The sequence below is a fragment of the Centropristis striata genome, chromosome 14 (assembly GCF_030273125.1).
Source record: "Centropristis striata isolate RG_2023a ecotype Rhode Island chromosome 14, C.striata_1.0, whole genome shotgun sequence".
Classification (NCBI taxonomy): Eukaryota; Metazoa; Chordata; class Actinopteri; order Perciformes; family Serranidae; genus Centropristis; species Centropristis striata.
The window spans coordinates 16,780,307-16,839,681 of record NC_081530.1 but is presented as its reverse complement, the minus strand read 5'-3'; the positions used below and the strand labels follow the sequence as shown (position 1 = coordinate 16,839,681).

Sequence of the window (59,375 nt, the reverse complement as noted above, 5' to 3'; positions counted from 1 at the left end):
TGATAGCTATTATTAATAACATTTGTAATTCTTCTTTATTATATATGTGGTATCAGGTGGGTTATGTACCACACTAAGGTTCTAGGATTAAACATCCAATTTACAAATTTGATTTGGTCATTTAAATTTAGCAATCATTAACATCCATTTTGGATTTGGATGATGATAACATGAACAGCTTTGGATTTTTAAGTGCGTGTTGGATAAAACAAACAATTTAAAGCATTTTATTAACAAAACAATAATTGAGAAATATTGGGCAGTGAAAATAATCCTTAGTTGTAGCCCTTCAAAAAATAAAACCTGACAAGTTATTATGTTATCATCATGTAGATGTAACATATGGAGGAAAAATATTTAGTATAGTAAGTCATCTAAGAAGCTTGTGGGACTGTGTGGTCGGTAAAAAGGGCTCAAAAAAATCCTTTTCTACACAAAAAAACCCAACAATTTCCTACATGTACAAACAAACTATTATTTTCAACATTAATTAATTTTATATACTAGATTAAACTATTAATTGTTTGGTCTACAAATGTCAGAAAATAGTATCGAAGGTGACGTCTTTGAATGTTTTGTCGGTTCAAAATCCGAAGATATGTTGTTTTTGTATGATATAAAACTGAGAAAATTGGAAAAATCTTCATATTTGAAGGGTGAAAAAAGCATTTTCTGACATTTTTGCATGAAAAAAATATTTGAATGATTAAATCGATTAACAAATTTTTCACCATAAAGAAAACCTGTTACGTTCCCTTCAGCTGTCAAGAAACCACGAGGCATTACAGTCTACATAAAACTACTGAGTTTGTAGACAAAACTCAGAGAGGTGTGTGCGCGTATCTATGTAGGATCCCCTGTGTGCGTGTGAAGCTCAGCAGCCAGTGTTTTCCAGAGACAGCTGTGCCGTAGCCCTCTGCAGCTCCGAGCTGGCTCTGCGCTGGGTGGGAGGCGGTGGCAGCATCAACCCCAGCATAACACCTCCTGCTCCTCCTCCTGCTCCTCCGTTCTCCACCTCCATCACTCTCCTGCCCGCCTCCTCCTCTCCCTCGGCCCTTACTTTCTTGTCCTCCGCCTCGTCCCTCTCTCCGTCCGCCTCCATCTTCTGGTCTTCGCTCCAGCGGCGTTTGAAGCGGAGCTTGAGCGGGATGCAGCGCGTGCCTCCGGGGCTGATGGGCGCCGCCTGCCCCGGCTCGCTCTTCAGGTTGATCAGAGGGAAGGCCAGGCCGCCGCCGCCGCTCCCGCTGCCGATGGGAGGAGTCGCAGGAGTCTTGAAGACCTCCTCGTCATCGTCGGGGTCGTCGTCGGGGTTCGGTGCAGACAGGCCTCTCCCGTTCCCGTTGGCCCGGTGATGGTTGTTGAGCTGATGGTGGCGAGCAGTCGGGGTGAAGATGTCACCTTCGTCCTCGTCCATGTGGTTCATCTCATCTTCCTCGCTGATGTCAGTCACCTCCACCTCCTCCTCTGACTCGATGTCTGATATGGGCTCCACCTGCAGAGGAAGAAGATTTTACGACATGACGTCATATTTACGACTCCGGCCAGATGTTTTTCATGCTTTAACCCTTAATAGGGCACTCATTGGAATACTTGCAAATTCCAAATTTCAGCCCTAGAGAATATTGGAGGATATTACATAGAGCCAGAATGTGTAAAAAAAACCATACTGACACGGGGGGGGGGGGGTAATATTTTGAGAAAAAAGTTCACAAGATTAAAGCGGCAAATCTACTAGAAAAGATGTGCAGATTTATTAGATTTAAAGTGGTGAATCTGGGGGAAAAATATTACCCCCCCCCTTCCCAGGTTTGTATTTTTTTTTTTTATTCATACTTGGCCCTTATATGCCGTCATAGTCAAGTTCTCCTCGTACAAGTCATTGAAGAATAACACGAGTGTTTCTTGCAGATTTTTTTCTAAATTTTTCATTTTTACATTGGAGGTCAAGGTGAATGAAGTTAATATGATATTATTATCATACTGATTGGTCAGATGTCATGGTGTCACTGTCTGTGACGTAGCCTGATCTTTGCTGATTAGCTGGAAGAAATCCATGTGGTTCTACATCCTCACATAGAGACATGGGGACCCCATTTTGATATCCATGGAAGTTACCAAACATGGTTCTTCGCCCGATAAAGGGTTAAATGTTTAAAGCGTCTCAGAAACCACGAGGCCTCCATAAGTGGAAACACCACATCCTGTCTGAGGCTATCACGATAACCTGGATTTCAACTCAATATTGGTTTAACATTGACCTCTTAATAACTCTTTTGAGGTTTTTGTAGCTTTTCTGCTACAGAAACATCAATGAACACATTCAAACTGATTATCTTTCCTGTTGTTTTAGCTGTGCAGCCTTGGGTTTTAAAATCTGTAGGTTTTTTTTTATTTGTATAGCTTTGCCGCTTCATCGAATGTATAATTAATGGAGATTTTATTGGTTCTAACACTTGGTAATGAAAACTATCATAATTTAATTAAATTTAACAGCTGGAAGTCAAGAGCAAATAGTATTTCAGAAATGACGAGAATAACCTTTAGAACAAGAATATTTGAAACTGGAATAAACTGAATAAAAACAGGAATTGCAATTGGTAATAAAGTAAACAAATCTGATATGCATGTTTTTGTTTTGTATATGTGTAGGTAGGTACAGATGTATGCAACAGCCCTGGCCATGTTAGTGTACATGTACATATATGTACATCATTACACAAATCTTTCCCCCTATTTTTATCTTTTCAAACCTTATTATTTTCCTTATGCTTTTATCTACTTTATGTACTTTTATCTACTTATTTACCTTCATGTTTATTCAACTTTTACAATAAACTGTACTACACAACCATAAAACATTTCTGCAATAAAGTAAAAAATAATAATAATGAAAACTATCAAATTATCGATACTTTTGACAATATTACTTGTGTGTGTGTTTGCAGTCTCACCTTGATCTTGGGAGGCCCTGCAGCCAGAGCAGAGTTCATGATCTGGCTCGACGCTGTGTATGAGGACTGGCTGGAGGAAGAGGAAGAAGAAGCAGCGGCCAATGAGCTCCCAGAATCCCTCTGTTTGCGGCCGAGAGGTGGCGGCTGCAGCTTGAACTTGAACGGTGACGGGTGCTGCTCCTCGCCGCCTCCCTGCTGCTGGCTGAGCGAATGAGAGAGCGGCAGGGGCGGGGCATGGAGGTGATGGGCGGCCGGCTTCTCCGGGGTGGGGCGGTGGGGCTGGGGGATGACGATGTTGGGGTAGTGGAGGAAGGCTCGGGGGCTGAGGTGGTAGTTGTAGACGGACTGGGTGTGGGCCTGCAGGTAGTGCTTCATGTCCTCCGGGTTGAAGGAGAAGTGTGAGCCCAGCATGGGGGAGGACAGGGAGGGAGAGGGGGTGTAGGGGAGGTGCGGGGTCGGGGTCATGGACAGGGCCGGGGACAGAGTCGGGCCGAGGAGCCCCCCGGGGCCCGGCAGCGGGGAGACGGGGAACGGAGACAGAGGCTCCTGGTGGACCCGGGGGCCGTGCCTGGCGAGCCCCGCTGGACTCGGGTAGACCCTGAAGAGAGAATCGTGAGGCAGACGTGGAGGAAGCAGGCCCCTGTACGCCCTCTCGGGTCCCACGCCTCGCTCGTCGGCCCCCACGGCCTCCTCCAGCTCAGAGTTGGTGGAGGTGCCGTCGCTGCAGTCGCTCACGGAGCCGCGGGCCATGCGGCGGGCCACGCTGCTGAACATGCCCGGGCTGCGCAGCTCCTCGCTGGAGGAGAGGACTTCTGACGGCGTGGAGGGTGGGAAACGGAAGTGGCTGCCTCCAGTCGGCACTGGAGGGGCGCTCTGAGGGACTCGACCTGTGTGGAGGAGGGGAGGGTGAGAAAGTTAACCTTCTGAACCCCAGGCAGTCTCAGGGCGTTCTTTACTCTTTTATGTCACTGTGGCCTTATATTTTACTGCAATATATAAAATGTATAGTCCTGCAGGTCTGTGGAATCAGCACAATCATGGCCAGAAGTGGGAACAACTCAAAAATGTCTTTTGTGCAGTAAAAACACATTTAAAATGAAAAAATTATAAAAAAGGAAAAAAGTTAAATTAAATTGATTAATCATTATTTGAAAATTGGAATATAATTGAATCTATATATACACAACACTTTTCCAAGTGCTCCACATGCTAGACATAAGCTATTTGCATCTTTACAACTTCTACTTGCAATCTCTCCTGTCCTCTCCTCTCAGCTCTGTGTAAACAGATTTTCAGTAAATATTTGTCACGTGACCATTTGTCTCAGCAGAATCAATCATGGCTTCACAGTGTCGCTGAGGAGCAGAATTTAATCTTTTTAACAGTATCTAGTTATTCCAAACAGTTTTAAATGAGACATGTAGAATAAATTGATTTTGACAGATATATCACAATTTGAAGCTTCGTTTTGGTGACTTTTTCTAACGAAAACTTTTGTGATTGTCGTAAAGTTTTTACATTTTCTTTCTACTACAAATTGTGTATTTTTGGCATGTTTGAATGAAAGCGAGAGTAACCAGAGCATTGCTTCCGAAAAGAGAAACTACTCTTTAATTCATTATTTTAACTTTTAAACTATCTGCATGTCCAGATACCACCGGGGTTAAGCAAGAAAATTTTTTTTTGGCCGAACCAGCCCTTTAAACTGAAGAGAAAGGGGAAAGTAACTAACGAGAGTAGGTCACATGTCTCCCACAACTCCAACTATTTTACCCAGAGGGTCACAGGCACACAGAAAGAAAACACTGGGTTACACAAAGCCACAAGTTCCCTTCTCTTTCAGCCCCTCCTCCCTCCCTCTCTCTCTCTCTCTCCTGCCAGGGAGACTGTGGCACTGCAATAAATTCTTGGCATCCGTGCACGTGCCAGAATTAAATATTGGAAAAGTCGCTCTTACTGCCATCACAAACATGGGTTGGGTTCCTCTGTTTTTTCCAGTACTGCTGAGAGTGTGTGTGTGTCTCTCGTTTAAAAAAGAAGCCATGTGTGTTAGAGGCAATGAGGAGAAAAACTGTGTGTGCTTGCCTATCAATCCAGATTGACGTGGGCATGTGCGCGTGTGTAACCATCGTATGAAACCATCATATCACAACATGTCAGTGTGTGGGCCACATCACACGGAGGCTATAATTAAAGTTTCGTGCTGCACTTATGTCACCCAGTATCCAACGCTCCCATATGGGCTGTGTTTACACTGGGTGGCCGGGACCAGAACGAGAGACGACTTCAGAGGAGGGAGGAGAGGGATATAAACCGGGACGTGGCACACTGATGTCTTAGAACGAACACACACACACACACACACACACACACACACACACACACACACACACACACACACACACACACACACACACACACACACACACACACACACACACACACACACACACACACACACACACACACACACACACACACACACACACACACACACACACACACACACACACACACACACACACACACACACACACACACACACACACACACACACACACACACACACACACACACACAAAATCGATTTGTGTGTATTTGTACTGGAATATTTGACTTAGTTGTCTTTGCACAAGCCGGCGTGAACCTGCTTGATGTGAATATGTGATTATATTAAACACAGTGCTTAGATTGTGATCAGAGCTGTCTTTAACTCCAAGATTTATGTTTGGCAAGTAAGCTAGAAAGGCGCCCACCACACACACTGGAAAATTTCTTAAACAATAACATTTGAATGTCTCAGTTATAAAATCTTTGGGGCTTTTCTCAAAAGCTGTTCTAGCAGACGACTGCAGACTCGGAATAAAATATCAGATTGTGACTTGCTCTCTGTAATGCTACATAAGGTGAGTAAGGATCTAATGAAGACCTAGGCATTAGGCGGCCACATCCGGCCCGTTGGCTGGCCGCATGAGATTACCCAGAAATGGGAAATCAATGCAACCACAGTGCTTTTACCATTAAAACCGGGGGCGCTATTGCATTATTCTAACATTAAAGCCGGGAAAGCGGATACGTGGTTTTGTAGTATTTTCCACCTATTTTCGGTCTCTTGGCCAATGAAATGCATCAGAATACATGTGTCGCAATGCAACATGGGACTTTTCTAGAACAGAAATCATGTCTCAACTGTATCACAACTTGTCACTCTGGGATAGGCAAGTATGAAAAATGTATATGTAAATGTATAAAATAACAAGGTACTTTTATTAGTACTTTTCGATTAATGCCAGCCCACAACACAACATGTTCACAACAGATTATAATGAAAACCTTTCACCAAGAATTTGAGTGTTTGTTTGACACTTGCACTACAGTCTGGTCAAAATAATGAAAGTGGCTCAGGTACAGCTGGGCTGCAAGATTTGGTGCCTTTGAAATTGTGTTTCTCAAGAAGCGTTGCCTTTTGCAAGGATAAAATAAAATTAGGAAAGGTTTTAACAGTCACATTTACATTGTACGAGCAACATTATTCCTTTCACTACATACACTACAGAAATGCCTAGAAGAATCTATGCTGGTTTGAAGGCAAAAGGTGGTGAGACCAAATATTGATTTGATTTAGATTTTTCTTCTGTTCACTCACTTTGCATTTTGTTTACTGATAAAAATAAACTATTAACATTTCTACTTTTGAAAGCATTCTTATTTTACAGCACTTTTTTACGCCTAGCTAAGACTTTTGCACTGTACTGTGTGTGTACATACATACATACATACATACATACATACATACATACATACATACATACATACATACATACATACATACATACATACATACATACATACATACATACATACATACATACATACATACATACATACATACATACATACATACATACATACATACATACATACATACATACATACATACATACATACATACATACATACATACATACATACATACATACATACATACATACATACATACATACATACATACATACATACATACATACATACATACATACATACATACATACATACATACATACATACATACATACATACATACATACCTGTTTATGTTTTAAAATAAAAAACCTGCAGCGTTTCTTTGGGCAGAATGCCTTCAAGGCTTTTATTCTGAAATATTTGTAGGACTGTGTTGTGGAAAATGTAGTGAAATTTGTATAAAATCAGCTTTTAACTGGGGAAATATGACGGAAGAAATATAATGATGCATTACAATTTTTTCGGGCTGTGACTCTTAAACTGGTGCATGAAGTGAACCATTACTTCTGTGTTCTGCTGCACTCTTTAGAGAACATACAGGAGCATCTAAACTGCTGTTTTTCCAAAGTAAATAGCAAACAGCATCAAAATGGGAAAAGGGAACAACTACACCTGTGTGTGTTGTTATTTTTGGTTGATGGAAATTATACTTCACAAGCAGTTCAATTGCAAATTCAAGTTCGTAAATTCACTAAAAAGGACCTGAAATCCAGAGACACTCGAAGGCCAAAACCTTTTTGTCTGTCTCCGAGCTTACACTCCATGAACAGGTCCTTGCTGTCAATTGTAATTTCATTTCCTTTCATCCAAATTAAATAACCATGAATGTGAGTTGGCAGGGCATGTCATCAGGACAGAAAAAGAAAGAAAATCGTTGAGACGCAAGGTTAAAAACTGAGAAACACTTCAAAACTATTCCACTTTGAAAACCCATGTTAAGTGCTGTTAATTATAACAAATACATCTTTAGACTCTTTCCCCGGGAGATGTCTGCTCATTAGTGTCTGACACATACACATACATAAGAGTGCGTTAAGCTTAGATATGAGGTATATAAATGTGCGTACCGGAGCCCATGTCGATGAAGGGGTAGTTGACCAGCACTAGTTTGTTGAAGTTAAACTTGTAGGTGAATCTCTTCCCTTTGGTCTTGTGGAGGATCCTCTTGTTGTAGTAGTATCTGAAGAGAGAAAGAAACAGAGTTTTACGATCATAAATATGTTTATTTTTCCAGCTAAAACTAACACAACCAGCTGGCGAGTGTTCACAGAGCAACCAAAAAACCTCAACAAATCCACTTTTAATCCATTATTTTCCCCTGAACCTGAATAAACCGTGACAGTTGGCTCAAATGTGGACATTTAGAAATCGTGTTGACTAAAGCTTTCAGGGTCGCTAGTCGTCAACAGGCGATCAAATCTGCACTTTTCTTGAATCCCGACCAATGTGGAGTAATTACTGTAACATCAGCAGTACTCTGCATAGCTGCACTAAAATGGATGAAAAAGATAATGGGCGCCATTAGAGTGTTTTCAGGTGTTAGAATTGAACTTTTACTTCAGTGACTAAGGGAAAAAAATGTCCTAAACACAATAATAATGGCTGCAATCGACCCTGGGGACACGAGTAAGCTCTGAACTTTAATAGCTGGAAGTCAAAAGTAAAAAGGATTTCAGAAACCAGAATCTACTGAATCAAGAATAATATTGAAAAGTATACAGCCCGTAAATTTAGGTTTTTGTTCCCCTATTATTTAGTTATTCATCCTTTTTTTCTCATGCACATGTGAAGGCAGATGCAGATGTAAATATAGATAATATTTGTATAAATGGGATAGCCTTGACTATCCAAGTGTATAGCTTAACAAATGTATTAGGCCATTGGTTCATATCACAGCTGTCCTAAATTAACAGCATTAGTAATTACCAAAATCATTTTTTATGTTTCTGTAATGGTTAATACATCAGTATGTAGAGGCTCTTTAACCCAAATGACGTTTTTAATGCTAAAATATATTATTATTGTTATCTATGAATTTTCAAATGTATTGGTTTACAAAAAAAACTGTAAAAATAGTAAAGCACACCATTTTTTCTTGATTAAGATGTCAGGTTATAGCTATTTACTTGCATTCCTCAACAGAAAAATTAATTTTAGTGGTTAAATGTTCAGCTTGAGCCAGCTCAAATCTGGCTATAAAGAGGTAGATTTGACCAATTATTTTGTACAATTAACAACAAGAACATTTAGTTTTAAACCAGATTAAGATTCATGCAAACATTTACTATAGATTAATATTAACATTGAGCTTTGTGTCACTTTTGGCTCCATTTCTTATTTCTTGTTATTTTCACTGTTTTTTACAAACAAACCAAAAAAGTGACAGAAAATGAATAAAAGACAAAAAATTACTAAAAAGACATAAAATAAACAAAAAAGACCTAAAACTACCCCAAAAAAGCTATTCAGTAATATAAAATTAACAAAAAATAGACAAAAATGAACAAAAGTTTAAGTTTGAAACAGGCTTTTGAAAGATTTCTACAATATTTATGTTTTCTTGTTTTTTATGACTGGTCTTATAAATTTGTTAAGCACTGTATGTACATCATCACACTAATCTCTAGCTCTATTTTTACTATTTTTTAACTCCAGCCTTATCTATTATTTTCTTTATGCCTTTACCTACTTATTTACCAAGTATGAAGAACATGATGTAAACAAATGTTGCAATAAAGTAAAAAAAACTTTTAAAAAACAGCAATTTCTTGTATCCCTGCCAACGTGAATGATAACTGTACATGAGTAGCCCTGCACAGCTGCACTAAAATGGATAAAAAAAAAGATAATGAGCGCCCTTAGAGTGTTTTCAGGTGTTAAAATTGAACTTTTACTTCAATGACTAAAGGGAAAAAATGTCTCCAACACAAGAATGATGGCTGCAATCGACCCTGGGGTCGCGAGTTAGCTCTGAACTCTAGTAGTGGGTGAAAAAACCACAACAATTCACATAAAATTCTTAATTTTCCTTTGGTGCATTTTAGAGTTTTAATGACTTAATAATCCTACATTAATTGGTGTGAAGGACATAAACAAGCTGCTCACGTTGTGAACACACGGTCAGATTCAGAATCTCGCTGTGATTACTTAAGGAAGTGAGACAGCCGCTCTGATTTAGTCCTACACGGGCGGCTCCATTAGAGTGCATTAGTCATCGTCGGTACACAGAGTGATGTAGAGGAGTGAATAGCGAGCGCTGACAGCTCATCTCAAAGATAAAATGGCTCCCTGTGACTCACCGATAGCCTCAGGACAAAACCACATTCATATTTCTGTACATAAAAACTTATAAATCAGTGTGTCTCATTCAGCTCGGACTGGACGCTTCATTCTGGGAAATCTAACGCATTATTCAGAATTTCCAGGAGGATGGAGCAGAGGGGAGCTCGGTGGGTAAAGCTGCTACAGATTTGCTTGAACACCAAGTTATAAACATGTCTTTTATTGTCAGTTGGTCATAATGGAGCTGCAGAGAAGGCTGATTGTGAAATCATATCAGGTAGAGCAACTTATTCATCCATCGATCCGTTTTTTTCTTTATACAACTGTCCCATCTAAGCCAATCAATAGTTTAAAAGTGGCTGCATATATAACAGACATGATATAACACAGGATTCATCATCACTAATGTAGAGGAGAAACATGTGATGGTGAATATAGACTAGAGTTACACATGTGTAAGGAGATTAACCATCAGTTTTTTCAGGGCTGGTTTTTTCTTCTCCTGTCACATTCTACTCACTGTGGCCCCGTTTTTTTTTTTCAATATATAAAATGTATAAGTGCTGCATCTCTATTGAAACAGCACAATGGCTAGAAGTAGGGCAAACTTGACTATGTCTTTTGTGCAGGTTACCATAGTTATGACATAAATCATGAAAAAGAAAAAACGCAAAGTTGAATTTCTTTGATCACTATTGTACAGAAATAAAAAAAACTTGAATCTATGTAGACGTTCGCCCATAAAATTGGAATAAAATATATATATATATATATATATATATATATATATATATATATATATATATGTGGTTTATTCTTGACAGATAAAGTGTATATCTTCTCAAAACTTCATTAATCAATCTCCTCCAAACATCACAATGAAAATGAAACGACAATTCACAGGATTGTGTCTGAAATCAAAATTATTCCAACTTTATGGGCGACTGTATGTATGTATGTATGTATGTATGTATGTATGAATGAATGACATTTTTCCACGTGCCAACAACTATTATAAATATTGGGGGGAAAAACTGGGGTTCCACATGCTATACATATTAAACTATTTACATTTTTATAACTCGTCCTCTCCTCTCTGCTCTGTGTAAAAAGCCAGCGGTTCAGTTGAAATTTCACTAAATTTTTGTCGGTTTCACTTTTGTCGTTAATGGCTTCCCATTTGCTTTGAGGAGTGCAGAATTACATGTTTTTTATAGGATCCGGTTAGTACAACCGGTAGTACAACAGAAGCTTTGTACTACTAAGAAATGTTTTCACCCCCTAAAGCCAGCTTTATTAGCAAAATGCACCGTTACAAATGACAACAGGGGCAATATAGACATATTAAAGAAATATGCAGCGACGGAGGTTTATGAAATAAAAGTACTTTTAGTTATTAACTCAAACAAGTTCACTGAATATTTTACATTTGGAGCATGGACTTCAACGTTTTCACAGCTTTTTGGTTGAAGGAGGTAAACAATGTTTTAAAGTAAGTTTTAATTCCAAAAGAAGAGGAATTTCTCAGAGTCAGAAAGTGAAACGCTGACGTCCAACAGCTGCAACACAACAAACTGGTTTTGTTTGGCAGCTTAAAAAGTGAAAAAGAAGGAAATCAGTGGTGCTGTCAGCAAAGTAGCGGACCATTAAACTCCTGGCGAGGTTTGAGTAATTCATTTATACATTGTGATATATAAAGCCTAATAATCCATGTAATATCCGAATATTGCTATTATTATGATGGAGATATATTATTCACCTCTTTACATTTACTAATAATGATGTCCTAGTCAGAGTAGCGTGTGGCAGCGCTGATTGGAAATGTTTCTATTCGGGCAGCACCGCTGGTAAAAGAGACGCGTGTCGGAGCTGGATAACAGTAAACAGCAGAAGACAACAACATCTTATAGCCACGGCTGGTATTCTGTTTAAAAGAATTTCACGATCGCAGGGTGTATTTATTTTTGGATGATGTTTTAATGATAAATTATGTAGTTTAAACATGTTTTGATTTGTCACCATGAAAAATCAAAACACCACAGAGTTTGATCAGCTGCAGGCATCGATACTGTAGTCTAAGATCAGTTCTCCGACTCAGACGTGTGGACTTCACGCTGACTCAAATTTGCGTACACGAGCTGAGAGCAGACGTGAGATCTGATCGTACCCTCTGCTCATGTCCAAATTGATAAATGCCGAGGCTTGCGTAGAAATTATCTTACGCCGACTTTACACTCACTTTCTGACGTACGGTCGTTTGATAAATGAGGGCCATTGTGTTTACATATGTGTTAAAAATGTGAAAATGTGGTAATTTTTTTTTTTTTTTTTTTTTTTTTTTTTTTTTACAGTTTATGGCCATGATAAATGATGCAACTCTGGTAATTTGTTCAGGAAAAATGCTAGGTTCTGAAGGTTTACCATACAAACAATAAAATGACTCCAAATTGGATAAAACTAATTCTAGGGAGTATTTTCTAAATACTATTTAACTCTGCCAAGTCAATATCTTCATGCTGAACACTTCTTTGTCTTTTCAAAGAGCTTCAAAATGATGAATGTAATAATATTACTGAATTAAGCCCTACAAAAACAGTCGTGATGTAAATAAGACTACAGTAAAATATGAGTTTCTGAACATCAGTCACACTCATAGTGACAGTTAAGAAAACACAACAATAACGGATATAATATGCGTCACACTGGTGAAGCCGTGCCCAGTTGTACTGCCGCTTCATTGTGATCCGTCAGTATTAGTCACTGGAGTTCGGTACAATACAGAATAAAGTAGAGCAGGAGTGTGTGTGAACCAGGAGCTCTTCCAGCCCCTCAATGACTCAATGAGTGAAGAGACGACTACTACGCACACCCACACCCTCGCTTGCAACAGACACACACACGCAAATACAGAATGACACAAAGGGGCAGGCAGATAAACAACAGACTCAAACACAACATGCAGAAAACGACAAGCCGAGTGATGACAGAACCACTGAGCACACAAACAAGTAATTTCAGTGATAAACTGATAATTATTGAGTTAAGTCAACATACAGTACTATAATGAATGAATATCCTATTACAAAAGGAGAACGTCCTGCTTTTAGAGTTTCTGTGTGAACAATATTTACATTTTTGACATGCTCCAACTACAACATATGCTACATATTGACAAGTTAAGTCTAAGATTCACTTAATTTTTATAATGTGACTGTTGGTCTCAATGGAGTCATTCATGGCCCTACGTTTGCACCAAGGAGAGCAGAATTTCATGTTTTTTACAGGATCTGGTTGGTACAAATGGTTTATTTGGTTTTTAAATGAGGCATGGAGAACATAGTGTTTTTATTTCAGAAATATCACAATTTTAAGCTTAGATTTGTTTTGTTTTTTCTGACAGGAGCGTTCACAACACATGATTCATTCAAGGACTGTGGTAAATGTGAAAATCTGATAATTTCTGTTTTTACAGGTTCTGGCTATGATATATGGTGTAATTTTGGTGATTAAAAAAAATGTGAGACGGGTTGTTGGGTTCGGAAGGTTAAAACAGTAAGTTTAAGATTAAATAAAAAATGATTTATCCTCAGGGAAACTGCAGAAACTTGAAAGAGTAGAGTAGATTATTTCCTTCTGAAATAAAGTTGATGTGAAGTATTAACCCTTTATCGTGCGAAGAACTATATTTGGTAACTTCAGTGGATATCCAAATGGGGTGCCCATGTCTCTCTGTGAGGTCGTAGAACGACATGGATTTCGTCCAGCTAATCAGCAAAGAGGGTAATATTTCGAGAAAAAAGTTTAAATTTACTAGATTAAAGTGGCAAACCTACAAGAAAAAAAGTTGCAGATTTTAAGACATTTAAAGTGGCAAATCTGCGGGAAAAAGTCGCAGATTTACGAGAAAAAAGTGGGGGAAAAAGCAAAAAAAAATCTTGCGGATTCACCACTTTAAATGTCCTAAATCTGCATATTTTTTTTCTTGTAGATTTGCCACTTTAATCTTGTAAACTTTTTTCTGAAAATATTACCCCCCTCCTCCAGGTCCGTTTGTTTTTTTACATATCCCAAAGTCCACATTCTGGCTGTATGTAATATCCTCCAATATTCTCTAGGGTTGAAATTTGGAATTTGCCAGTATTTCAATGAGTGTCCTATTAAGGGTTAAGAGCCCTTATATCTGTGCTGAGGTTCAGGATATGAAAACTTTGTACAGGGGGGAATTAACAAGTACATGGCAAGCATACAAGCAAAACACACTGCATGCAAGTAAAAAAAGACGGAAAAAACAAAAATATATAGAATACACATGCTGTGGGAGGTAAACAGCCGTATTTGTGAGTGGGTGTAAACAATATCAGGCCTGAATGTGCTGTAAAAGCTGGAAGGACATAATGTTCACAGGCGTAGGGATAGATGGATGGCACTTTGAACAAGTCGGGGTGGAAAAGGCCACGCACATACATGTGAAAAGAGCGAACACACACACACACACACACACACACACACACACACACACACACACACACACACACACACACACACACACACACACACACACACACACACACACACACACACACACACACACACACACACACACACACACACACACACACACACACACACACACACACACACACACACACACACACACACACACACACACACACACACACACACACACACACACACACACACACACACACACACACACACACACACACACACACACACACACACACACACACACACACACACACACACACACACGGCTCGCTCCAGGCTTCCTGCTCTTTGAAGAGCATTTGAACTTCTTCAAATAAACTAAAAAGAACTTTGACTGTATAGATTCAGCCTTTATATAATGAACACACACGTAGATGTGTCACAAGCACACATACATCTCTACGCACATGTAGTGTGTATGCATGACTGAACACACACATGTGCACTTCAAAGATGCAGGGAAGCATCAATCAAAGACTTCACATCTAACAGAGAGGGAACTTTCTTCCAAAGACGCCAGAATTAATTAACAGCCGTTCATTCATATAAAAACGGTTTACAAACCGCAGAAAAGACGCTCACAACAAAGTTTGGCTCCAGCTGGTGCTCGATGTAAAACACTCACTGAGACCAGAGAGAAAGTAACTGCTCCTGTGTCAAATTGACTGTTTATGTACTGCTAAACCTTTGTGGGCTTTATTTCTCTGTGAGGATACAAGCCATTAACTGTCCATGTTTGATGAGTTGATGTGTTTCAAATAACTGTGGATTAGACCGAGGACTTCCAGTTCTTCCACTAAATAAAACCTTTGGGAAACAGCCACATATGTAGTAAATCAAACATTTCTTAATATAACGTTGCACCAAATTTTTTCCAGACATTAGACCGAGTTAATTAAAGCATCAATGAAGCTGCCAATTTGAAATCTTGGTTTTACTGTTAAAATGCTTTTTGTAGGATATACAACACTTCAACATTTGTTATATTTATGTAAAGTATGTACATATGTTGCATCTGTGATGTGATACATTCATTTATTTTTATATATTTAAAGAATAGTCTATACAAATATTCACCCCCTCAGGAGGTCTACAAGAAACTCTTGTACATTTTAAAAGTTAAATGCATTAACCTTGTGCACACTTAAAGAGCAAAATTGAGAGGCGAAGACTATGAATTACTTTTTGCTCTTGTGAACAAATTTGTGCACAATTTAAATGTAAACACATTGGTTGTATCTGCAGAACATACAGCATGCTAAACAAGATCGGGCCCGATTGAGATATGCAACAGCAGCAAGCGCCCCGTCCCTCCCTGCAGGGAGAGAGTGCACAATGAATATGAAGTTCACAGCCCTGGGCGAGTGGTGCTGTAAAGCTCACAGTCGAAGCGGCGAGCCACCTTTACCCCGGGCCTTCCTTAGCTGACCTGCAACCCGTCTCTGCACCGAGGGAATACATCCAGTGAGAGACAGCCAGGGTATATGCCTCACCGTGTTGAACCCCCCATACAGCCTGCACAGACCCCACCCATCATGTTAAATAATTTTTCGATTAATTATCAAACTGTGGCGGGTCTACCTTAACTGTTAGGATAATTAAAGGGAAACAATGGATGATTAATGCAAAATTAACCCATGCACGTTTTCAGCTTGTATGAAGAAGCAAAAAAGTTGTGGCATGAAGTGTTTAAGTTAGAGCTGTTTGCAAACCTGCATAGTTTCACTTTGTGTCAATGCAGCAGAGACTTTTGCGAGAGGGGAGCTCCAGGTGCAGAGAGGCTGCACACACCCTTCATCTGCATGTACTGCCTGCACTTCAGTAACACAGGCCCAGGTGAAATATTCATAAAGTTTCACTTTAATTTGCCTATATGACACAACAAGCTGCACAAGCACTGAACCCAATGTTGATTCTGAACTGAACGTGCAGCCAACTGTTTGCTCTATTTCACTATATTTCAGTTTTTCCACTGTTAAATAAACAACGTGCAAAATCAATGTGTTACATCAGCAGCATACTCCTATACAAGTTTAGAAAAAGTTGTGTCTTTAAATATGCAGTCATATGAGGCTAAGTAGGAGACAAAAAAAGGTTTCAGCAACAAACAAGACACAGATGGGCTGGAGGAGGGCTGACATATAACAAGGTGTTAAGTGTATGTGTGCGCATGTGGGTGTGTGTGTGAGTGTGTGTGTGTGTGTGTGTGTGGTGATGAGGCAGTGTAACTAGTCATCACCATGGCAAACTATAACCCACACCAACCTACAAAACAGGAGGCGACACTGATGACTAGCTGTGTGTGCGTGTGTGTGTTTGTGTGTGTGTGTGTGTTTGTGTACATGGACAGACTGGCAGCTAAATAAAACTCCGCAGCATCCCACATGTGCTCCGTGGAGGGTGAAGGTGTGTGTTTCTAAATCGGCTGTCACCCTGGAGTTTCGGCACGAAGCACAGATGCTCATTCACGACGAAACACCAAAGGATTTTTTCCCCCTAAACCATTAGACACAGTGGTAATTAAGCTCAAGTTTAACCGAGAAATAAAGACATTAAAAGAATAAGAGAAAAAATATCAAGCGTCAAGGTCGGCAACATTACACACAGCCAGTACTGGCGGAGAAATTAAGCTTTAAATGTCTTAAAGTGTTGCTGTGACCTGTGCATCTTCATATAACAAAGAATAGGAACTGAAGATACAGCTTGATTTCCTAGTTTATAGTCTCAATAAGTTAAATAAATGACAGCTTTCCACACCACTTCCCTCCTCCTCCTTGTTCTTCAGAAAAAAAAAGCTGAAATAATTTTGAAAAGAAGTTTTGTTTAAATTCTGGCATGTGTGAATGATATGTGAATGGAAAGACTGTTATACTTGACCCTTACAAATTGAATGCTTATTATAAATCATCCTTTTATGCTTCTCTGAGTTCACCACGGTTCATCTGGAGTTCAAAACAACATGATTCCAGTTCCTGTAACTTAAGATTGACTCGTCTGGGCTCTTTGCCATTACCCGACTCCGCTGGTGTTGATACCCATCAAGAACAAATGACCAAAATATGAAGCTAAACATCAGCATCAGTCTGGAATTGAGGACCCAAAACATGCTTATGTTTGTAAATGGTGTCAGTAAACTCTTAACTCCTGATAGGAGATAAAAGAGGTTCTAGAATAAAGTGGTTTAACTTTAAAGGTAAAAGGTGCCATGTTTGTTTTCTTGCAAACAAACAAACTTTCTGTTTACATTCAGTTTTCCTCCCCAAGGCTCATTGTTCTGCATCCTCGAGTTTTGCCAAATGTGTCAACGGCATTTCCTTCCTCAAGTCAATTTCCTGAGTAGTTTAAATTCGGCATTGTTTAAATGCATGTTTATGAGCTAATAATCTTCTTCTTCACGGCCTATTTTTAGCATGAGTCATGTGTGGATGGCAATGAAGAGGGAGGAGACCGTCAGTCTGGGTGAGTGGACAAGTTTTGGCTGCACAGGTGTTAAGTTTCCAGCATCACATGCAGGGTTTGTGTCTTAAAGAAGTGGGACCTTTAAGCTTTCAGATGTAAATGCATGATTTTAAATGTGCATGTTTTAAGTCACCAAAGGGAAGATGAAGCTAGTCTTCACCAAATTGTGTTTTAATTGCAGCTGAAATCAATCCCAATGTCTGGTCAGAAAAGTGCCTTACTAACATGGAGTGTGGTTTAAATAAAGCCATTGCTATTCGATTAACCGTGTTCGATTTAAGCCGGGAAAGCATTACCGCATTTCGGGGCGCTGTTGCGTTATTCTACCATTAAGGCCAGGAAAGCGGATACGTCGTTTTGTAGTATTTGTAGTTTTTTCCACCTAGTTTCTGTCTCTTGGCCAATGGAATGCATCAGAATTCATGTGGGAGTGTCGCAATGCAACATGGGACTTTTCCAGAAGTTTGAAATCATGGCGGAAGACGACTATAGCGGAGGGAGCTCAGATATAACAGCTATAAGGTCTCAAATACTTTTTGAATTTGAATTTCTATCTGCTACAGAGGATGAAAAATCTATTATTTAGTAGGCATTGACACTTCTGTTGAATTTACAGAAAAACTTCAGGTTTTCGGGGGTTATTTTAAAATCGCCCATAGGTTTTACAGCCGTTTTTTCCAGGCGTTTTAGGCCTAAATGGGTTTAAAGCCATCTGGAACTTTGATCTACCATGACTCTTGCCTGGAGGTTTGATTCAGTGTTGAGCTAGCTGGCATTAGCCCGATTCATTGACTCATCGTCTGTAGCATACGTGATAGCTATCTAGCTAGTTTAATGTGTTGCTGACTAATCCAGTGGATCAGGGGAGAACCAGGCTGACTGCTGAACCTGGATGCTGTTTCGGAAGAGTGGCGAGCAGCGGCCATGCACGCCACGATGTGGAAGTGAGTCAGGATGGCTGCAGGAGGAGTGACGGCTTTTCACAGCTAAGACACCATGTCAGTATGTTATTTAAATGTGTATGTAAGAGTAATTTCATTAGTTTAATTATTATTGTTTATTTTGTATTTATTTTTGTGTCCACTAGGGGCACTAAGCACCAGACCAAACAAGTATTGCTATGCACCAGAAGGGACACATTTTTTTTTTTACCAGAGCAGAAAGAGACAGTATGCAATGTTTGTTTGCTTGCTTTGATCTGGAAATTAAATTAACCAAAACGTGTTTCCTGCCTGGAGAATGGACTTCTATTTGACCGAGTACATCCTGATTGAACTGGTGCATCATTTCCCTTTTGTGCAAGTTTTAAAATTGAAAGAACTATCTTACAAATAGCCACAGTGTAAATTAATACAATAATAACAATGAATAATAAAATATTTTGAATGTATGTATAGAAAAGATAGCAACATTTAAAAGACTAGTGAACTAGTCACGCACTAAGTAAACAAGAAGAAGAGGCTCAAAAGCAAAAGTTTGGGCGTTGTCTAAAACGTCAATAAAACAGAATGGGATCACATGCTAATCCCGTTTGACATACATTACATTGAAAACTGCATAAAGACAGTATATTTAATGTTCAAACTAATAAACTTCTGTTTTTTTGTAAATATAATAAATTTAATAGAATTTTGGAAATCTGTTTATACTTCATTTAGTTGTTCTGTTTGTTATCATGTACAGTCCACACAGAGTCTCACAGAAATGGAAAGATCATTAAATCTAAGTGAACCTTTACAGCTTTTGTATGTGGAATTTGAAAAGTATAATTTAGGCTTAAGTGATGAGAAATCCTTCTCTTCTTTCACACTTTTTTCCCCGCTTCAGTCTCACCTCAGAGCCCGGCTGAGCTTGTCGTAGTTCATCTGAGGTTTACACTTCCTGGCCCCCCACAGGCGAGCCACCTCGTCTGGGTCCTTGATGACAAACTCTCCGTAGTCTCCCTGCCAGGCGATGACATCGTGGTACTCCTCTTTCCTCAGCAGCTCCAGGATAAAGTGCCACAGCTGGATCTGTCTGGAGCCCGGACTCGACTCGGGCTTGTAGGCCCAATCCGGGAAGGCAAACCCTGAGGGGACAGAGGAGAGAGAAGAGGTGGTGTCACAGCTGCACCATCATAAACAGAGGCGGATTTAAAAAAAAAAAAACCAGGTTGGACACAATAAGAAAAATCTGGGTTTATTCCAGCTCTTTAATCCTGTCTAGTCTTTTGTTTGTCTCAAGTTGTTGTCGCTCTGCACATGATGAACCATTATTCTTTTGCAGCTGTTATAGCACCAGGGTCAACAACAGCATAATAGTTGAACAATGCTCGTGTTTACGGCTCATAGTAGTCAGAACTTTATACGAGGTGTTTGGCAATTACTTGGCAAGCAACCAGACTGGCACCCATTTTTTGAGCTTGAAGGTTGTTTTTTGCAAGGTCACAAAAGATTCAGGTGGAGCTGCAATCATTAATTTACTTCAAGTAGTTGACTGAATTAATTGACAACTATCTTGATAAAAAAAATTAAATTTTTTTTAATGAAAAAAATAAATGTTTTTTTTAGCTTCTCGAATATGGAGACTTACTGTTTTTTCTCTGTTTTATATTAAGATTGGAAATAAGTAGCAGCCAGCAGCCATTTGCTGGTAAAATATGCAAGTAGCTGCAAGAATTGCCTCAATCATCAGCTGAAGAAAAACACACAAAAAACTATGGTAACCTACAGAGTTGCTGATAGATTTTAAAGTCCACTGGAAACAGATGGACAAAAAAGTATATTTCCATTTCCTTGACTATAATAAACTTTAATTTAAACTATTTTTCTGAATTTCATGGATCAACAATTCCTCTTGAAAACTAAAACTAAAGCTAGTAAAGTTAGCTGCAGCTCTAGATACAAGACAAGTTGAAAATCACACATAAGGGAAGTGTGTACACTGAAATCTGTAACACAATTCAATCTACATCTTCGGTACAAAATGGATCTCATGTCTGGATGAAAGCTGGTAATGAAGATTTCAGCTTAATCTGTTCCCAGAGATCGCAGTCATATCAAAACTTCACTGCTATCGCCATCAAAGCTGGAAAATCAGCAGTGTTTTAACAGATTACCAGGCCTTGAGATATTGTGCAGACAAAATATAAGCTCTGGTTTTATAACTACTATCAGAGCGAACACTCGCACAAGCACACACACTATTATCCAACAGTTAAAAGTATAGGCTTTGAGTTGTAAAGCAGTGGGTGGCAGTAAAAGACTCAACACCACTTCAACACAAGGCCAGGCTGAAAGGCTGCATAGCAAAGGCATAGTGACACACACACATACACACACACCTCATTAGGACCAGATGTGTCTTGGCAATCAGGCTGAGAAAGCAGAGGGTGGGAAACATATGGGCACAATATAACAATGCTGGATTTTTGTGTGTGTGTGTTTATGTAACAGTAAAGAAACACACTATCCTAAATACCAAGGTTACAATCAGTTTCCCACACTCTACAAAGTCTGTCATATCTATACAGCAGTGACAGTGAACTTTTAACAACGATATGCTCAAGGCTGACGGACTAACACTGGCGTGATGTGGCCTATTGACCCGTGCTGCAGTGGCGGCACATGGCACAATCTTCCTGATATAATATGAACGTTGTATGAATGTTGCACAGTAATGTATGCCCTTAAGGTCTAAAAACACAAGTCAATGAATCTATACATAAACTGACAAATCTGACATATTAAACAAACCCTGATGAAGAACTAGAGTTGATGAGTGTCGGTCAGATAATTGCCAATTTTATGTTTTCTAGACTTTCTTTTTTATGAAGAAAATAACACAGAAAACAATCTTTGAGTGATTTAAAGATGGTGAGCCATGGCCATTTCTTTTAGTTTTTTCTTAAATGGCTACTGACTGATACTGAACAAACAGTAATGATATTTATTAAGCCATTTCTCATTTTTTCTTTATTTTCTTAGTTTTTTATTTTTAAAATTGGTTGATATTAGATACTCTGGCATCGCCTGAGTAATACATGAATGCATATTTTTCCAGACATCAACCAGAATAACTAAAACTTGAGCACAGCTGACTCCACCGGTTTCCAGGATAGATTTAATATATAAGATTTATTATTTGTTGAGATGTTTATTTAAGAAAACAGAATTCTTAGTACCTTTGAGTCATATCGGTGCAAAATCAGTGCCAGTCCACAAAGAAAAGGTCCATTTTTATTTGGTAATCTTTGAATATTTCCTCTAAATTGGTATCAATTAAAAAAAAAAATCAGTCAGTTGGCTCTATTTCTTCATAACCATCTGCACGGCTCTACATTCAGCAAAAACTACTTGGATACTGTGTTGTTTTTGATACTAAACAAAAGGAATTGTTAATTTCTTTCAGTACCTTATTGCTTTGTCGACTTTTTGATAGGAAACCGCTTTGGGGCAGCTACATAAAAGCAGAAAATAACACACACACACAACAACCAAGAAATGAATCACAGATGAAAAACAGACAAGATGACATAAAAAACTGGAAAAAGGGAGTTGTAAAAGCTGTAAAAGAAGACACACCTGGCAACTAAACCCCAGGGTAAAGTGAACTGTATCTGGGTATGGTGCCCAGATGGTAATTAAATCCATTTACACAATAGGTGCTCTCATTGTCTACAGTGTGTGCTTGTTTATGAACAGGTTGGGTAATGGTAAAGTAAAAGAAACAAAAATTACAGGTGTTACTTTATTAAATATTATACCTGATATTTACTTTTAAACAAGGGCAATTTTATTGTCAGAAACAGATCTGCCACCAGCTCATTTTCACAGTGTGTAGCTGCTTCAAGACTCCTTCACAGTGGATCAGTTAAAGCAGCAACAACTTGTGGAAACCATCAGTCCTTTCTGTGAAGCTGAGACGACGAACTCCAGAGTGACTCATGACATTCCTACCTACATGGGTGGTACGTTCTCAAAAAACAAAAAACAAACAACTAACACTCAGTCTGAATTATCATGAACTGCATTTACAAATAGCTGAATGCAACGCACCGATATGTTCGATCACATTCTGACCACGGTGATTTGAGCATTTACAGCAGGCCTTAACATGTGTTTCCCTTATCCAGATACAGATGACATTTTAATAGCAGGTGTAAATGGAGTCAAAGTGAGTCATGGAAAAACTACCCAAGTTGGACGTGGTGAAACCAAAGTCCACTATCAGGTGTGCAAAGTGCAGCTACATGTCTGCAAATGTCATTAATCCATAGTGGAGTTGAGGAAATACTGGAAGGAGCATTAATAATAGTTGCTGTTGCAGGAGACATATGTAACTGATGACGAAAAGTGGGGAAATCTCAGCACAATAAACGCAAAAATGTACACATAAACCATGAGAATGTCACTCAGAGAGCACAAAACTCTTGCAAATGTAATACCTTGTGTTTACAATACAGTGTTGCTGCACTACAACAAAAGGTCAAGTACAACTCCAGTGAATAGGCACTGGAGGCAGATTTTAAAATGTGCACGGGGGCTTAAACTGAGCAAGCAACCCAACTCAAGAGGAGGACATTGCATGGAGGTCCTTTGAGACAAATATCTGGCCAAATAATGGAGACAGACACACACACACTCACTCACTCACTCACTCACACACTCACTCACACACACACGTTGAGCAACTGCAATCAGTTTCCCCTTTAAGATAGATGTAAGAGCATCCAACAGACACCACATTGTGCAAGATTTCCAGTGGGGCAGAGTTGCATCCTTTCTTTTGTCAACTCTCTTTCCATATTTTGTAAATCCCAAATGAGAAAAATTTGCAAGTTATTGGAAAATGTCAGAGATATACAAATATTTAAAAAGCCTCAGTCTACCCTCAAGTGATCCTTTTTATTGCCATTGGCAACTCTTTGTGGTACAAGGGCGTAAAGTAGCTAAAATGATGATTTCTGTTAATAGGATTCAGATGCAATTTGCAGGTGATTAACACATCTGTGCTAGGAAATGTCTTTCCATGAGCCACAACGGATGTATTAGGGCTGGGCGATATATTGATATAAAAGATATATCTATATATTTTTTAATGTGATATGGAATTAGACCATATATCGATATAGTTCAGATTTGCACTGTGATCCTTGCTTCAGGCAAGATCATTTTTTATTTAAATGTGCACTTTATGGAGCTTATATTAAAAAAAATATATTCCTGTTATACAATATTTATGTCCACTTAAATAGATGGTTTCAATAAAACTACTTGTGACATTTCATATTCGGCTTCAACTTTAACTGGACATTTGCTCTCACTTTGTAATAAAAATATTGGGATAGATATTGTATATATCGATATTCAGCCTAAATATATCGGGATATGACTTCTGGTCCATATCGCCCAGCCCTAGGATATATTAGGCTTATCTTCACAATAAGATGTGTTTGTATTCATGATCAAAGTGATAAAAGTAAGAAATGTGTGTCATTTGTGTTTAATGTATATGCTGTGTTTTTGGAAACTTCTGTGACTAGCGGAAAGAGACTAAACATTGTAAGAATCTATGGCGGCCTTTAGTTTCACAGCCTACTCTTTTCTTTCTTAATGCCTCACTCACAAAAAAACATCTCACAAAAGTCATATTAAGGAGGAGAAAAAAATATCCTGAAAAACAGACCCGCTCCTGGTGACTAATAAACCACATGCTGCTATCTGATCTCCTATGGTGCTCGGAGAGTGAGCCAAAAGACAGACAAGCTGGCTGCGATAGTTGATAATAGCCATTTGAAGGCAGATTACTAATGGGGTACGAGCATATGATTCATGCAGCAGACAATAAGGCTCTTGTCAGTGGGGACAGGTTATGCGTTGTGACACAGACGCAACACACTGCTGTATAATGGGGTACACACTGGGCGAGTGCTGGAGAAAAACACACATGTGCACACTTACATATACGCTCATGCACGGACGCAGGCTGACGCATATAACAGCAGGAGTGGATTAAATCTAAGTGGGCGAGCTAATATCTCCCTCACACACGCGAAGCACACAGACACACAACACAGGTTAGTGGGGAGAGGTAAGTGGGTTCATGCGTGGGTGCACAGAGCACACAGACAAAGAACACAGGAATAGCAACCATGCCCACCGTGTGTGTGTGTGTGTGTGTGTGTGTGTGTGTGTGTGTGTGTGTGTGTGTGTGTTGCAGATGTCCCTGCTGACTCATAGCTTGTTCGTTCAGCTTTCACAGATTCCGCCTTTCTCCCCCTCAACACCACTGCCATCTCTTTCTTTCTCTCTCTCTTTCCTTCTTTTCTCTTTCATTCTGTCCCTCCCTCGCTCAGCCTCTCCTAAGACACACCGTCTCCTAGCAACAAAAGCTTTTTAGCTCTAAAAATAAATGGCCGAGTCACGACGGACAAGACAAAATATGATTCAATTACAGAAACTTGCCAAAAGAGTTTAGAGTTTGGGCGCAGATCCAGAGAGCTGCAGTGTGAGGGTGTGATCCGTCTCAGGCTGCCTGACCAGCGGAGACCTGCAGCCACAGCGATGTCACTCTGCATTTACAACCCAAAAAAAAGACCTCGACCCGTCCTGTAAGCATTTCTCACAACCATTCACATCAAGTTGAGCTGAAATAACTGTACATTACAGCTGTAACTGTTGTTTATGTTGTCAAAAATCTAAAAGCATCGTTACATATGAGAGGGGATTTTTGAGACCCGATATGACACCGATTTTAAAAAGGGGAACTATATAATATTTTTTTGAGCTGGAATGATAATAAACCTTTTTTTTGTGGATTGTGAACCAATGTTTCCACCACTCTGCAAATGTACCCAGAGAGCTACTTTCTCAAACATAAAAACTTGAAATAATATTTAACTTTTTCATGCACGATTATACAAACAATGTTGTACATTGTCAGCCAATTATATCAATGATAACAGAGAAAATAAAGAATAAATAGGAATAAAATAGCTAAATAAACCTCATTACTGTTCAGTTTCCGTCAGTTGCAGGCAATTCAAAGAAGTAGTTAACACAATTTCTAAATCACACCAAGCATTTTATATTGTGTAAAAAAAAGTTTCCATAACGGTACATATCAGTCAGCACATACACGTGCATGCAGAGCAATGCAGGAGTGTTTGAAATGTTCCTTTTATTATGAAACAGTTTACTGAAGTTCCAAGCCGGCAAAAGGCCACCTCTCCAGCAAGGATTTTTTCTGCCTTTGACACTCATAATAAATAGAAAGAAATAGAAAACATATCCCTGTGCATACTGAACTAGCACGAAGCTGTGACTCCTACTGTCACATTTGTATAACACAACACTTCTATAAATGACTGTACATTAATAACGTTTCGCTTCTGGAGTCCGTTCATCAACATTCAGCGTCTTTCTTTTGAAATGATTCAGAGGCGACACATTGGTTGTCTGTTTCTGTCTCTATTTTCTCAGACAGCACAGCTGATGGCGCGACAGATGCACAACTGAGGTGAATCTGCTACAGTGAATCTGCAGCTTAATGTGAGTAAAAACAGAGATTAACAGATAACAAGTATGAGACAGACATCATGAGAGTGGGTGAGGGACAATGACAGAAAAAGGAGCACGAAGACTGAGTTAACAGCCAAATGTTGTTGTTGTTGTTGTTGTGTACAAACTATCATAACCAGAAGAAACCTACGACGCTTTGAGGCATGGAGGAACCAGTCCAGCTCAGCTTAAACTTTACGATATGTTTACAGTGCAAGCAGTCTGTTTTCTTTTTGCACAAACTGAGAAACAAGTCGTCTTCAGTCAGGAAGAAGTCCCCCTGTAATGAAGATTAGCTTGTTTACTAGTTTCTACACAGAACAGAAGCCTCTCTTATGAGTGATTTTCTGCTAACTTAAACATGGCTGTTATCAAAACGTCCACAAAGCTTGCATGATATTTGGCATGTGAGACAGGAATGTACATATAATGTACGAGGTCAGAGATTGCTGTTATCTTGTCCTCCGCATGGAAGGAGCAGATCGCTAGTTTTTGGGTTTTTAGACCAAATTCAAACCATTTTCACAAAAGTCAGTGGAGCTTGCAATTGTTATATCTGCAGAAATCTGACATTAAGTCACACTTTATTAAGCATTTTTAGCGTTTTCTCTCAGGTTTGCATGGTATAACATATAAAACAATTACTTTACTGGTAATGTAGCAGTTTTTATCTACACTTGAGGTGTGTAGAAAATGTTACAGAACATCCAGGGCATCTTTTAATCCTATGAACCTCACAACCTGCATGTGGATTTAAAGGCATGCTTTCTTATTTTTTCTATCATGGTAAAATAACTGTAAAAAAAAAAAAAGAATTGGATTCTTTATTTCCGACAGTCCTAGAACGAAACGTGTGATTAATGTTTCTGTAAAGCACAATCACCAAATATAAGCTTAAAATAATGATGATTAATATATAATGATTTAATCATAATCACTTTATTCTACATGCCTCATTTACATTTTGCCTATAACAAACCATTTGCACTAACAAGATCCTTTTGATAAACATTAAATTCTGCACTCCTCAGCACAACAGGCGAGCCATAAATGACTCGGCTGAAACCAACAGTCATGTGACATAAAATTCAGCAAAATTTGGACTGAAGTGCAGGCTGTTTGCACAGAGCAGAGAGAAAGACATTTTTGTGTTTCCACATTTTCGAGCCACAATTTTGCTGTTTCCATAGAGGTGCAGGACTAAAAAATGAGGTCAGAGTGAGTGAAATGTGAGCAAAAAATGTCTGAAACTGCTTGGGTTAGAGGTTTTAAGAAAATAAATGATTTGGGGTCCATTACAAACATGTTGCCAACATGTAAGACTTGCAGAAATTTTACAGATTACGGTCAATTTCACTAAAATTGGTCCTCAGCAGCAGCCAGTTAAGGGTCATTGCTGATCAACATGAGCTACACTTTCAGCTACTCTAAATGAGTTGGTGGCACTGGTCAACAGCACAAGAGATCTGGATTCAGAGCTACAAGTCAGGAAAAACTGAAGTAGATAAACAAACCCAAAGCCCTTTGTAGTATCTGGCAAGCTCTACACCAGACAGGAAGAATTTCTGATTGTCAGGCGGAGGTGAAACACACCATTTCAGGCCTCATTGGATTCTATATATAGCCAAGTACAGGGTAGGAAAACTCATTTACTATTAGCCTGCAGTCAAAAGCCACCTGCGTTCTCCTTTCCAAGAGAAACACAGGATCTGTGCAGCCACAGCCGACGGGTGAGGGAGTTTAACACGCAGCTCTGCTTTTCTAAGGGACGCTGACGTAACCGCAGTTGTAATAGTGCTCTTAATAACTGATAGCCATCATTGGGGTATTGTCCAGAAGTCAGAAGACTAAACACAAACGGCCTCCTACTTTACGTGCTCTCCCCTACAACTTTCTTTAACATGCTGTTCCATTTATCCATCTATCCCCCCCGTTTATTTTTCCCTCCCTTCCTCCTATTCTTTGGTGGGTCTATTTTTAGCCATTGCAAAGGTCGGTGTGCGTCTTTCTGCAGGGTAATGATTCAGGGGCACAGGAGAGCGTCGCACAGAGGTAACAGGCCAGGCTAAATGGCTGGGGGCTGGCTGACTGCTGAAATCCGGATGGGGTTTTATCAGGGGATGAGATCAGGACAACACAGAAAGGCAGGAAATAAATGGGTACAGAGCAGGAAAAGGGGAATCTCCGCTGGGCGTAAACAATACTGGCATAAGCAGAAAGTCAAATTATAGGGGAAAAACACACAAATAAAACACACAAGAGAAGAAAATCTGGAAAGCTTTCAACCTCACTTGAACACTAAAATGCAAAACTTGTTTAAAAACTCAAACTGTAGGTTATGTCTTTGCCTCAGTTTGTCCATTTATCTTCCAACAGGATTATGGAAAAACTACTGGCCCAGTTTTAACCCATTAATGTTTGAAACAAAGCCGAATTAAGAGGAGGATCAACAATTATTTTTCGCTTTTGTTAACATTGTGAGTTAGAGCATTTGTGTTGCATTCATGTGTTATCAGAATTATCTGAAAAATGTGTTCCCGACTGGGAAAATTCACATAAAATGCCCCCTAAAGTCCAACGTTGCCCTTCTAGTATTGCCCATTCCTAGAATTTTAAGTTTAAGATGAACTGTTGATCGTGCAGACTTGGTTGCCTGGGTTTCCTTTTCACCGTTGCTGCGTAAACAACCTGTCTACAACAGACAATCTAACACAGCTTTATTGAGGAGTCCTGAGCCTCAAACTACTGTTTAAAAACACTCTGCTCCTCATTGAGCTGATCTCATAATTGCCCTTAAAGGATGGAGTTTAGATCTGAGGAGCCAGTGGCTTAAAGCCAGGGAGGAGTCGGAGAAACAGACGGGACGAGGAGGAAATCAGGTGGAAAAGGTAGAGAGGAGGAGGAGGAAGACAAGTGGAATGGCAAAAGGGAGAAAAAGAAACACAATCCAGCAGAGATCAAAGGGAAAAGGAGGATGGCTGTCTGCAGGTGCATGGCGTGAACCCTCACCTCACTTCTCACATGATCCCTCCCGTTATATAAAGCTTACAGAGAGACAGACAGATGAACACACTGACAGAGAAAGACCGGGGGAGGAAGGAGGGCAGACAGGGTCAGAGTGTAGGGAGGAGAGATAAAGACAGAAATTTAGACAGAAATAAGTGTCTTCCTAAAAAAAATCCCAATACAAGAGATATGAGATGTAAGCTGAAACATGTGTATGAGGAAAAGGGTTTCTATACAGTCTAGAGTCAAGACCTCTTCAAGCATTTTAAAAGGAGCATATTTAAGCTTTTCCAGCAACACAAACTATGCATACAGTCTACTGGTTATTTCACTTTTTCATCAAGTTAAATTGGATGCTATTTTGCTATGAATTAAAAAATGAATGTTTCATTTTCTACAGAAATATGACAAATTAAAAGGGAATGATATGTTTCAAAATGTGTCAAATTCTTGTAAGTAGACTTTGCATCTTATAGAACCTACATTTCAGGCAGTTTGGAACACTTTTCAAACCTTCCATTAAAATTCAAGAGGTAAATCATTTTCAGCACACATAGGAACCCCCAGATAAGGCCAAAGTAACAGACCGAAAGAGAAAGGGAAAGAAAATAAGGGAGTGTCATAAAAAGAGGAACTAAGACGTGAAAAGGGAGAGGTACAGGAAATAAAGCTGCACAGCATCAAAGTAGATAAACTCTCCAAAAAAAGAGCTCAGGATTAAATATTGTAACAGTGAGCTGAATACATAAATGTTCTGTGTGTGTAAAGTTTTAATGGCTGACGTCTCAGGCTAAAGACGAGATGCTCCATTTCTTTACGAGCTGAGCTGCCAACAGACGATTTGTTATTAATGCCTTAAATTTGTGCAGATAATAATGAGTAGCTCAAGGTTTGTTGGCATATTCGGTAACACCGCTGGAGCTTCAAGTAGCCTTCAATGAAGTGGCACTGCACGGCTTCAATCAGCCCACTGGTTCTCTTGGGGATGATGTGGTTGCTTTCCGTCTCAGTAATCCATCTTGCAAATAGCTCGCACTGTGAACGATGCTTCCCGTAGACTGTGAGCAATCCAAACCAAACAAAGTCTAACCATTCGGGATGAGCAGTTTTAGAGCGCAGGCAGCTGCACTGCTGTGCTCTCAAAGTCTGCAGGAAAAGAGCAAAGACGCAGCAGAAAGTACAGAGTTTGACTGTTTGCCATGGCTGTAAAGCCTTGGACTGCAAAGCGAAGCCTTTAAGTGTATAAACCATCTCTGCTACAACTGAGACAGCTAAGCCACTCTAATCTGTGACACGGCGGCCGCCTGAACCTCGCCAGACAGAAACCTGTCGCGTCCTGGAGAACTCTGCAGCACCTCAGAGGCAGCCAAGGCTGTGATTAAGCCAGCCCTGGCTTGGTGTGAGTGTGTGTTTATATGTGTGCACATTCAAGAGTCACTTATGATACTCAGATATGAGGGGAAGCTCCTGTTGCATTCAGCAGGGCCCTCATGGTTATACAGCTTATTTTAAAATGTCAAAGTCATGTTACTGTGGTCACTTGCCCATATCATTTAATGGGTGCACCTTCAAACACATTAAAAAGTGTAATTAAAGTACTACATGCCCCAAAGGGGAAGACAAAACGGTGGATTAAATGCAGGAAAGCAGGTTCACATGAAAGTAAACAATCACAGCAACCACAATGTATCTTCTAATCTGCAGCAGCTGAGCCAAAAGGTTGGAGACTCTTCAACTTCAGGTCTATCTTCCCAGAGAGGCAAAAGTACACATGCATGCATGTACACGTGCTCAGGAACTCGTCTGAGCATGCTTTCCTTCCAGAAAATGACAACCGCGTAAAACATTCAGCTGTAATGAGCTCCTGGCTACCTGACAGCCTCGCTGGAGATTTCTTGCTTCCTATAGTCAGGGCAGAATGTGGTTTGGGAGGCAGTGTGTGTGTGCACAAATGTGAATGGTAGTGAGTGGGAAAGAGAGACAGACTGACTGCAGAGAGAGTGAGATATGACTCTATTGTCACCATGCAGAGGTCCACTGAGGCGCCACGGATTCAGTTTATCTGTTGCACAGCAACACACACTCACAGTCGTACATGTGCAAAAACCCACAGAAAAACACTCCGAACTTGTACATGTTTGTGACACATTGTCTTGTCTGAAGGTAATAAAGCCAGCTGACACCCTGCAGAGGGAAGTCAACAATGTTGGGCCCAACAACCCAGCAGGCTACACTGGCAGGCAGTTGTTTGTGGAATAACACCGTCAAACTGAGGACTCTAGAAGAAGCAGGGTTTCCATTGTGGTCCATGTGTCCTGGAAGAATTTTAATTTCATGATCAAGTGTCAAAAATTCCAATTAAGTAACATCTGTGTCTATTTTATGTAATAACAATTGATAGGCATGAGAATGACAACATCAAAACATGTAGATTTTGTATTTCTTTTCTATTTAAAAGTAGCTACTTTTGCTGATATTATATTCCAAATAACAATATGCCCATCAACAGAGAGTCCTGTGAATATTAATGTTATTTTGCTGTTGCTGTAAAGGCTGCTGCCACTCACCCAGGCCCTGACTTTTCAAAGCCAACCTAGCAGAGCAACACCCCGACCCTCCAAGTTGATTCCCCCGGACTGCAAAGATTGGGAAGTGCACGAATATTTTCGGTTCATTATGAAATTGTGGCGCAACAAATTAGACTGTGGCAGCTGCCTATGTGGGTCATAACAGCACGGAGTCCGGCTGTCGACTTGAAATGATATCATTTCTGTTGCTACAGACTTTCTTATCAATCCAATAACAAAAAATAAACTAGATAATAACCGCAACCTGTTGCTGGCTCGAAACATATTACTTCTTACACTTTTTCATGCAGTTAAGTAGGCAGCTTAAAGGGAATTGATTTCACATTGACCAGAAGGATTTAAACATGTTGAACTTAATTAACATAATTAATAACCAGATAACAGAAACCCAGAAGAACGGCACCAGTAAAAGTGACAGCAAGAAAAAGTGTAATTACTCCTGAAGTCATTAAAGCAAGATGTTGTAGCATTTGTTTCAGGTGGAAGGGCCAATATAAACTATGAACCAAAGTGAAAATATTTTCACTAAAGGAAGTAAATTAAATCAAGCTTAAAGGCTTTTCTCACAGAAGTATTTACATCATCAGATATGGTGTACTTTTACTTGAGTAACAAGAAAGAAAGAAATACCCTGAAAGACATGAAATCACCAATTAGGGTTGTCAAAAGTATGGATACTAAAACGTTGTATCCGGATACGATACTCATTTTCAAAAGTATTGATAGTTTATTCTTATGTGTGTAAAGCATAGCAAAGGAAGGAACACTTAAGTTTTTTTTTTTTTTTTTTTTAAATCAAGCTTGCCTAATATTGTGCACAGCATACAACCTCAAAATATTGTTCTAATTGTTATTGTTTATTGAATTTATTTATTTTTTGTACTACCTCAGACCTGAAGCTTGTTATCATAGTTCCAGTTTCTTTTTGCACAAATGTTTTTTATTATAAATATTTAACCTGTGGTTCTGTTAATATTTACATGTTGCATTTTTCTTGTCAATAAAAAAATGTTCTGTTAAATTTTGGGGTCTTTGTTTTTATCCTTGTGGTATCAAAAATGGTATCGAGTATCGAATATTTTCCTGAGTATCGGTATGGAGTTGAAAATTTTAGTATCATGACAACCCTATCACCAATACATAGACATACTTTACTCTTGCTAGACTGACTATCAATGGAAAAGAATCCATACAAACACAACTTGGAAGAGAAGTTGTCAGAAACTGATGGAGGCCGTTATGAAGCCGGAGGGATTTGCAGTGGTTGTGTAGAGGGGACTTCAGAGAGAGAAGATAAATATCTGCATTTAAATCTGGCTTCTGTGTTGTGGTTTGTTCGCCAGACGACTTTCATTTTCCTTCAACACACACATACGCCCGCCGCGGTGTGTAGGCCAGCAACGAAAACTTGTGTGACTTCAGCTGCTGGAGTGAACCATGTGAACAGTGGTTGTGTGCGCGCGTACACGCACACAACCACATACAAACACACACGTGTCACCGCAGCCCAGAATAGGCCCGTCGCTCCAAATCCAGGGAGCTGGATGAGTGACTCATTCTCGTACTCGCTGCCAATCAAATTTCATCTCCTCCTCTCACCTCCCCCTCCTCGTTTCCCAGAATGCTCCTTTCCTTTCAGCATCTTTCCACACAGACAAAGAGGCTCCACTGTTGATTGAAACTAGTAGCACGACAATGCTAGAGATCAGGGATGTGACAAAACAGGGAATAAAGAATCTATAAACCAATTCTTCATGCATTTACTTTACAATAGGTTGTAAGTGTATATAAATACTCCTTAAGTCATAAAACTTCATAGTGTCACCAGAGTGAGTTGACAGGAATGTGCATATTTGTGCTCTGATTAAGACTCTTGGTTATAAGAGTCAAGTCATTTTTTATTTATACTGTACAGTTATTGTCTCTGGGGGGTTTACAATCCATACAACATGTGATCCTCGACAGAACGGAATTTTTCTCTCAGATTTAAAACCTGTATACCTCACAGTGTGAGACTCTCTTAAATGATTTAAGGGCATTTTCACACCGTTTACTTTGGTTGAATTGAACCCTAATTCGTTTTACAAGAACCACGACATCTTAGCACAGTTAAAAACAAACTCTGAAGCGGTTTGTTTGTGGTGGGAACAGGATGCCACCTTGATCCGACCCAACTACCAGGTGTACTTTGCAAGTTTGAGCTAAACAGCTTCTGTAGCGAAGGTGTCGTTTGCATTCTGAGATGCAGACAAACTGTAGCAGCTTGCATAGTAGTCAAAGCAGGTAGCCGGAGAATTGCAAATTTTTGCTGCCACCCTAATGCAGTGGATGCCTTATGGTTTGGTTTGTTTTCTTTGTGTACAATGACATTGAAACCAAGGGGAAAAGCTCCAACTTTACAAACTCTACCAACTATAAAAAAGTCATGATGTAAGATTACATGGGGTCAGGTACAGCTGTGGGAATATAAACTGAGTCTGCATGAATAAAACTCTTGGTGGAAGCACTCAATGTTATAATGCTAATTGTTAGGAAACTGTAATTACATTTGAGAAGTCATATGAGAGGTGACACCCAGTCTGTTTAATATCAAAGGGTGAATGAGAAGGATTTGTTTGTTTCAGTTTGTAAATATAGCATTAAGAGTTGGTCCCTCCTCTACAGGTCACAGGTCACAGGTCCCATGACCACCAGTAGGTGAAAGCCAGCCCCAGATTTTCACAATCTGACAAAATGAAAAGAAAAGAAAATGCAAGCAGAGGACGGGATCTCTGCAGACCAAGTGATGATTTAAGGGGATTTTTTTGTACGAGTCTATACAGGATTCTGCCTTTAATCAATGCTCAAAGAACAACTTGTTAGTTGATCGGTGCGTTATGCACTGAAATGGTCAAGATAGCACTAATCATATCCAATTCACTTACTCTCTGATGAAATTGCTGTTGATTAGATCAACTCAGAGACTCAAACTGGAAGAAACCAAAACCAAATTTACCTCAAAATGTTCCTGAACATCAGCCATCAAGGACAATGTTGAAGGCTGTTGCCGAGTAGAAAAAGAAACTTTCTCTGCAATTTCTTCTCAACTCAAACATGAATTTCTTGTTATTACTGCCAGGACACTGTGGTTCTGAGCTGCCCCTCTTAGACATTGGCTCATAATGTTGTTGTTGTACCACTTGTAGCTTAAAGCACAATCACAGTGACAGTAATTCACTCTGGATGACTGCGTCCATGAAATTCTTAAAATGTAAAACAGCCAGCGAGGGACTTTCTACATGTGTGATGTCTGGGTGCGTTAGTCAGCCTTTCCTCATTGGCAGAGCCACCGCAATCTTAATTCCTCAGTCTATTGCATTAAAGCTGGATGTTTCGGGCTCTAGACTGAGTGGCTCGCTCCCTGTGTTAAAACATTAAAGACGGAGGCACGACGGCGTCACCGCAGGGAGATGGCAGGCCAAATGAGCAAGCCACGCTCAGTCGCTGTAGTGAGAAAATTAAAAGAGTGTGTCTATGTGTGTCTGTGTGTGTTAATGCAAGACAGACATCACCCGGTTTCAGGGCATGTGGGGGGTCCGGGCCCCCTAATAAAGTGTGCATGCTGTGAGTGGGCGAGATGAGTGAGTGAGTGTCTGAGGGACTTTCACGTTTCAATAAAACAGAGACCGACTCATTCATCACTGCCACGGCCCCGCGGCTTTCAATGATGGCAAATGGGTCACAAACCTACTTGTTATGGAGAAATTTCACTTAATACATACAGCATGTAAAGTAGAGCTGCAAAAACTAGTCAACTAATTTGTCATTAGTCGTTTGAGAGAAAAAATAATTGGCAGCTATTTTGATAGATGATCAATCGTTAAAGTTGCTTTTTCATGCCATATGGCAGAAAATGTCCTGCTTTTGTCTGTTTAAAACCATATTAAACTGAATAACTTTCGGTTTTGGACAAAAAAAAAAAAATACTTTTACGGACTTCACCTTGAACTCTAAGTAGCTGAGACAGACAATTTTCACTACGAATCAATAAATCCACAAAATAATCAACAAATTAATCGCCCATTGCTGCTATAATGTAAAGTGATACTCCTTTTAAGATAATTTGATTCACTTTGTTCATTCATTGTATCATTCTAGTTTATTACAAAGCGTTTAGATTGCTTAGATTATAAAATAATTCACTTTAAGGTTGATGTTATAATGAAGAACATTAGCAGGGTTTGTGTGCTCTGGGTGATAAAGAAAGGACAGACAAGGAGAAACGGTGACTTTATGGCCGACTGATGCTGATCAAATGGTGCCATTCTTATCACTAAAGTAATTTATGGCCTACCTTTGAAGCAGCTAACAAGTAAAGCCCGGCCCCTGCATTCCCTTTCGGCAGCTGTTTTAAGTTATTCTTAACTATATAAGTGCATATACCTGGTTGCTTTGAAAAGAGGCCAAATTTGTAGAGCCTCAAAGTCGATGAACGTCATCAGCAGACCGTGCTGTTTCCCTGTTTAGTCTTGCAAAATGGTGGCTTCCAGAGCAAAATGAGGAGCTGTGTTTGTCTGTGATCGTTGCTATTGGATCAGTTTCTCAGTTGCCTGTTGTCTTACATCTACTCCTCATCAACCAGTTCCTGCTTTAATCTGCCTGGAGATGAGATACGATGTGCTGCAGCCTGTTAGCTGCACGCTCTGCAGATGGAGAAATTATTTAAGTGTAAATATATATATTTGTTATGGGGAGAAAAAGGTTCACTGATCTTTTGTGCTTGTCTGAACGTGGGCGTGTGAGAAGGTGAAGGCGTGTGTGAGAAAAAAAAGGAGGGTGCTAGTGTGCATGCGGCCTTTATGCACTTGTGTGGTTCATTTGGGGTGTGAGAAAAGTTTTCAGGCAATTAGCCTTTTGCTGTCTTCATATATTTTCGGTCTGAAACACCCTCACATGCAGAGCCACATCTAACATAAACACACCACACACAGATAGCCACAGAGTCCCAGGACAACTTGTGACAGCCATAAAAGACGGAAAAAAACCCACAGGGTTCCCCAAAAGACCAGTGATGAGCAAACACAACCGACAAGAAAGCTTTGCTGAATCTATCTGTCTCTTTCTCTCTCTCTTTCCTCTCCACAGCTTTTCTTCACTCTGAGAACAAAAATCCCTTCTTCAGCTCCCCTTCACTTCATCTAGTCAAAACTTTACATAATTTCACTTTAAGATGTTTTCATTCAAGGCATTTGAAGTCAAAGACACGAAAAACGGGCGCACAGCATCTTACAGTGACGCTGCATGGACTGGATTAAGCCTGCGGTTAAAAAGTCTATTATCTACAGGCCACCAGAGCACTTTAACAAGGAAATGTAGCAAATATAACAAAGCTTGGATAGTGCAAAAATGACTGTCTTTACAGATATATAGGTATATAATAATATGGTTCAAAATTACGTGAAAAACATAAGATTTTCTTGGGGCAGGCCCACTAACCCCCCACGCTTAATACACGCACGCACGTCTTGAAAAACCTTGGGAAAATTCGCAATATATAGTAATTTACTACATCCCGCCCAGAATGAGTCATGATACATTGATTATATTCAAATATTCATTCAGCGATCCCAACCTACCATTACTATACTCCTTCAAAGCATAGAATAACTAGACATCTTAATCCCAGAAACACATGGGATTTGATGAAAAGTACATCATACTGTACATGCCAAATGTGAGTTAAAAATATACCCATCTTGTTCTGTGGTGCCTTAAAAATTAGCTGGAGGAAACTGTCATTTTATATGTAAGAATTCTGACTTTCATACTGTTAAAAGTCAGCCCAGATGTGCCTCGGTTTCTTGGCTTTAGATTTAATGACTTTGGATACAAGGACTCTTTAACAAGTAATGCTCTTTCCTTTCAGCCTGCAGACTGCTGCCACATTGACACTTGAGTCTTTTTGTCATTTAAGCATGTGCACGCCCCAATACAGGTCACCTATATCGGTGTGATCCTGATAAAATTCACCCTTTTCACCCATACCTTAAAAAGCTGTATATTCCAACAGTTTGCCTTCAATGATGCTCTTAGTTTGGCTTACTCCTGCCATTTCATGAAGGTTTAGGTGGCAACATATTCAATTATTCAACCACCATGGTTCATATTTGTGAGAATATGAATTAAAAAAACATGTGCTCAGTATTTCTGAAAGCTGGACATCTTGCATTTTCAATCAAGCAGTGTGGGCTAAAAATGCAGGTGCTACGCCAACAAGTGTACGGGCAGAGAAAGTCTGGACTGGATCAACTCAGGCCAAACAACCACAAAATACCCAAACTGTGCTCTTTTACTCTCTGCAACCTGTTGGCACCTTTTTTCTCTCTCTCAGTGGCTCTTCGGGTGGTCCCTTTTCAGAGAAACATATCCAATTTATTTTGCATATTTCTTTGCAACTGTTTTTTTTTTTTTCTTTCTGAAGACTTTCCACTGGTTTCACAATGACCTGCCATTGAATGCCTGGTTGGATTTCAGTTTCAGTGCTCCCATTTCACTGTAAAAAACAAGATTATAGCCTAGATTTTACCACCTACTGTCCCATTTCACACATGAACTTCGCTTGACATTACCCAGACTTTATGGACTGTGCAAAGAAGAAAGGTGATTGCTGCAGATAGTGAGGAGTCTGAGGAGGAGGTTTAAGTTGATTGAACTGATTAAGAACCTGAAAGGCTTACAAAACCTTCTGATGTACTGTTGTTTTTGATTGTTGTCATGAGTTATATTTAGGCTTGAATAATAATTTAGCTCACAAGTTTGTATTCAACATAACATCTTTTTATATAGTCTGTGCAGCTTTTCAAGAGTAAAATTCATGCACTTTTAAGGTACATAAACCAAACATTTATCTCAAGGCTTTTGGCATCACATCATAATTATTATAATAAATGCAAGTGAGAAAAATATTGTTTAATTAAGGAATTACGCCCACAGCAATCAGTGTATACTGACACTTGTTTATTTCAACAGCTGTCCATATCAACTTTGTTTTTTTAATGATTAATGAATGAATGATTACATGAGTGATTGTGTGGCTGAAAACAACAATATAACATAACCTCTAAATCAAACATTTTGAAACTTGTTACAACTTTTAACAAGCCCTGTTATTATATTAATACTAAAACACAATTGTATATGTGACACAAAAGACAATTTATTGTCTTGGATGGTAAAAAACACTCTGGGCTGGTGGATTTTTGGATCAGAAAGTTAATTTCGGACTCTGATAAAGGCCATCACTGAAATCAAGTTCAAGGAACAAGTGGTTTATGACCAAATAATGAACCAGCTATATCAATACCAACTTAACCAGGCAATTGGTGAATATTTGGCATGGCTGTAGCTACTTTAGTAATGGCAGCGACCCTAGAAATATGGGGAGAGCCATTCAGGACCACACCTAGTCTGCCCCATTATCCTTTCTGCAGTGTGTCGAAGGCAGACTCGGGCCTACCTCAGTCTTTCTGGTCATAAACGACACCAAACCAACCAGAGCAACCCTCCCTCATTTTCCATGAAACACAGATGATAGCCGTAACACACAGCACACCTCTTTCAGTTAGAATGACTCCAGCCAAAACAGCCACAGACAAAGCAGAAACCTACCTCTTCATCTCCTGTCTCAGCCTTGGTTTGATTCAAAAACCTTCAAAAGAGTTCCAAGGGCACCGAAAAGAAAACTGTCTGCATTTTTTTGGCGAACAAAGGCTTTACAAGATTCACTCTGAAGTCTCACTTGAAAAAGTCTGATGGGTAAAATGGTCGAGGACGGAGCTTTAGTCATCATTTTATAACTAAAAAATATTGACAATATATCTAGTTGTTATATACCCTCTTGCTGGAAATATTGATGAATGGCATAAGATGACTTTATGCAACGGGGATTTGTAAGTATGTGATCGAACGTTACTTAAGCCGGAAACCCGGTATCCTGTCAGGTGTTTCAGAGATATCTGTCCTGCTGCAGAAGCTTCCCTTATCTGCTCAGTGAAGCGAGTCTTTGGTTCCACTTGACCTGCTCTGTCCTTTCATCTGCCTGCTGGGAGTCGACTGTCACGGAGCCAACACAGATTCACTCAGTCATATATACTTAGAGATACCAACGCAAGCAGGAGGGCCGACAAAGACATTTAAGATGACGAGGTTGTTCTTTGGAGTAAAAAAAAAATGCATGTATTTTACAAATAATACTGCACTGATATAAAACACTTTCTCAAAGCCAGGCCTGCATATCTGCTTTTTAAGAGCTCAGAAACTGAATTCTTCTATTACTCATTCATTATTTGGAAGAAGTCACCATTTAACTTAAAAATGTAGCCCTGGACATGTAAGAAAACAACCATTGTTGCTGTGCTGTGAGTATTTTGTATCATTCCTGCAAATAACTAGCTCAATGTGGCAAGAAATTAAGCCAACAGCCTCTAAAATCTATCACACAAATTTCTGTTTTGTTGAAGCCAAAAGCAAGAGCTTCTTCTCTGAACTTTATATCGATGTTCAACAACATTGCAGGGAGAAACTAGTCATAGAAGACAACTATTTCTCCTCCAACATAAGCCTCAATAGACTATAATACAGTACAGCCCCAAGATCTATTCCAATTAGAGTAAGGAGGTGCAACAATCATTCATTCTCCACCAGAAAAAAAGGACTATTTGTTGTTATTGCTTTTCCACCTGCATGTTTAGCCCCACAGCTACATTTTTACAAGTTCAAACTGTCTATGGGTGTTATTAAAAGTCATTCTGGGAAAGGCAGATCACCAGCTGCAGTAGGTACAGACGAAGCATGTGAATGTAAATGTGTGTACAAAAAAGAACATTACCACAATTAATCAGAAATAACTACTGTGGTGCACCATTACAAATTCATGAGTCCTAATGGTTTCACATTACAAGTGGATGGATTATGGTTTTGTCTGCTACGTTACAACAACCATAGTGCCCTGAGGCAAGGCACTTAACATCCTTTAAAGTCAACCGAATGTGCCTGCTGAGATGTGTGAAAATATACAAGCCCCATGTCTGTGTTTAATCACAACAGGTTGCTTTGATGTAAAGGAAAGCTGAAAATTAATTTCCTAATGTAAAAATAATGGTGTGTACCAAATATCCACCAGCAAAACCCCAGAAATAAGAGTTGCTATGCACGGTCACACTATTTCAGTGTTGCTAATAAAACACCTCACATTTTCCTTAATGTGTGTGAAGATTTAATTAGATATCCAACAACACTGAGACCCACAATCACAAACTGACAAATAGCATCAAATTGAATTCACTTCTTGAAGGCCAGCAAGCAATACAACTCTTATGTTGATATAATTACTGCTCTATCGTATTAAAAATATAAAACTTTTGGCATGAATGTATATAAACACTCACCTCCCAGACTGACTGCCAGGCTTTCCTGTGCGTGAGGCCCCAGTTTTTGTTTGGCCAGCATGTCCCAGCTCGTGCAACCTGTTGTCTATTCTCTTAGCTTTGCATGGGTCACCAAAGCCACTGTACACACACACTTCCAGGAAAAGAGGCCCGCCGTAACATAGAGAGATGATCGGAGCAACACTGACCCGGGCCGCCACTTGACAACACACCAGAGAAATGCTGACGTCACTCGGCGGTACATTTTCCAAGGTCTGCTTGCCCGAGCTTGGCTCAGAGGTAATCAGGAATGTGATCAGGTCAACCTTTGCTTTGACCTGATCACTCACAGTAACCACATAATGGGAGGAAAACCAGGCAAAGGGTACATCCTGTGAGGAACGCTGGTATTTAGGGGCTTTTTAGCTGCAACATTTTCCTCCTAAATGGATTCTGGCATGATTTAGTATCATTATATTGAGACCTGAAACTGGTCTGCACCTTCATATTTATGACCTGAACTGACTGGTGCTGCAAAAAATTAATCCCAAGATGTGGTTTAAGATAAGATATAAATATGCACTTTTGGAAAACTAATAAACTACAAATCACTATGAATAAAACTCCATATTATCTATCTGACTTACACATTTACAAGGCACAGTGACACAACAGCACAAAGATATGCTGCTATAATCTAAATCACGCTGTTCTGAATAGCATAAACAATAAAAATTTTAACTCAGATTGTATGTATATGGTGGCGTGTTCTTTAAGTGTGTAAATCATAGCTTTCATCACCATATGATATTATACGGATTCTTTGGACGACAATATGACATTTGGTAAAATCACTAAGTCTGCCATGATACAATTAGGATTTGATTAAATTCAGGGGCCTGTGATTTATCTAATGCGTATTGTATGATCATTTAACACATTAAAACATTATTATTATTAAGGATGCCCTTTTTAAACATAAAAAAATGAATATAAAGTGGGAATTATCTTAAAGAAGGTGATATGTATCAATATTTTCAGTTTGCATTGATAAAATGGTATTGTTGATCATTTAATCAATACATAGATGCAGATCAGTGCATCATTACACAACCAGTGCTTTTATATGCTGCAGAAACTGTAGCTAACTAGCAGCACATGACACTCCAGCACCTCCACTAAATCAAACAGAGACAGGGTGTCCTAAAACACAGAGGCTGCACAACCACATCACTGTACACTTCAGTCAGCCAGCACCTCTTCTCAAACTTTCCCCGAGACAAACAACTTGGCCTCAACTTGCAGTGTAATTGTGCCGTCTCTGCTGCCGGTGCCAACAGCATAATTCAGTATAATGGTGAGACAGCAACACGACAGAATCCTTCCCAAAGGAAACTGAGAGCGTCACTACTTTAACAAAACGAGCCCCGTGGTTCATTAGCTTTGCCCCAACCAGTGTCATTAGAGCTATTTGAATCAGCATAAAGACGTCTAGTTGTTCTTCCTGTAATTACAATAGGCTGACTCAACTGCCCACAGCCAAATGGTCTTCCTCAAGGGCAATTTGGTCTCGCTGGTAAAAGTCAAACACTCACTTTGTTGTGACCACATCAATGTCAGGTAGAGCCACGCACTGACAGACATATGGGCACACACACATTTACACTCACAAACACATAAATACACTCAGAGTCATAAACAGCAGCCCAGCCCTTACCAGACTTAACACCAGCTAATTGCTCATGTATGGCTCCTTTCACTCAAAACACACACACACACACACACACACACACACACACACACACACACACACACACACACACACACACACACACACACACACACACACACACACACACACACACACACACACACACACACACACACACACACACACACACACACACACACACACACACACACACACACACACACACACACACACACACACACACACACACACACACACACACACACACACACACACACACACACACACACACACACACACACACACAGCAACAAAGCATGCTGGCTCGCTGGCCGTCTACAGCTGTGACGTCTCACATGTGGCGCTGTGTTGATATAAGGAGTAACACAAGTGGAAAATTGGAGCTGGTGGGGCCAGACTGCTGACTTCCTGATAGGAAGAGTGGAGTGGAGGTTGACCCATATATACATAAAGTAGTCAACAGGCTCCAACACCAGGGGAAATACAGACAAAGGGTCTGTGTAGCTCTGTGCATAATGTAATGTGGATACAGATCAGTGTTACCCAAAGGGCTACTTTGGTATTAGCATGGGCCTCCTTACAAAAAATAACCCTAACGTCAAAGTAAAAGTACCTTCAACACACTGATGTCACTGAAAATGTCAAACCGCCTCATTTAGAGTTGGGACTCGCTTTTTTTCAATCCCCAGAAATTAAAGGAAGTCAGTATGAATCACATTCTACTAAAATGGGAAGTACTGAAGACTCATAAACCAAGATGGCTTTCATTTAACAGCCACACCAACGACAGTCTGAACCCCTTTAAGCTACTTGTTTAAGCCTTACATCATAACCAAAGTAGAAAACAATTTATAAATAGACAAAAAGGGAGCTATCCTCGTGGGCGGTCAACCTTTAAAACTAAATGGAAGTGCAGCAAAACCTTGCTAATCTCATTCTGTGGATAATAGAAGTCAATGGGAGAGAATATAAACTTTCAGACTTCTGAAATAGGCCACAATGGCATGTTAGTCTGACTGCTGCCATGGAAATGAAAGAAAATCCTAAAATGTTATTTGCAAATTACAGTCAGATAGCATGAAACAAAAGCAATAAAACATTTTTTTTTTCAGTTAAAAGCTTTTATTTTGGTGTATATGACCCAACAAAATGCTTTTTGGGGGTCTGCAAAGAATAAGTTCTATGGTCAAGATAAAATAGATGTTTTATGGCTCATGACAGTCAGATCTACCCCCAAATATTTGGGGGCTATGTCACCCATAAGCAGAAAAAACCCCACTGGGAAATAGGGATGGGACTGGCCAAAATTTCAATTATACAAATGCTATTAACAAGTCTTCTTACATGACTCCTGATTGATTGTATTCATTTACTATCATCATTTGTGCACATCAAATGGAAACAGGTAAACCAGGTATGTTTAAAAACATCAGAAGGTTTAAATTTGGGATTAATAAAACTAATGTTTCCCCATTTATTACAGAGATATATGCTATAGGGATGTAGTAAACTAGTATTTGTATAATTGTTTTTGTCAGAAAATTATGTCGGCATAGATAAAAGGAATCGAAAAGCTTAGAAAGACGCAATTCCAATGATTCAGACTATTTGTGTGCTTCCCATTCCCACCAGCAAAAAGCCAACTTTGATCATTTGTGCCTATTTCAGCACTTTATTTCCCGCCAGTATGAGATACTTACACACTCCTGTGGTGACAGAAACTCTGACGAAAGATCATTCTATAAAAAAAGCTGCTTTAGTTAAACTTTTCCCATAATTGTTTTGAGATATAAAAAGTTATCTGAAGCAGCGCAGAGATCTCAACGCTTCTAATTATGATGTTGTGTTGCGGTGTGGCATTCCCCTCTTAAACATCCATTATGGGTATTGGATCTCTCTCCGACCAAGATTACTGTACAAGACGTCTGACTAAACTGAGTTTAAGAGCCGAGTTACGGATGGAAAATCATAATCATTTCAATCACAAACAAATGGGCAGAATTTGAAGGAATGCAGGATATATACAGCTTTTAAAAGTAAAATTCAAGCACTTTAAGGTACCTAAACCAAAAATATCAAGAAGCCTTTACCTTCATAATGCAAATTCGAAAAATAAACCCATAGCAAGTATTGTATACTGATAGTGTGTTTACTGTACCGGCTGTTCATGGTATCTTTTGATTATTTAATGCTTCTTATTTACAGAATAAGGGATCAACAAACTATTAATCTAGCCATCTAGCCAGGATACAAACTAACAAATATGATGATGGTTTTGTTTCATTTAAAATATTAAAAGTGTGTGGTTTAAATTAGTGACTGTGTAGAGGAAACACCAGATTATGTTGAAATCAAGCATATTCCTCACCTTTAAATGCATAGTTTCCAAACTTTAAAGACTTTTCAAGAACCATATGTCATGGATCAAACAGGTTGCAAAGATCACACAGAATTGTGTAAACAAAGGGACAAACTATGTTTCCTGATTGAATTTTTAGTATCTCGCACCAATCCAGGCAGCGTGTTATCTAAGATCTCAGATAACCTCTGCTGCAACCTCAGACTTATCAGCAGTTAAGTTCCCAATCCAATCATGCAGTCACTTTCTATCGTTCCCTGTAGGCTGTAGGATATGATGCAGTGGCAAATGGAAAAGTGATCTCCAGCTTGTATTAATCAGGGCTCCTACACCTTTTCCAAAGTGAAGATCCATTTTCAAGCTTTTTAAGCACCATACAGCTGAGGTAGATTACATATTAATGTACACTACATGCTGTTTATAAAAAATACAGATTATTTAACTTCAGCACCACCTTAAATATACGTTATTGTGCTATAAACAACCAGAATTTGTTTCAAAAAGGTTACAAATAAAAACACAACAAAGTTTCAGGTTTCAAATTGTGTCACCTTGAAGTAGTTTGTCAATTTGGAACAGTTTCTAGTAATTTATTAGAATTCCAGGCCCTTTTTAAACCTTGGACACTAAAATTTGAGTGTTTAGTAATTGCTACCACCTGTAGAAGCCCTGATTAATTAAACAAAAAAACAGCTACAGTGTGTAAAAAAACATTAAGGATGTACTTTGCTCTGTCACTTGCTTGAAATTAATAGCTGGGCATGTTTTCTCCTGTGATTGGGTGACCTCACTTCTCAAAGCAACTATTAACTATTTTATGGTGTCTTACAGTCATTTTAAATAAATAAAAAATCCCCTACAGTTGTCTCCCTTTCTTCTTCAGACTTAAGGAGAAAACGTGTGGGTGCTCTATCAACTCTAATACTAACATGTGGTTTTGGTTAAATGCTACTGCAGTTGCAGCTTTTGTCCACTACATTTCAGTCGTACTGGGACTTCAAGTCAATCTCAAATTGTCACACTGTTAAAATAATCGCCTATGTCATTTTTTTGTCAAAATTGATTTTTTTTTTTGCCTAAATCATCTCATGATGCCGGCCACCTATGGTAAAATCGCCTACATCCTCAGTTGATCAGATCATGTGATTTTAACCCTTTAAGATAATGATCTATTTCAAGTGTGTGACTTAAGCGGATTTATTATGCCTAAGTCAAAATAAAATGTGACTAAAGCAGTTTTTTGAACATGCCTTTGTGACTTAAGTGAGAAATGGTAACACTTTATTTTGAAGGTGTCTACATAAGAGTGACATGAGCATGTCATAAACATGACATGGGCTGTGTCATGAACATTAATGACACTTTGAAGTAACATTAATGCTCATGATACTTGTCATGTCATGTTTCTGACAGGCTTGTGTGACTCTTATGTAGACACCTTCAAAATAAAGTGTTACCATATCTTGCTTAAGTCACAAAGGCATGTTCAAAAAATTGCCCAAGTCATTTATTTACATAATTTACACACAGTGTTATCCTATGTTAATGGCCATCCTTTGTTACATCCTTTTTGAGTGAAATGATCAATAAATGTCATATGTTACACTTTTGGTAAAGTTTTTTGTGTTTCCTACTTGAAAAAAACTTGAAAAAATGAGTTAGGCGATTGTTTTAACAGGTTGACGACATGCAACAGTACCACAGTCAGGGTCAGTGCACTTTGGCCCTGACTCTTTACCACTGATCCGGAAAATGATGCTAACTCTGCTGTAAATAGCTTCATAAATTCATTTTATCATTTCATTTAACCTTTATTTATTTCTCCAGGAATCATTGAGGGCAACCCCTCATTTATAATGATGTCGAGAGTACAGAGAAAACACGTGCAAAAACATTAAAAACAGTTACAGTGAAAGACAGAGTTATTGGTTATCATAGTTTGAAACTGGCCCATAGTTAGAATTGTGTTCAGTTTGAGTTTCTCGTCGAGTTAAAAACAGTGGAAATAAGTTGAAAATAGTGTTTAAGGTCGCATCTATCTTCTGTATTTGATAAAGCAGCGTGGTCGTGTGTGTGTGACTCGCTTTTAAGTTGTGCTGAAACAATAACAAGAGGCTCGGATGGATCCACCCGAGCGCCATAATTTAGTCACACTTTCCCCCGGAGCGGAGAGTTTGTTAGCATGCTAACGAGCTAGCCGCCGAGGCTAACGCGCTGTTGTTTTCATGTGAGGAACAAAATAAGCGAGCGTCTGCAACGTTTGAATAAAAACGAGAAAAAGAAGCGTGGGCACCAACTTACCCGAGTCCACCGGGGTTTTCATCTTTGTTGCCGTCTGCTTCGGTCACTTTCCCCCTCGTCGAGTCGCAACTTTACACTTGAGTTAGCTTGTAGCTTAGCGGAGTTAGCAGTGACTCCCCACTCCTTCCTCCGGTGTTGTTCTCACAAGTGGCTCGTTAGGAAACAACCTGCCCCCGATTATCGCTTTCAAGTTGAAAAAAGGGAAGAAAAAAAAACTCCCGCTAACTTCACACAAGCTTTCCTCTTTTACCTCGATACATCGGAGTTTGTTGGGGGGGGAAAGTTTTGAGCTGCCGGGGTTATTTGTTTGTAAGTACGCGGATGGTGCGTAAAGTTGCCCGGAGCCTCTGGGGGGATCCGGCCGCCCGGGTCTGAATGGCGCAGCTCGAAGTTTGGAGGAGTCGTGCTGCCGTCGGTCGGTGCTGCAGCAGCGGAATGCGACGACTCTAAATGTTCATCCCAACGATGTCGCATGGTCGATTCCTCCTCCACATCATCATCATCATCATCCTCACGGACAGACAGTCAAAACAGCGGCGCTTCAGAAAGGAACAAAAACTCTTCTTCTTTCTCTGCCCCTCTTCTTTCTCCGGCACAGACTTTTTCTTTTTCCACTCACTCACTCACTCACTCACTCACTCACTTCGTGTTCTCTCAGGCTGCCTCCCCCCTCCTCCTCCTTCCTCTGTCGGGGTGTCGTGTTTCGTTCTCCTCCTGCCACACGGGGCCGCCCACGCTGACCCACGGAGGGAGGGAGGGGGTGAGGAATTGAACGCCCACTTGTTGACAAAGATCGTCTATGTTGTTGGAAATCAGCATCACCTTAATCGGCCAATGTGTGTGGCCACATACAAGGAATTTGACTCAGATTTTTTTTACAGGTTTTATTTACAGTGATAACTTTATTTAAATATGATATGTAAACAAGCTGAGAAAGCCAGTTGAAAGTGCATCATAGGATCTTTCACAGTGTGCCATTTATGTTTCTAGACCATTTTTAAATTGTGAATTTTCTTTCTACCATGAAAACTATTACTATTTTAATTAACATGCAAATAGACTGTTTTGTAGTTTTGTTATTTATTATTTTTTCTGCTGTTTTGTGTGTATAAATGGTAAAATAAAAAATGGTACATTTCCATAGACACCTGTGTCTTTTGTTTGTGTTTTCTGTTCCTGGCAACTTTATCCTTTGTTAATTAGAATAAAATGAAAAATCTGACTGATAGCCAAGATTGTGTTTCGAGGAAAAGGAGCTATGCATGTGACGTAAGAATGGATTGAAAGATGCTTCAGAGTTTTAATACATAAAATATTAGACCATTGTTTTCTTCAATTCCTTGTTCATTTTAATGCCTGGTACAACTAAAGATGCATTTGTTTGCACAAATATAATGAGAACAACAAAAATAGCTCATAAGATTTTAATTTAAGAGCTGATATCTTGCCAATTTTGCTTCAAAGTGACGAAATCCATTAGTGAAAAGCTGTCTACTAGTTCCATTTTTCTTAAATGAGAATATTTCCTGGTGATACAGAAAAAAAATATCTGCAGATTAATTATGTAAGAAAGTTGATTGGTTGTAACCATATAGCTGAACAAAATGCAAGATAAGGTATATTTAACATTAAAAGTTTCTCACAAAAACATTATAAATGGAAATGTTCAGGTCTGATATACTGACAAAAAAGTTATGTTTTGTGTGTAATGAAACCCAAATAAACCTGGAATATTTAGTTTAGGTTATGGGCATATTTCATATATTTATATTAAGGTCAGGTGCATCTCAATAAATTAGAATATCATGGAAAAGACATACTTTTCAGAGGCCAACATCTCCATATTAAACATACTTTATTAAAATTGGTCTTTTGTGACATTACATTTGTTTGAGACACTGAATTTTAGGTCTTCATTAAATGTAAGCCATAATCATTATAATTAGAAGAAATTAAATAAAAAAAGACATGAAATGTTTCATTCTGTGTGTAATGGATCGATATAATGGGTTTTTTAAAAACTTTTTTAAATTGAATTACTGACATAAATAAACTTATTTTTTTATTATATTCTCATTTATTGAGATGCACCTGTATAACATATATTAATGTTTATATGTTCTGTTGTTTCTTTTGTACTCATTAAAAAAATCTTAGAAATCTTTTTTAATAATATCTTACATTGTTGTTTTTCCCCCTGAGAGTATTTTGTATATATTAAGAGAACGTTAAGATCAGAAAATGAAAATGTTGCAAAAATTATTTTTTTAATAATAGTAATATAATAATCATAATAAATACAATAAAAATAAATATAGTGATAAACAATAATACATTTAATCACTTTAATAATTTAGAAAATGCTAAAAAAAAAAAAAAAAAAAAAAAAAAAACCTGATACATGTATAACACTGACCTTTAAAATTAGTCAGCAATTGAGCTGCTAAGATGATGAACAGAGTTTTTTGTATAGATAGTTAGGGTCTTTATTATTGCACACAGGGTTTTGTTGTTGTTGTATTTTGGTTACAGTCATGGAAACAATGTTAGACCATCCTTGTTTTCTTCAATTTCTTGTTCATTTTAAGCCTGGTACAACTAAAGGTCCATTTGTTTGGACAAATATAATGATAACAACAAAAATAGCTTATAAGAGTTTAATTTAAGAGATGATATCTAGACATTTCCCATGGTTTTCTTGATAATGATTCTGGTTATTATCAAGAAAAAAATAAAATGAAAATAAAACCCAAACCCTAAAAAAAGCTGCACATGATTCCTTAACAAGTCTGTACCACAAGAAAAATTGGACTATCATGTATGAGTATGTATTTTCTTAAAAATTAAATAAATGTATAAAAAAACTGCACGACTCCTTTACAAGTCTGTCCCACGTGGAAATTATATTTTGAGCTTGAGGGACGATTAAAAATACATGAAAAATTGATGAATTCGGTTGTTGTTTTTTTATACCATTTTTGTTTACACTGCTTTTGTTTTACAGGACAATTATGTACACAATTATGTTAAAAAAAGTGGTGTGTATATATAAATATCCAATATAAATATATACTGCATAAAAAAACACCAACACCAATGATCAACAATCAAAATTGAAATAAAAACATATATAATCTGTAATCTGTTTATGGCTATTTTTGCACAATCCTTTGTGCACATACCGGTATATGAGGAAAACGGTCAAAGTTCAAGGTGCAGTAGTATGATGGAGTAGAATGTCCCAGTTATATGTATTCTGCATGCAACAGTGTGTACTTTGTAAGAGCAGCTGCAGTGTGTACTCAAGGTAAAAAGAAAATGTATCAATATGGGATACATACATAAATGTAACCTACATGTATATAGATATGTATACTATATAAACGTGTGGGGTTTATAATGACAGGGACAGATTAGGCTCCATGCTTAAGAAATGGAGCATTAAAAACTGTTAAATTGTAATATATGGGATAATGGGAGCAGTGGGTGTTTTGGTGTTATTATACAGGGTTATTGCCAGAGACTGATTCACTTTTTCTGTCAGTCCAACAGTGAGAGAAAAAGACACAATTTAGGGAGTATACAAAGGTCCATTTATTGATTAGACACATTTCAAGCTGAAGATTTTTTTTGTTCAAGATAAATTTAATGAGTATAAAATAAACACCAGAACATAAAAACACTAATATATGTTGTATGAAATATGCCTATAATCCCCATTAAATATTCCAGGTTTATTTTGGTTGCATTACACATGAAACACAATTTATGTTGTCAGTATCAACATTATCTATACAAAGAACTTATCATCATAGCAGGTCAATTGCTGACTAATTTTAAAGGTCAGGGTTTTATTTTTATGTTTATTCATTTATATGGTTGTCTTTAAGCTAACCATAACTGTACCCTTTTATTGTTTTTTTTATTGTTATTGTAACAGCTTTTCTCTCCATTTTGAACATTTTTAGCGTCAGTTAATGCTAAAAAAAAGAGACCAAATGCACAATCAAAGAAAAAAACTTAAAAAGATGAATTTGACGGATATTTTCAAAATGATTTAAATTATTAAATGTATTATTATTTTTCATTATATTTATTTCATTGTATTTATTATGTTAATTATATTACTATTATTAAAATAACTGATGTACATTAATTGTGCGACCAACTCTCGGGTAACAGCCTCTCACTTGAGTACGACAATAATCAAATCATGTTAAACAAAATCAAGAACAACTTTGCTCGTGTTTGTAGAATCTCTACAGTCTCTTCAGGTCTTCCACCATCATTGTTATAAATGCACTAGATGCTGCTGTTGCTTATTGTGCATGTACTGCTGCTGCTCTGTTACACGCCACTACTGTCTCATTCCCACTCCGTTCCACAACATCGGACTGAAATGTGAATGGACGCCAATATTACACCATTGCAGAATCAGTATGAATGGATGTGTTTCCATTAGGTTCTTTTCCCTCTAGTGAGCCACTATGGGTGTGGCTTGGGAGAGGATCCGCCCAACTTCACCAGTTAGGGCAGGGATGGGCAACAATTTTTAATCGACACTACAAACTGGACATTGAGGGGTTAACTTCTGCTGCTCTAACTGCAGCTGGGAGAGACTGCTGCGGGAGGACTGGGCTGCTTGTGAGTGCTCTGGGACGGTGTTTGCTACTCATTAAGAAGAGTAGGAACAAGTCTCCAATAACACCAGAAAAAGTCACTAGATTTATTGCTAGTCGCTTTAAAAAAAAAAAAAGTCGATAGAGGGGTCTGAATAGTCGCTAAATATTTTGACAAAGTCGCTAAGTTGGAAACACTGCTTGTTGTGTCGGTCTGTTGTCACATTCGAACTCCATTGGTTAGCCGCTACAAAAGTACCTGTATGGGAACAGAGGCCGAGGGGAACTAAGTAGTGGGCGGAGCCAAAACACTTAGCCTATTTTCTAACTTTCCTCAAATTTAAGCTTCACTGATGCACATGGTGCCTATAGATTCCTTAGATCTTCTGGTTTCATATGATAATATATATATCCAGTATATTCCTAAAAGTGAGCCCACTACTGCCTCAAAAAACAAAAAACAGCGGAAAAACTGGCAGCCCGCCGGCCAACGGAACACTAAATATCGATACATGTTGGCCATGAATCGATATAATATTGCCTTGCAAAACTTGTGATACTTTGCTGTATCAATTTTTTCCCCCCACTTCTTGTATGAGTGTCCTAAGGTGAAATGCCAGTAGATCTGGCATGAGAAGGGCTACTGATGATCGTAGCTTGTTGGTAGATTGCATTAAATTTGTACCATTTCATTGTAGATGCACAGGGTTGCCAGGTCAGATCTTCAGTAATTTTTAAGCAAATGATGCATGAGTTTGTGGGCCCCCTGTAGGCCCCAAGCAGCTGCTTAGTATATATTTATTTATTTATTTTGTTCCTTTCATTAAGGTGGACAACAAAATGTGTACAGAGACACACTCTACACATTCATGACTGGAAAGGAGCAGCAAGAAGAAAACATTTCTTATATTTGTCTGCCCCCTACTTGAACTATAACAAAAAGAAAGATGGTCTGACATCACATAAAATTGATTTTCAGTAGCCTACACCAACAAAACACTTAAAACAGCCCTATTCTACTTTAATTTATTCATTAATTTATTTATCGAGTGACTCATCATCTCGATAGATGATCTTTGATGAGTACCAGTGGCAGGCTGCAGCCCGGAGCCGCCGCCGCTGCTGCCTCCAGTGTGTCGCCCCGCTCGCTCCCGGTCTGCGCGTCACTGCGTTGCTGTGGAGACCCGTTAAGCGCCGCGGGGTGATGAGAGGAGCCCGTGTTTACCTGTAAACTGCGACAGAGAGGCAGCCAGGGAGCCAGGGAACCGCCAGCCGCCATTCATGCACCGCGGAAGGGAAGGAAAGGGCAATCAACAGGTGTGTTGTCCCGCAGGGAGGGATGGAGGCCCGGGCCCACATTTACATTCACTACAATTATACAGAGGACATAGCCTGTAGCCTATCAGGGCTTATTAGCATTACACACACACACACACACACACACACACACTGCTCCCACACTCCTTTCTTCCTCTCTAATGAAGGGCCCTTCAGCACTTACATCAGCTCAGAGGAGGCAGCAGAGAGAGAGGGAGTTGAAAGAAAGTAGCAGTAATTACTCAAGAGCGTGAACTGGAGAGCGAGGAGCGGGCTGAGCTGAAGAGCGGACGGGAAGGAAATGAAGTGGAGAAGAAGAATAAGAGTGTGGATTGTAGGTAGAGGCCCTTTCTTTCTTCCTCTCCCCCTCCTTCTCTCTCTCTCTCTTCGTTCTTACCCAATCAGTCATCCCACTGTTTTCTCCCCTCCATCCGTCCATCCATCCGTCCCTCTCCGTCCCTCCTCTGCTCTGCTCATTTACTTTGAGTGGCAGTGTGTGGGAGGTGAAGGCCAGCCGGTGGGTGAAGTATTTCATGCGATTGTCAGATTGTCACAACCACAGACACACACACACACACACACACACACACACACACACACAGAGGCACAATAACAATACAACAGAGAACATCTCTTCTTTCTGCTGTCACATCGCTCCTCCTCCTCCTCCTCCTCTACTTCCTCTCCTCCTTGCCCCCATACACTCCTACTCCTCTTCCACTCCTCTGTTCTGCGTGGATCCTTCATCCTCCTCAGTGTTTCATCTTCATCTCCTACTTTCTTTTCACCTACACCTCTCCTCCTCCTCCTCTTCACCTACCTCACATCTCTGCACCTGAGCTCTCCTCCTCCTGCTCGCCTCCACTGTCCATAATGGGACGATTCTATTGATTATAGATTAAAGGAATAGTTTAATATTTTGGTAAATGTGCCTTTGCCTATTATTTGCTGAGAGTGAGATGAGAAAATTGATGCTTCTCTCATGTGTGTCTGTTCAATTCAAGGCTGCAGCTGGTTAGCTTAGCTTAGCACAAAGACTGGAAGTAAAGGGAAACTGCTAGCCTGGCTCTGACCACACAACGACTGACGAGACAGTAGCTGTGTTTTCATTAAAGTCGAAGCGGAATTTAGAAATGTTGCATTATAGAAAATGTGCATAAGTGAGTTTCCACCAACTGGTTTAGAGCAAATAAATAAAGCTGCATAAAAGTACTTTGGTCAGAAGATGACTGCTGTTGCTGTAGGCTAATCTGTCAGTAAACAGGAGAAGAAGAGAGAAAGCAACAACAAAGAGGTCGTTAATCAAGAGAAAATGGAGAGATGTGTTAAATGTTCGCTACGTCAGAAATTATTCAGAAAAAGTGTTTCCATCTCCTGTTTAGTGCATTAACTATTTTACCAAAAGACAAAAAACACCTCAAGAGAGTGTAACAACTTTTATGCACATTTTTTAAAGTTTTCTCAAATTTTGTTGTTTCCACCAAGCTTCTTTCATGCAAATCTTTAAACTGTGAAGAGAAATTCGTTGATGGAAACACGACTCATGGTTGTTCTGCGTGGATCCTTCATCCTCCTCAGTTTTGCAGCTTCATCTCCTACTGTCTTTTCGCCTCCACCTCTCCTCTGCCTGCTCGCCTCCATATGATGCTGCATTAACACCTCAACTTACACACATATGTCCATGATTAATTATTCTATTGACTATAGATTAAAGGAATATTTTTGACATTTTTGGGAGAAGGTCTTTTCCTTTTCTTGGCCAGAGTTGATGCTTCTCTCAATTAAAGCTTTAGTAACTGATTTAATTCATTTAATTTCTTTCTAATATCCTTTTTTAAGCATATTTCATAGTTAAAAACTACTAAAAAGGCTAAAAAAAACTACCTCCATATGTTAGACATTCTTTACCAAAACAGGAAAAAAGGTGTTTATTTAATAAGGAAAATCTTATAATAATAATATTTGTTTTATTGCCTCTAAGTTTTAGGATATCGTAGTTACAAAGCCTCGAGTGCGGCATTTTGGTCGTCGTTTTCTTGGTTTATGACCGTCGCAGAACAGATGGGGAGTGGGAACCATGGAAAATCATCAACTTAAGCTATCTAGCTATACTAGCAAGCAATAATCATTCTTGTAAATAAAAATCTGACTTATTAGACTGTCTTTTAGTCCAACCGAAAACTGAGCAATACATTAATATATACTAAAATGTGCTATTTAACTTGAATAAAGTGAAAACACAGAAAACACGGTCATGACCTGTCACTCATAATGTAGCCCCGCCCTAAAACATACCCTGTTTTATTGTCTATTTTACTCTAAATGGGAACATAATTTACTAAATGAACATCATGCCGTTTTGAAGAAGACTTGAAACTAACGATTGAGAGCATAAACTCATTATGAGAATATTTACTGAGGCAATAAATAAAGACAGAAGTAGGCTTATTTTCCTATTGACTTACATAGAAAGTTGTTTTTTTTGCTCTGCTGCTGACCTTTTGCTCGACCTGAGGACACGTCAAGACAAACACCCAGAGACAGAGAACGTGTGAACGAGCCTGTTGTGTCTGGTCTGCTCAGCATGATGACATCAGAAAGTGTTTGTTTCCACTTTCACAGTTTGGACCACAGATTTAGCATACGTCAGGTTTTCTAAAACACAAAGAGGAAGAAATACTCACCAGGATTTTGTCCTGACTCGACCGGTTGAGCTCTCTGCTCTGCTCTGCAAAACTAAAGAAACCGACAAATTCACCAGGAAAGAAGAAGCTTCAACCACTGCAGATATATGAAGCTGTGGAGAAGCAAGTGTGTGTTCGTGTGTTCAATAAAAATGCATCTTCTCACCAAACTTCAATTATTAAATATTTGTTTTTAAGTAAATACAAGTCTTACATGTTGAATTGGCTGGTGAACACTTGTTTTTGCACGCTCATCTTTTTTTCTTATGCTGAAAACTTTTGACTTTACAAAGTTTTTGGTCAATATAAACATTAAATATACTGTATATATATAGAGAGAGAGAAATAGTTTGTATTGTGACAAAAAAGGATGAAAGATTTTATCTAATAGGAATTCTGCTAGTTTTAGCGTCTGTGAGTGCCAAAACGTTGATTTTTCTACAATAAATTCAAAACTGGTTAAACTTGAAATAGTAATTTACATTATTATCTATTAATATAGGCTGTCTGTATCATTATAATGCTATATGATCACTTTTCTTAGCACATAAAAGGGGCAAATATCTTGTTTTTGTCTTTGCATTTGTCATAATAATTTAGATTTTGTACTTTTTTAATGTGTTTTCAGCATTGCATATGGGTCACTGTAAGCTTTTGTGTGTTTGTTTTAAAATCTAAAAACGAAATGTTGCAGAAAGTACTGCTGCCAATTCCAAAATAAAACAAAAAGACACTAATTTGGAAGAAAAAAAGTCACCCTAAATCCAAAGCCCTATGTTTCACAGTGAGACTCTAAAGTGTGATGCGTCTGCTTGGATTTTCTGTGCTGAACGCCGTCTGTTGAAGTTCTAACTTTGGAGCCAATTTCTTCGCTCACAGCAACAACTTCGGGTCGAGCTGTGTCCTCGCCAGTTTGGAAGTGGAAATCAGAGTTTGTTGGTGAAACAGGAGGGACGCCTGGCCGAGTGTCTGCAGGTCAGGAGGTGGGGGCTGCAGACAATCGGCTGCATGTGAAAAGAAACAGCAACAACAGCTCAGCGGGAGATCTGACGGCTACATACGTGTGAATTGGTCGTGTGATTGGGACTAATTGATCACCAGAGTCACCGTCAGTTCATTACTGGGGTGGTAATGACCCTCATCAGTGAACCGGAGCAATCAATCACAGCTGATTGGTAAATGATAAGGAAATACAAGAGCCGAAGGATTAATGAATGGAGATATTTTAAATTGTGTGATCAGAGGGGAGTGATAAAGCTCTAATTTAGTTTCACATTAGATGGAGTCACAGTATCAGATTTCATTACAAGAGTTCACGATAACGATATTATTGCAATATCTATTTTTTTTAAAAGATGCTATTAGTCATATCTTGAACTTGTGTGTTTACACTTGGTTCAGGGAGGTGGAGAGAGAGTTTCGCATACAAAATTGCACAAAAACAACAGTATATATATATATATATATATATATATATATATATATAGACGCTGGATCATTTACAAGATGCTATTATGTGTTATTATTAGCAAGATATCAATATGTTATTGTTAAATATCATGGTTATAGTCAAAACCTTTTATAATCCTCCTATTTTGTACCTAATTTTGGTGTTATATTATATTACTGTTGGTTACTTTACACAAACTAAGTTTTTTTTAGACACAGTAGCTCAAGTTTGACCTTAAAACTGTCAAAAATCCATTGAAAATGATTCACATATTGTTATAAATCAACAAATACTGACTTGAAAGTTTTCAAAAGAGCTTGAATAGATTATAACATCTCACAACCATATCATATTTTAGTGTGGGTAAAGAACCCAACAGTGATATAAAAACATAATGAACCATTTTCTGGGGTGGTTTTCTACCCATAAACCTTGAAAACACTTGAATTTTGCTATAATGTAGTGCAGGGATCTAAATTTAGATTATTACAGGACGCAAAGAGTACTTACAAACACATTTTGAAAGGTGAGATTTGATGCGTTTTTCCTTCAATTTGTCACCCTTCTGCAGAAACGAATCCTTATTTAGGTTGTTAATTGCATCAATAGCATCTAATTTAATGTACCTTTCCTATGAACGTAGCTCTCCTAATGGGTTAAACCTCTAAGTTTCCAACCAGGAGTCTTTTTGTGCCCCTGCTGGAGGATATATCTGGAGTTCTGGAGTATGTTTCAAAAAGTGTTTTTTATGTGTCAATAATGTGTTGAAAACAGCGTTTGTCGCATTTTGTTGAATTTCATACATATCACGCTGCAAAAGTTTAGGAAATTATATGAACCCCTTCATGAAAATATGTTAGTTTTATTGATCCAAGATTTTGACTCACTGTGGCAAAAACATTTAAATGTTCCCTTATATTGTGAGTAAATGATTTAATTCAAATCCTGCTGTGTAATTTTGCAATAAATGGTATGTAATGTGACGTTTTTTCAGATTTGGTCCCATTAGCAGAGCTATTTTGATGTTTAAAACAGTGTTCGTCTTGTGCCAATAATGTGTTAAAAAAACTGCAATTGTCACATTTTGTAGGATATCATATGAACTGTGCAGCAAAAGTTTAGAAGTTTAGAAAATTATATGAACTTTTTTGATCCAAGATGGGTTAATTTTGACTGCTATAATTCTGTGGGGAAAACATTTAAATGTACCCTTATATTGTGAGTAAATCATTAAATCCAAATCCTGCTGTGTAATTTTGCAATAAATGGTATAAAATGTGAAGTATTTTCAGGATTGGTCCCATTAGCAGAGCCCCAAACTGAGCTACGTTCAGCTGAGATCTTTGTTGTTTCTATAAGGTAAGTGTTTT

The 59,375-nt window shown here is 38.8% G+C and overlaps 1 protein-coding gene across 1 annotated transcript; it reads right to left on the bottom strand.

Moving 5' to 3' along the window:
• Positions 1-379: 379 nt before the first annotated feature.
• On the bottom strand, positions 380-48,641 carry erf (Ets2 repressor factor). Its single transcript, XM_059350682.1, has 5 exons — positions 47,936-48,641; positions 19,839-20,073; positions 7,823-7,935; positions 2,952-3,838; positions 380-1,492 (listed from the first exon to the last, which is right to left on the bottom strand). The coding sequence occupies exons 1-5, from the start codon at positions 47,955-47,957 to the stop codon at positions 875-877; spliced, it is 1,875 nt and encodes a 624-aa protein (XP_059206665.1). The 5' UTR covers positions 47,958-48,641; the 3' UTR covers positions 380-874.
• Between the last annotated feature and the right edge of the window lie 10,734 nt (positions 48,642-59,375).

Bases quoted from the DNA above. Each gene is read 5' to 3' on its own strand.
- erf (XM_059350682.1), bottom strand. From the start codon at position 47,957: ATGAAAACCCCGGTGGACTCGG. The intron at 3,839-7,822 runs GTACGCACATTT...TCCTCCACACAG, and splicing joins CTTCATCGACATGGGCTCCG to GTCGAGTCCCTCAGAGCGCC. The intron at 1,493-2,951 runs GTGAGACTGCAA...CTTCCTCTGCAG, and splicing joins CAGGGCCTCCCAAGATCAAG to GTGGAGCCCATATCAGACAT.